At 42.0% G+C, this 72,089-nt stretch overlaps 1 protein-coding gene across 1 annotated transcript; it reads right to left on the reverse strand.

Moving 5' to 3' along the window:
• Window positions 1-6,540: 6,540 nt before the first annotated feature.
• Window positions 6,541-47,711, reverse strand: CBX7 (chromobox 7). The gene is made up of 6 exons (XM_073592542.1): window positions 46,733-47,711; window positions 45,116-45,159; window positions 29,536-29,601; window positions 24,223-24,289; window positions 21,126-21,492; window positions 6,541-17,609 (listed from the first exon to the last, which is right to left on the reverse strand). The coding sequence occupies exons 1-6, from the start codon at window positions 46,799-46,801 to the stop codon at window positions 17,452-17,454; spliced, it is 771 nt and encodes a 256-aa protein (XP_073448643.1). The 5' UTR covers window positions 46,802-47,711; the 3' UTR covers window positions 6,541-17,451.
• Window positions 47,712-72,089: the final 24,378 nt, after the last annotated feature.

The raw sequence follows: 72,089 nt of genomic DNA on the forward strand, positions 1-72,089 counted from the left end.
TCCTCTCCATTCCCTTTCTAATTAGCATAGATGAAACCTTCTCTCTCAATTTTGCCCCTGAAGAAGGACCGTACAGATATTTAGTACCCCGAAACGCGTCGGGCCTGAGAAGAGCTTTTTTCATCATACATTGTTTTTTGTTTGTTCATCATAGCTACTATGTAGTTTCATCGTGTTACTTTATACATTTATTGCTTGTTTTTTATCAAATGTATTTTTCTATACTAATAAAATTATACCTTTTATTAATATATAAACGCCCCTTACTTTTTATATACCCCACCTGTCTGCCTTTGCAAGTGCCGGAAAAGTCCACCCAGGGGAACCCTTTGTCTTGTATCTTTTTTTATTTCATCAAACATTTTGGCAATATAGTATGTTTTAGTGCATTAAAATTTAAAAAAGTGTGTTTTTTCCCAAAAAAAGGCGTTTGAAAAATCGCTGCACAAATACTGTGTGAAAAAAAAAATGAAACACCCACCATTTTAATCTGTAGGGCATTTGATTTAAAAAATATATAATGTTTGGGGGTTCAAAGTAATTTTCTTGCAAAAAAAAAATAATAATAGTAAACAAAAAGTGTCAGAAAGGGCTTTGTTTTCAAGTGGTTAGAAGAGTGGGTGATGTGTGACATAAGCTTCTAAATGTTCTAAATGCCAGGACAGTTCAACCCCCCCCCCAAATAACCCAATTTTGGAAAGTAGACACCCTAAGCTATTTGCTGAGAGGCATGTCGAGTCCATGGAATATTTTATATTGTGACACAAGTTGCGGGAAAAAGACAAATTTTTTTTTTTTTTTTTTTGCACAAAGTTGTCACTAAATGATATATTGCTCAAACATGCCATGGGAATATGTGAAATTACACCCCAAAATACATTCTGTTGCTTCTCCTGAGTATGGCAATACCACATGTGTGAGGCTTTTTGGGAGCCTAGCCGCGTACGGGACCCCGAAAACCAAGCACCGCCTTCAGGCTTTCTAAGGGCGTAAATTTTTGATTTAACTCTTCACTGCCTATCACAGTTTTGGAGGCCATGGAATGCCCAGGTGGCACAAAACCCGCCCAAATGACCCTATTTTGGAAAGTAGACACCCCAAGTTATTTGCTAAGAGGTATAGTGAGTATTTTGCAGACCTCACTTTTTGTCACAAAGTTTTGAAAATTGAAAAAAGAAAAAAAAATTTTTTTTCTTGTCTTTCTTCATTTTCAAAAGCAAATGAGAGCTGCAAAATACTCACCATGCCTCTCAGCAAATAGCTTGGGGTGTCCACTTTCCAAAATGGGGTCATTTGGGGGGGGGGTTGTGCTATTTTGGCATTTTATGGCCTTCGAAACTGTGATAGGTAGTGAGGAGTGAATCAAAAATTTACGCCCTTAGAAATTCTGAAGTGATTGGTTTTAGGGGCCCCGTATGCAGCTAGGCTCCCACAAAGTCCCACACATGTAGTATGCCCGTACTCAGGAGAAGCAGCAGAATGTATTTTGGGGTGTAATTCCACATATGCCCATGGCATGTTTGAGCAATATATCATTTAGTGACAACTTTGTGCAAAAAAAAAAAAAGTTTGTAATTTTCCCGCAACTTGTGTCAAAATATAAAATATTCCATGGACTCAACATGCCTCTCAGCAAATAGCTTGGGGTGTCTACTTTCCAAAATGGGGTCATTTGGGGGGGTTTGTGCCATCTGGGCATTTTATGGCCTTCAAAACTGTGATAGGTAGTGAGGAGTGAAATAAAAAATGTACGCCCTTAGGACTCCTGAAGGCGGTGCTTGGTTTTCGGGGCCCCATACGCAGCTAGGCTCCCAAAAAGTCCCACACATGTACTATCCCCATACTCAGGAGAAGCAGCTAAATGTATTTTGGGGTGCAATTCCACATATGCCCATGGCCTGTGTGAGCAATATATCATTTAGTGACAAATTTTTGTAAATTTTTTTTTTTTTGTCATTATTCAATCACTTGGGACAAAAAAATTAATATTCAATGGGCTCAACATGCCTCTCAGCAATTTCCTTGGGGTGTCTACTTTCCAGAATGGGGTCATTTGGGGGGTTTTGTACTGCCCTGCCATTTTAGCACCTCAAGAAATGACATAGGCAGTCATAAACTAAAAGCTGTGTAAATTCCAGAAAATGTACCCTAGTTTGTAGACGCTATAACTTTTGCGCAGACCAATAAATATACGCTTATTGACATTTTTTTACCAAAGACATGTGGCCGAATACATTTTGGCCTAAATGTATGACTAAAATTGAGTTTATTGGATTTTTTTTATAACAAAAAGTAGAAAATATCATTTTTTTTCAAAATTTTCGGTCTTTTTCCGTTTATAGCGCAAAAAATAAAAACCGCAGAGGTGATCAAATACCATCAAAAGAAAGCTCTATTTGTGGGAAGAAAAGGAAGCAAATTTTGTTTGGGTACAGCATTGCATGACCACGCAATTAGCAGTTAAAGCGATGCAGTGCCAAATTGTAAAAAGTGCTCTGGTCAGGAAGGGGGTAAATCCTTCCGGGGCTGAAGTGATTAAGATTGTGAAACTCTCATCCCCCACTTGTCATAGATGCTGTACTGAGATAGGATTCTTTTTGCACATGGTTTGGAAATGTCCTAAAATTATAGACCAGATGTAATAGGGCTCACCGCCACCTTATTAGATATACCCCTGTCTTTTGGGTTATTTAGATTATTCTGATATACTTCTTTGCAAAGAAAAATATTGTTTGGAGGTGGAAATTCCCTGACCCGTCTACCATTGCTAGTTGGTAGGCACTTGTTAAGCAAGCACTACTGACCTATGAAGCAAGGAGCTTCCCAAAAAAGTTTGACAAGCTGTGGTCACCTTGGGTAGGAACACATCAAGCAATGCTCTTGGATTGAAGTACTATTTGAAATGTACTAAACTTACATTATATCTTTGTTTAGTATTTCATATGTTAAATCAAAAAGTAAGGACAAACACTCAAATACTTTTGAATTACTTTTTTATCTTTCCACAGTCTAGGAGCCATGGTGTTAATTTACTAAATCTGGAGCGTGCAAAATCTAGTGCAGCTCTGCATAGAAACCAATCAGCGTCCAGGTTTTATTGTCAAAGCTTAAATTAACAAGCTGAAGTTAGAAGCTGATTGGCTACCATGCACAGCTGCACCAGATTCTGAGTGCTCCAATTTTAGTAAATCTCCCCCCATTTTGCTGATATAATGTATTGTGTTGATGTCATATTGTTTGAACTATAATGGGCATTGTGATGTTGGGTTAAATGTTCATTTTTTTTTGGTACTTGTATTTAAATGTACAAGCATTCTATATGATGGACTGGTGAAAACTGGATTCATACACATGTATAAATTCACCATTATTTTATTATTGTGTAAACTGTAATAAGAATTCACACAAAAACAGCATATAGCTGTGCAAGGGAATGTAAGAAATTCTCCTTCACATGATGTATAAAGTGACCGCAAATTCACTGGGCTAAGAGAAAAAAATACTCCACAAGAAAATAATCTCTCACTATTTACCTGTTAGATATTCCAATTTGCCCATTGCGCTAAATCAAGTTTGTGATGTGTGGGCAGCTTTACTGAATCTTTATTAGATGTGGATGCTTTTTTCTTATTTAAATCATTATCTTTTTCTTGCCAAGATACATGAAAAGCTAATCTTAGCATCTAAGAATCATCCTGATATCTACATGAAGGATCTGCTCTCAGGCTTGTATAATAAGGTAAATAGCTAAACACAGCAAGTAACTTAGTAATCAGATAGAATTCATCCATCATTGATTTAACTTATTAAACTGAAATCGGACTGCTTGCTATGGGTTATTGACCTTTGTATTCCTACTACGCCCTGCCTTTAAAGCTGAACTCCAGGCAGATAGAAAAGACACAAATTATTGCAGCTCTGTATTTATTAAAAAACATTCAATGTATTTTTAAAAGGCAAACAGTGCAAGTACCTGAACTTGACCTGGTAAAAGCATTTCCACTGTACAGCAGAGCTCAAACTGGAAAAGGGGAAAGCAGTACAGCAGTCAGGTGTTCTGCTGTGCTTGTGTGCTAAGAAGGGACATGCTGACAGGGGGAGAAAGCAGAGGAGCAGACAGATGAGCCCATCGAGCTGCTGCTTTTTCTTTCACTGTCCAGTCCAGTCATAGGCTAGGAGAGGGATGAGATCTCTAATTAATATTAAATGGCATCAGAGAAAAATCAGATCTCTTGCCTTGCCAGACAGAGCTGTGCTGTGTGCCAGTGCTAAACAAAAACCCTGGATAGACAGAAATACAAATCTTTTTGCAGGTAAGGCAGCCCTGTGTATTTCGAAATGTTTAACCATTTACCAGAAGTTCACCTTCCCGCCCAAGGCCATCATATGACGTCCTGGACTTTGAGTGGAGATATCTGAATGATGCCTACAGCTTTTTCTGGCTGCAATTCCCTGCACCGTAAGAACAATCATAGCAGCTGTTCAGTCGCTTGATTGTTTTTACAGGCAGCGGGAGGGGACTTCCCCTCCTGCTGCCCTCAGGTACTTCTACCAGCTCACCCGTGCGAACGGCGAGCCGGAGAAGGAATCCATTGGTGCTGGAAGTTTGCCATAGAGAATACCATGGGCCAGATGGTCCCCAGCAGGCCTTTCGGAGGCCCGGGCGCGACATTATGATGTCATGTCCGGATGTAAACACTGTACTCTTTTTGAAAGGCCAAGATCAGTTTTTTTTTGTTGTTGTTGATCTCAGTCTTTCCAGCCTAGAGTAGATATGTGGGGTCTTATAGACCCTACATCTCTCCATAAAGAGGACCCGTCATGCCCCATTCCTATTCCAAGGGATGTTTACATTCCTTAGAATAGGTATAAAAGTGATCAAAAAAACTTAAATTCAAAGGGAAAGTGAAAAAAAAATGTAAATAAAATAAGCAATACAAAAAAAATGTAATCGTCCCCATCCCCGCGTGCTCACACGCAGAAGCGAACGCATACGTAGGTCACGCCCACATTTGAAAAGGGCATTCAAGCCACACATGAGGTATTGCCGTGAACATTAGAGCGAGAGCAACAATTCTAGCCCAAGATATCCTCTGTAACTCTAAACTGGTATCCTGTAAAAGAAAAAAAAAAAATTTAAAGTGTCACCTATTGAGATTTTTAAGTACCGTAGTTTGTCACCATTCCACGAGTGTGCGCAATTTTAAAGCATGACATGTGAGGTATCCATTACTCGGCGTAACATCATTTTTCACATTATACAAATTGGGCTAACTTTAGTGTTTTTTTTCCAAAAAAAAATAAGTTTGAAAAATTGCTGTGCAAATACCGTGTGACATAAAAAGTTGCAACGACCGCCATTTTATTCCCCAGGGTCTCTGCTAAAAAAAAACATATATAATGTTTGGGGGTTCTGAGTAATTTTCTAGCAAAAAAAGTATGATTTTTACATGTAGGAGAGGAGTGCCAGAATAGGCCCAGTAAGGAAGTACCGGTAGTTAACTTCCCTGGTGGTATGATTATTTCAGATTTTTGATGCTGAAAGTGGTACAATTATTTTGCACAGAAATTTGGCGTTTTATATTGTAGGCCTGTAATTCTTAGGAATAATTCACTTAAATCTGTCCAAACAAGAGTCTAGTAGACATCCCGGGTATGATAAAGTTTGAAAAATGAAATAAAAAATTATAATTTAATAAATAACTATAAATAATTATAACTAATAATATAATAATAATAAAAATTATTTAATAATGTAATCAAATCAAAAACACTGAAATTTGCTCAGTTGCAGAATTGTCACTGTTGTTACTTTCAGTGTTTGATGATGGATTTCCCCACAAATCACTATCACTCAATTCTGCAAGTGATTTCAATTTATTATCACTGTTTTCTAGCTGGTCTAAAACCACTTTTGATGTAAAGGGACACTTTATGGTTGCTATGGACAATCTCCAGTTTCCAGGCAGAAAGAACAGTTTTTATAATATAAAACTGCATGCAGGACACTGGACAGACCACTAGGGACAAAGGGGATGTGTAATTATTTGATACAGTACTGTAATCTATAAGATTACTGTATCTGTACTGTGTGTTTTACTTTTTGAATTTGGCGCCGAACTCCGTCCCCGTGCGTCACAACGCTCGCAGGGAATGGAGCTCAGCACTGTGAATTGAGCGAGACACGGCGGCTCGCCGATCACAGCGCAGGATCCAGGGGACAAGGTAAGTAACCTCTACATGGATCCTGAGATGCGATCCCGAGTCTGGCTCGGGGATACCGCTTTTGGTATTGAAAATCCACCCAGAGCCAGACTCGGGAATACCGCCAGGGGGATTAAATGTATCTGTATATAAGTGAAGTTTCTTCAAAAACAAATCACAATAACATTCAGGAATAAGCACATTATTGTTCCAAAAAATATGATAAAACTCACCCAGCAAAAAAATAAATAACATCAAACTGTAGGCTGAAGGTTGTGTTTCTGCCCACCTTTTAAACTATCTCAGTCGCAATAAAGGAATCAGGAAAACTAGCCATTGATTATTTAATATATATAGAGCATTTTATTTTGCAACAATTCCTACATAAATAAATGTTCAACAAATATACAAAAATAAAAGCGGACATCTGTTCAAGACACTTTATACACTCTCTGGATCTTTCTGGTCATTGCTTAAACCTCAGTTCTCACCCTTATTTTCAGGCTGGATTGCACATGTATACACTTTAATAACTTGTAGTCCTAAAAAAAGGAATAAGTAATGTGCATTTTACTGAAACACACAATAACGCTCCTTGCAGTGTTGCTCAAATACACTTAAGCAATGTACCTGCAGTAACCATGGAAAATGCGCTTTCTTAGGTGTTGATGAGCTTTGGCTTTTTTTGTCAATGGCATCATTTTTAGACCCTTTTGAACCCAGACAGAATTCACTGGCAGGGGAATTTGACCTGCAGCTGAGCTCCTTCTGACCAGCATTTGTCCTGCTTCAGCTAATTTTGCATTTTGCAAAACCCATCTGACAAAACAAAAGCCTGTCACAGGCCCTTAGTGATAAGAAGATTTCAATATCTGTGCTGCTGATCAGCCTGGATCTCCTAGTTTACTTTTACATACAATATCAGTTACCAAGGATTATATAATATAGGTAAGGTATGGTTTAGGTAATCTTGAATTTTTCATGCTAGATTAGGCATGTTTATAATGACATGATTTAAGGACCCTTTTGTGATATATATTAGGACTATCAGAACAACGTCCTCATCATTACTTCATGAAAAAAATATAGCTTTTTTCTGGGCTATATCAGTTATTTTAATATTTCTTTGGCTATTCTAGTGTACATCTGATCAAATCTGAGGGGTTCTGATTATTCTGTGACTAAATTATAAAACACTCTTACACACATTCCCACTATTACATCAGTCAGCTGATCTCTCTTTACTGTCTATGAAAAAGTATAGCACATGGCCCAATTACTACTGCTATAATAGCAGAGAATACATTAGGTGACAGTCAAATTCTACAGTGCATATGTTTGTACAATTTGGCCAGCATTTTTGTAGAACTCTACTGTGAAACGTGACTCCACTTCATCTCTGGAACATAAACAAACATAAAACGAAGTCACTGTAAGATCTGCAATTTATAAACTGCTGTACAATGCAAGTGATGTCAACATATCCAGCAATACAACATAATCCAACCTGAAAATCTCTCAAAGGTACATTCAGTTTGTCTATGTGACTGCTATGCATATTTATCTGCAATTAAAGCAAGAGAACCTCTCTACTAGTTTCCTCCACAATGAACCTTAGGTAAACTCTTTAATGCCAGAGGAAAAATGATGTTTCATGCATTATTTTTAAACAGCCGAGTGTTTCAAAGCAAGCTGCCTCCTTTTCAATCAACCTTAGAATGTTCTATTTAACTATGCATATTCTAATTTAGATGGTAACAAACATCCAAAAATCTTCACCTTGCTACTAAGTCAGCAAATAACATGTAAAAAAAAAAAAAAAAGAAAGAAAACGTTGCTGGACAATTAACACAACAATCAATGCTTCTAAAATAGCGCTGAAGAGCTGAAAAAAGTTTTATCAGCATGTTTTAAATATGCAGCTACAAATGAAATTGTACAAAACATAAGAAAACATTATGGATTAGTCACAGGCTCCTAGGTATACCTCTGTGTGACTCCTCCTGATTAACCCAATTTATTCTGAAAATTATATATTCATTTTTAAGCAAATTTCTAATTCATGTAGGCACCAAGGAATATTTTAAAATCTTGCTTTTACAAAACCATCTTTAGTGGACAACAATCTATAGTAAAATTATATAAAGGGATACAAGACAAATACATACATTATTACTTTTAAGCAAAGATGTGCAGCCTTTTGTAACAAGTAGCAATTTATACAATATAAAATAAAACAATCACATTTCATCAAAGGTAAAATTTCAATTCTGAGTCTGAGTCTAAGTCTGGGCAAGAACACAGCATGCTGCTTTTAAACTACAAACTAAATATACATATAAGATTATATATATATATATATATATATATATATATATATATATATATATATATATATATCTTTTTCAATTACAGCTACCTGTTGAGACAGAAGATGGCATGAAGGAAATCAGGTACATTAATCTCAGCACTTTTTCACAAAAAAATCCCATATTGCAAAAAGGACATGAAGTACAAATAAACTGTAAAGAACTACCCAGTAAAAAAATAAATCTCTCTTCATCTTTGAGATACGGTAAAGGGCTTGCTTACTTTTTGCTAAAAGTGGAACCCCAACTGGTAACCATCTAAAGAACAAGAAGGAAGATGTCACCCCAGTGATAGCAGCAATGTGAACCCAAAATCTGGTAAAGTCTATGTTGGTATTACAGTGTTTTTGTAAGTGGAATCACCTGGACAGGCAGGCTTTGGGGTTTATTTACTAAGAAAATAGAGACTGTTCACTTTGAAATGTGTAAACTCATTTAAAAAAATGAATGTTGACTTAGCTTGCTAAAGAAGGCAAAATTGTGTTCACTGTGAATACACAACATGATTGGTTGATTGAAGTAAACAAAACCTTCACTTATTCACCAAGTGACTAACATACACTACACTAAGTAAACAGTCTCATTCCTTAAAAAGTAAGCCCATTTGTCCTCTACTCTGCCTTGCACAACATGGCTAATGTCATGCTGTTGTTTAGATAACAAGAAGGGTGGTCCCTATATACTGCTACATGGAAAAGTCAGAATCATTGAGCCACTCTAATGTTTCATGTGGAAAACTCCTTTAAAACAGAAACTTTTCCTGATTTTCTGTTTTATAAAGATTAAATAAACCAACGTGCTTGTAACCATAACAAGCAGTCATTTTGAAAACTCTCTTTATAAGCCACAGATGTTTGTTCATAACATACATAAGTGCTATAACATTGCATTTATGCAATGATTACATTATTGTTCAAATATTTAATTGATAGAGCATACATGATATATAAAATCTGAGCAATAGTGATAATCACTATACTTTATGATGTGTAGTTAAAGTGCAAGAGTCCTTTAGCAGGTAAATCTCACAGGAAAAACTGCCACTTATAGTGAGACCAGTGTTACTAGATATTTTTATCCTATTGTTGGTGCTGCTAAGAAAACACAAGGCATTTGGGATAATTGTGAAGCTACCCAAAGTTCTTTTGTAAACTATAGTAATATAGACTTTGCTGGTACTCTGTTCTCTAAGTTTTTAAACTAATGGAATCACCAGCATTTTACTCATAAAATATAAAAGCTAACACATGTCGGAAGACACAAGACTGAAAGAGTTTTTGGATTCAAAGTTAGACCATGAATATATATTTAAATAAAACAGAGCAAAAAAAATGATGACATGAGTAGAGCAAAAACTGAAAACAGAGAACAGAAACTGATAGAAGTTTCAATGTGCTTATGTGCTGAACGACATTGTAAAAACCTGTACAGCCATACCCCACTTTTAAGTACACAATGGGGTTTATTTACTAAAGCTGGAAAGTGCAAAATCCGACTCACTTCTACATAGAAACCAATGAGCTTCCAGGTTTAATTACCAAAGCTTAATTGAACAAGCTGGGGTTAGAAGTTAATTGGTTTCTATGCAGAAGTGAGCCTGATTTTGCACTTTCCAGCTTTAGTAAATAAATCCCATTGTGTACTTAAACGTGGGGTATGCCTGTAATCACCTTTAAATGGAATACAACTAAAAAAACAGTGTCTAGTTATAATAGGTTACCTTTACACTTATAATAATAAATAACCCATGAGGATAAAAAATATGTAAAAACAATGTAAAGAAGAATATTTTATGGGATGAGACAAGCTAGGATTGGAAAGAGAAGGTTGAAACTGAAGAAATATCCAATTTTCTAGAACATGCTTATTCTGCAATCTACCTCCAAATCTTCAAATATGAAAGAAACCACCAATGGGCGCATGGGGTTTAGTAAATTAATGAAAATCTTTCTGGTTGTAAATTAATGTTAACAAACAAACTGTATATTTACAATATACGAAACAGTTACCTGAACTGCTATCTGACCACTAATTCCAAACTATTACTAGCAATAAGTGTTTAAGCGCAATTAGTTCCCAGAACATATTCTGGCTCATGCGTTGACAATGCCAATCCCTATGTTCAGAATGTGAACTACTCTCCTACAGATATGTATAAGCCACTGACTGGACACAAGTCATTGAATGCTACATCTTCATACTTTGTCAACTGCTGTGTGTATACATTGGGGTTGATTCACTAGTGCAGTGATACCAGTAGGACAAGACTGTATATTTTGAAGCTGGATAATATAGGAGCAAATAATTACAGCCATATAAAGTGGGTGATTTATTTACTGTAGGTTTTTGTTTGGTTATTGTTTTAGCAAATGTGTATTCACTTTTAAGATTAGAACAGGTTAAAAGGAACTTTGACGTTAAAAAAGACCCATCTAATTCTGCCCTCAACTCCCAAAGAAACTTTGGATTATCTGGAATGGGTGCTGTTGTTTTAATTCATATTAGAGCTTAGAAACACAAAGGTGCGCAATCAGCAAAATTGGATGGCAGGGTTTAAGTATTTCACAGATAAGTGTTTTAGGATAGACCTTCATTGCTAAACTTTGTAAGACTACAAAAAAATTAGGTGTGATCACAAGTGATTTTTATACAATCATTCATGCAATCAATTCTTTTTCTTTACTGGCTCGATTAATGCTCAAAAACACAAAACTGGGAAAGAAGTGCCTGTATTTAAATAATCATTGTCACCCATTCAGAAAATCACTACACTATCTGCAATGTGACTGAGCCTTATTGTACAGTTTGCACGTACTGATTGCATGACTGCGCAATTCTGTGTAAAATGTATATCCTACACAAAATCTCTAAAAGTTCTGACACAGGGGGTGGAATATATGATGAAAGGAGTGGATCTACACTGACCAGTGCAATGGTGACCAGATACAACTTTGCATTATCCAAAGTCTTACTCACAAACTTCTTTTGAACAGATAAAAGGAAGAGAGAGCCTACAGCTCCTGGTGCAGTATCCTTTCAATATTTGAATAAAAACAAAGTACTTCTTTAGGACTTGCAAGGATCGTTTTCTACAGCATGACCATTCTATAGCATCCTGCCTGGTAACAAAATACATCAATGCGTAACTTGAGCCCTTGAGTTGGTGGAGAGGATGTCCAAAAACGAAATGTAAGAAAACAAGAAAGCACAAGGACATGAAAATAGCAACATGGGTATAATAGGTTGATCATGGCTTAAAATAAAAAGTTATTGATTTGTAGAAGTGCCCAAATCAATGGACATCATTCATAAAAAGGTTTAAGCAACTATGAGGAAATATCTTACACCATGCAGAATACAGCACAGATTGCTACAACTGGACACTCATAATTATTTAAACACTTTTTATACAGCCTGACCTTGAACTAAAGTGTGCAAAATATCATTTAAATAGATAGAATGCAAACACATAGATACTTAGTATAGGCAAGCTAAACAATGTATTCATTAATTGGTCCTAAGTGTTATCACATGAAGTTCACATAACATATGTATTTATACCAATATAATATGTATATAATGGTACAACTATGCTGCCTCTAAACTTCACTATAAAGCAGCGCACTACATAAAACTAAAGGGATCAGTGAAATATCTTGTCTAATCACGAACAGATTTTCGTTCATAAGTCTCGTGGAACAGGAAAACTAATTTTCACTGTACACAAACACACAGGAAAACTGTTAATTATATAAATTACATATCAATTCCCAGTATATACCTCAGCATACTAGAATAAAGATATGAGATATCCAAGTCATTAACAAAGTCAGTTTTATAGGACAGCTTTGTAATGTGTAACAGTGTTATAATCAATGTACTACTTTACAGGATTTCATTTAGGGGAAAGCAGAAATTTAGATAGGGGAGGAAGGTTAAAGTGCTATGAGTTAATGATCAAATGCCATAAAACTGTGGACACCCTCTAAAAAAGTAGAAAAGCAAGAAATTATTAACTTAGATTCCATGAATCAATTTAGGTTATATACTGGTTTAAATGTTTTACTTTTTTTATCCACATGTAGAGACTGATAGGAAACCAGGGTACAATGATGTATAATGATACATAACTGCAATAGATTAATGCACGGTGGCACTTTGTTATAAAAAAGCCTTATTTTCCAGGGACATTCTTCACTATTGGTCTCTCGAGAACTAAATCACTATATATATATATATATATATATATATATATATATATATAGTGATTTAGTTCTCGAGAGACCAATAGTGAAGAATGTCCCTGGATATATATATAGTGATTTAGTTCTCGAGAGACCAATAGTGAAGAATGTCCCTGGAAAATAAGGCTTTTATATATATATTAGTGATGTATGTAATAAGTGCTATAAATAGTTTGGCTGTCAAACAAAAATCAAAAATTATATTTTTAAATTACTCTGTCATTTTCACAAGAACGTGCATTCAGGCACTTTAGGGACTTTTTTTTAAATCAAACTATTCATAATAAAAGTAAACATTGCCCGTAGCAACATTTCCAATAAATGACTACATTCTGACTGTAGTCCACCTTTGCATATAGATAAACAGCAATGATATCTACTAGCACTGTCTTTTATGCAGATTCTAAGGTGTCATGATAGAAAGCAATGCCATCAAAGTATACTGGCACCAGTAGGTATTGACCAGCAGTGATGTCAGATTAATAGTGTCTGGAGTGGCAATGTGGGCACTGGAATTTTGGGTGCAAAAGACTTGGTACATTGGGGGTTATTTACTGAAGGCAAATCCACTTTGCACTACAAGTGCACTTGGAAGTGCAGTTGCTGTAGATCCGAGGGGAAAATGCAAGGAAAATAAAAAACAGCAATTTAGCTTGCACATGATTGGATGATAAAATCAGCAGAGCTTCCCCTCATTTCAGATCTATTCCTCAGATTTAAAGTGACTGCACTTCCAAGTGCACTTGCAGTGCACATGTAGTGCAAAGAGGATTTGCCTTTCGTAAATAACCTCCAATGCCTTTCAGCACTCTGATTTTTTTTTTCTTTAAGGTGGCATCTGCTAGTTTTTTGACCATGCTCTTTCTGACCTATCGATAACTAATCAGCATGGTTCCTCAGCATGTCATTATAGTGTTCACATGGCTTTGTTTACCAACAAGCCTGTGCTGAACAGTCTCATCTGTTGTGCCTTGCACATCAAGAAGCAATTTGGACACCGCAGATGTTGAGATGTTATACAGACTGTAAAAAAAAAAAAAAAAAAATTTTAAATTTAAATTTTTTTAAAATAAGAAAAAATTATTATAAGCTAAAAAGCTATAAGCAAACCGCATTTTGTGTCAGATTTGGAGTTAATTTACTAGAGAAATAAATCATGTTAAAGTGGATGTAAACCTTCACATATACCCAGTGAAGTGAACAGCCTCAACTGTGTATATCCTTTAGAAGTGCACATCATGTTAGAGATTTTTCTCTTCCTGTTCAGCACTGGGAGCGGATTATGGCATACAGCCAATACAGCTGATTGGAGGAAAGGCACACACCCCCCTCTCCACATTGCCAAAGGAAGAAAGGAATATGCAGAGCTGTGCTCTAACAAGTCAAGCTGTTTGCTAATCTATTTATAGCAACCTCCCATGACACAAATTTCAGGCTCCTTTTATCTCCTGTGTCGGACAACTTGTCAGAAGTTATCATGCTGATAACAGAGCTACGGAGCTGGAGAAAGCCATGGGACTCAGTGCTTTGGAGAGAGATAAGAAAACACTGCAGCTATATGTGCCTAGCTAAAATTTCATGAATCGGGTTTACATCCACTTTAACTTTTTAAAGTGAATTTTTACTTAGCGTAGTGAATGTGGTGAATATTCACTTTGAAAAGTGTACCCAACTATAGGCAAAGAGAGAAAAAAAAACAGTATTTTTGCTTCCACATAAATGGATAATAGAATGCAGTACAAATTCACCTCATTCACTAAGCTAAGTGGAAAATTCTATGACAAAGTGAAACATCACTTAACAAAGTGAACATGCTTTACTCCTCAGTAAATAAGCCACAGTATAGCAAATCTAATTTATGTTCAAATAAAAAAAGTGTAAAAATTATTTGACCAAGTCATTTTGCATCCAGGCTTAAATGGTCTCTTATACCTATTAATTTTAAGGGCTATGCTTAGGTTAAATTCGATTTTCAATATTATAACTTATTTTTAAAAGGCTTTCATTTATGGGAACTAGAGCTGCACGATTCTGGGAAAAATGAGAATTACGATTTTTTGCTTAGAATAAAGATCACGATTCCCCCACGATTCTCGCAATGTAACATCATCTTTCACATTATACAAAAAAATTGGGCTAACTTTACTGTTTAGTTTTTAATTCATTAAAGTGTATTTTTTTCCAAAATAATTGCATTTGAAAAACCGCTGAGCAAATACAGTGTGTCATAAAATATTGCAACAACCACCATTTTATTCTCTAGGGTCTCTGTCAAAAAAAATATATGTTTGGGGTTTCTAAGTAAATTTCTAGCAAAAAATAATGATTTTAACTTGAAACCAACAAGTGTCAGAAAAAGGTTTAGTCTTTAAGTGATTAAACTTCCCTCATTTACAGACCGAAGTTCATTACTTTAGTCTAAAGAACAAAACGTTACAATGTTTATAGTTAGCTCAGGGGCTGAGGAATGTTGTGAACCTTGGCAGACTGCCTATTTTTTTGTTTTTTACCACTGTCGGCTTGATCAGAGAACTCTGCATAAAATCAGGAAAATGCTTTGTTAAGATCGCGAAGGGGGAAAAAAATCGCAAACTTGATTCTTCAAGATTAATCGTGCAGCTCTAATGGGAACAGAAAAGTTTGTGAATCCAAAAATCCAGTGCCTAACTGTGCCCACAAATAGCAATCCATGGAGATTTGTAGCTGTGACTGTAGTCAGAAGTGAGCATTGCATGCTTAGAAGTATGTAGACAAGCTCACCAAAACTAGTGGGCAAGTTGAATCAAACATAATCAATCAATGCAAAAAAAAAAAAAAAAACTACAAAAGTTTTTGCTTTCTCAGTCTGCATTAAAATAATACACGTGGGCACAAAATCTGTGCACATTATGTAGCTTATTCTCAGAATATAGTTCACTGCTAGTTTAAATGAATGTTTGCTTTTAAAAACATGTGGAACAAATTAATTTGTGAATCTATAAATATGTCAAACACCTAGTACATATACAGTAATGGAAATGGGCATGACTGTACACTTTTGGCAAACATTTAGGCCTTATACACAAAAGCACTTAGTGAACCATATACTTTGCTTTCCTGCAATGTGTGTACAGGAACACTGCCTGCAGCATTTAGGCCATGCTTGACACTGCAGGCCCAATCCTTTACACTGTGACCACTGGCTGGCAAAGCTGAGTAGAATGCAGTCCAGAGCTATAAAGCTTCAGCGTTTATGTGTATGAGGTCTTAGAATAGCGCAGAAGCTTTAGACATATGCCACTATGACACTGTATTAAAAACCTTAAATACAAGTTCGTTTTTAATTCTTATCTTATCCCCAAACCCTAGTGCAAAATAAAGTGCTTGTTTTAACCAACCAAACATATGGCCTCATAAATACTTTACCCTGTGGCCATTGCATATTTTGGTTCTATATAGAGGATCAAGTCTTTGAATTCATCATGTTTTAGATAAATATCTTTCTTATATCAATGTAATTCCTCTCTGTATGTAATACTGGGATCAGTACCTAAGATATTAACCACTATGGGCAAAAGTAATTTTCTTGCTTTTCCTTCTAGGCCTGGAATCCAAAATATGATATATGGAACTGTAGGATATATGCATGAGGGATATCCCAATACATGAAGCACTAAAACATGTGTTGACGTATATACTGTATACCTCTGCATACTAAAATTGGTGGCAAACAATCCCACAATACTTTGGGATTTATTTCCAATAATTAGTTCGTTGGGATTTCCAGTAATCTAGAAATCCACAAATATATATGCACAGTAAAAATGTTCCACTTGCTGAGACAATGACATTTTTGCCAGCATAGAATTTCATGTATACAGCACTAATTACTACAAGAGAGTTAGCAAGTTTTAGAAATAAACCTGTAAAAGGTGAATTACACCATGTATACCATATGTGCAAATGGTTCTTCATTAAGAAACAAGTAAAGCTTATTAGCACAGAAGCAGATAGCACATACAGCAGCGCTAATACCTTTATAAATATTACATATTGCAGAATGAGAATAAATTGTAAAACTCAGGACCTTGTACACCAACTGACTGAACATTATTCAAGCATCTGAACATTACAGTGTGCTGTGAGTGCAAATACATAAGTCGGATTACTACGATCTGTGGTGTGAGTGCAGTTAAAATGGTTGTTACCTTGTCATACTGTACAGGTTGTTGTGTTAATATAATCTGCTGTTACAAGACGCTGTTTTACTGTAGCTAAAACATCTACCATTAAAACAAAATATGATGCAACTGTACATTGCCATATATTATGGCACCTTTTCTGTGCAGTATCTTTCACAATTTGCATCTCTTCCCATGCAAAACATTTTTGTATATTAGTTTTATGGAGAGTTAATAGCTTTTCAACTGGGAGAAAATTTTGAGAAAGTCAATTGTAGCTTGTGGAGCTGGCAATAAATATTGTAAGAAATGTTAAACCCTTGCTATCACAGAAACAGTATTCTGCGCTTTAATACAGGCCAGTTAAAGGGCGAACTCCCATTTGCGTGCAGTTGCTTTCTAGTCTTCAAACTTAAGTTCAGTAGAGGAAGAAAGAAGAATATGAGAAAGATACAACAGAGGGGGATGGTGCAGCTAGCAATCGCCACCGCGGTCCCGGAAAAAGCCTTCTGCCGACTGGGATTCACGGAATGTCACTGTGACCGAATTTGAGGTGATGTCAGTAACAATGATCTCAGTAGGTGTGGGTACAGCAGGAAGCCAGGGAGGTGAAGTGGCTGTCTTTGTATCATCTGAAAATAAAGGAGCAAGTAGTGGTAAGCAACTCATAGGACTGAGAAAACACAGAAATGTACAGGATGGTTGCAAGCAAATTATGTTATACTGAATTTCACACTTTAAGATGTAATGATCACAGCAAGAAGTGGCGGATAACTTTAAGTTAACCTCTGTCCAAACTATGCACACTGAAGTACTGATCTATTGTGAACAAACAGTAAAAGGGTGCCTTCTCACAGGCAATCAACCCTGTGCAGCGCAAAGAAGTTTTCTTTTCTATCCCAACACTGAGCTGTGTGCAGGCAGCCCACATTAGTGAATATGTATTGGATGTAAGGACTCACCCGCACAGCCGAGCTTCACAGGTACACAGGGACAGGTTCCATGTATTCACTCCTGCATACCTGCCATACGTGCACCTGTGTGAATGACCCTGTAAAACGGACTTTAGGCTTTCAATAAATTTTTCATTTAAATCAGTTAAATGAGCTTTGCAATGCACCTTGTATGTTGTTGCACATCATAACACATAGCAATTCTCATAGATGCCATTGCCAAATGTCACGATGCAGTGATGTGTGTTGTGATGTGCATCTTACAGTAGGTGACTGCGATATTGTGTCAATCTTGCCGCTGTTATCGGCGAGATTTGACACCTGCGAGCCCCGTCGCGGGAGCCAGCACCGAGCTGGCTCGCTCATCGGGAAAGTAAAACTTTTTTTTCCTTTCGAGATGAGCGACAGGCAGTGCTGACAGCTGTCTGGTATGACTCATGAGGGGGAACGCCGCGCCAAATTTTAAATAAAAAAACGGCCTTGGTGCCCCCCCCCCCAGGGGCATACCAGGCTCTTAGGTCTGGTATGGATTGTAAGGGGAACCCCCCCTATGCCGAAAAATCGGCGTGGGGGCCCCCCCCAAAATCCATACCAGACCCTTATCTGAGCACGCAGCCCGGCCGGTCAGGAAAGGGGGTGGGGACGAGCGAGCACCCCCCCTCCTGGACCGTACCAGGCCGCATGCCCTCAACATGGGGGGGTGGGTGCTTTGGGGAAGGGGGGGCGCCCTGCGGGCCCCCCCACCCCAAAGCACCTTGTCCCCATGTTGATGAGGACAAGGTCCTCTTCCCGACAACCCTGGCCTTTGGTTGTCGGGGTCTGCGGGTGGGGGGCTTATCGGAATCTGGGAGCCCCCTTTAAAAAAGGGGCCCCCAGATCCCGGCCCCCCACCCTATATGAATGAGTATGGGGTACATGGTACCCCTACCCATTCACCTAGGGAAAAAAGTGTCAATAAAAAAAACACACTACACAGGTTTTAAAAGTAATTTATTAGACAGCTCTGGGGGTCTTCTTCCGACTTCGGGGTCTTCTTCCGACTTCGGGGGTCTTCTTCCGACTTCTTCGCTCTCTCCGGCCTTTTCTCCCGGTGTTCCGCCTCTTCTCCCAGTGTCCGCTATCTTCTGCCGGGCCCTCCGCTATCTTCTGCTCTTTTGCCGCTCTTTTACTAGCGGTGGCCACGGTCCTCGCTGTCTTGTGTCTTGTTCTTTGTTCCTTCTTCTCTTCTTCTTCCAATGTTGACACAATGCTGTTTCCCGCTGGAATGCTGTGTGTGAGCTGCGCAACCATTTATATAGGTGGTGACCCCGCCCCCTTGTGACATCACAGTCCCAGTGGCGTCACAAGGGGGCGGGGTCACCGGGTGACATCACCCGGTGACCACGCCCCATGCCTATATAAGTGATCGTGCACCGCTCACACAGCATAACAGCGGGAGAACATCACAGTCAACATCGGAAGAAGAAGAGAAGAAGGAACAAGACACAAGACGGTGAAGACCAGGCCACCGCTAGCAAAAGAGCGGTAAAAGAGCAGAAGATAGCGGAGGGGCCCGGCAGAAGATAGCGGACACCGGGAGAAGAGGCCGGAGAGAGCGGAGAAGTCGGAAGAAGATCCCCAAAGTCATAAGAAGAACCCGAAGTCGGAAGAAGACCCCCGGAGCTGTCTAATAAATTACTTTTAAAACCAGTGTAGTGTGTTTTTTCTATTGACACTTTTTTCCCTAGGTGAATGGGTAGGGGTACCATGTACTGCTTACACTGATGTGTGTTTTAATGTATTCCCAATTATTTCAATGTAAAATTAATCAAACAAAAGCACAAAGGTGTAAAACCCAGTCTTACAGTCTTTGCTGTAATTGTTGAGGATCATTGTAAATAAACAGCTACAGAGGCTGCCGTGTTTAAAGGATCTTTTACACAATAATTAATTCAATGTCAACTGTTTGGGCACAGGTGCACTTTACTGTCATAATCAACTAAGTGTAGCATCCTCCTAGTTGCTAATTAAATTTCTTTTTTGGGCTCCTTTTGTAATCAAGGGAGCAGAGATTGTTTGGCTTGGTCTGTTCAGGGTTTCACAGGCTGGGAGTTTGATTGCTTCCCCCTGCCTCTAGAAGAAGTTTTCAGAGCTTAGGGAAGGAGAATTTATATAACCAGCCTGAATATTGATCAGGACCTAGCCAATCTCTGGGAAGGTGCACCCAGATGGGCAGCTAATAGTCTGAAGCTCTGGAGGGATTGTCTTTCCCCAGGAAGGAGACTTCCCAGCCTCATGGGAGTTGTTTCCCCCATAGGCAGCTAAGGCATTGAGTGCTGTTCTCCAAGGTTTCAGGAGCTGCACTGCTAGGACCTAAAAGCAGCCTGGATCTGACTGCAAGTTTTCTTCAAAGGATCTAGTCTGGAGAAGGATTGTCTCCCTCACTGAGTGGTGTCTGGAGGAAGCTGGAAGGAGGCAGCTGTTCCGGGGTGTAGAGACCCTAAAAGTGTTCCTTTTGACTGTGTAGTGTCCTGAAGCTAGCAATGGATATCAGCAAATATACATTGGAATAAGGTAACCGAGTGCCAGTGTGTTTTGCCCCCAACCCCCCCCCCCCACACCCAACACTCCCCCATGGTCTTCTGCTGTGAGGGAATAGATTGTTCAGTATTCGGATTTACTTCGGGAGGAGATTGTTCTCTATTTGCTATTTGTTTTTGCAGTATCCCATGCCCCAATCCCACTCCTGTTACAAGCAACACATTTTAAAAAGGCAGCCCATAGACTTTTTACTGGAGCCAGAGTGAATGGACTGTTGTTTGAGTGACTGTTGGCCTCTGTACTGCTTGGGAATGAACCAGTTACATTTAACGTCCCTTGCAAGGGTAGGGCTACATATGGTTTCAGTACTTTCTAAGCCATGGACTCAGAAGGAGTATATAGATTAGGATTTATGGCTACATTCTGACTTTCTTGACCTGCATGCTTGTTCTGGGTCAGTGGCTCTAAGTACTGAAGGTAGAGGTAGAGGCATTCAGGCAACTGGCAATTTCAAAAAATAATACAGCAATGACAGCCTCCAAGTTTCTCTCACTGAAGGTTTTCTTTAAACCAGTGCTTGGCAGCTGTTGTATTTCAATGTTTTTAAACTATTTAAGTTAAATCAGTTAGTCATCTTTCCACATAAAGTTAAAGTTTGGAGATAGACTATCTCACCTTTATTTTCATCTTCATGTTTTTCTTTGTCTTCTTCATGCTTATCTTCCTCAGTAGATTTCTCTTCTTGCCAGTCTGGGATGGTCTGTGTATCTTCCTTTTCATCTTCCTTGGCAAAGAACTCTGACCTTCGGCTTAGAGACTCAAAGGTAGACACCCGTAGAAACTTCTTACGGGACAGGCACAGAAACTTTCTCCCCTTGCGCTGTTTGCTGAGTGGGAATTGCAGTGATTTGGCTTTCTCTGGCACTGAGGATGTAGTGGCAGGTTTGGTCCCCAGCCCACTGCTGAATCTCCGAGACAGAGAAAAGCAGAGTTTTCTCTCCTTTGATTTGTGTGCACTACGCAGGTCCATACCATACAGCCTCTGTAACAAAAATGAGAAAAACAGCAGTCCTTGCATTATCTCATATCAATCCATGCTTTTTGGAACAATTTAAATATTTCATTAAAACTCTGCTCTGGCCACGATCAGTTTTTTTCATAAATTCCTGTCCTGGTGACACAATGGGTTTGATTTACCCCATTTTGTCAAAGCCTAATTGAACAAGTTGAAGTAAGAAGCTGATTGGCTATCATGCACAGCTGCACCAGATTTTGCACTCTCCGTTTTTAGTAAATCATCCCCCCTGTCATACCCTCATGCACAGGCTATCACTGAGACAGGAAAAGAGGATAAAACTCTACAATAAAAACACAAAAGAATGCAGGAGTTATCCTGCTGTAAAAATCATCATTAGCTAAGGAACATTTATTATGAAATACAATTTCTGACATGAAAAAGGTCCGTAAATCCCTGGATTGTTTAGTATACAATGTAAGATTGTATAAATAGGACAAGGATAGGCAATCAATGGCATGTGTGCCAGGGTGGGCACATGATGTAATTTTCAGAGGCACCTGGAACATCACTATGTGGCATGTGCGCAGACTCAGACTGGCCCCTTGGAGGATCCTCTGGCAGGTCCCTGCTCCCTACAAATACAGCGTTGTTGCTTGCCATAGGCTGTAAATGACAGCTCACTAGGCTGTCAATTACAAAGACTGGCCTGCCCCTCTGCACTCACAGCCCACCAACCTCCATGGCATTCAAGTGGCCCACTTGGCGTCACTGGTGTTCAGGTACCAGCCCTCCTCCCAGCATGGTCCTGCCTGAAGCTGCCAACCTTGTTACACAAAGGAGTCCATCTACTTATCCTTTTCTTTCTTCTAGTGGAACCGACAGCTGCAGCAAATATGAATGTAATCCCCCCCCCCCATTTCTGATGGTTCAGAAATTGAGGATGATCTTAGGTCTGAAGATACAGGAATTGAAGATGATTTGAGGTCTTAAAGATGATTTGCTCGAACTGGGCTGATTCTCTAAAGCTAGTAAAATCGCCATTTACTGTGGAGAAGGTTGTTGGCCCCTGGTTGGTTTGCACCTTTTCAATAACTATGCACCTTCTTTGTAAATAGTTTAGGTGAACAGATAGGTGTTCTTAGGTTGATTCAACACAGGTCCAGTCTTTCTCTATGTGGTGCCTATTACTCTGACAATGAAGTAAAGTTGAGGTAAAAGCTGCAGAATGGCTGTGCAAAATCTGTCAACATTGACAGGCACTTTCTATAAAGTTCTTTAAAAATTACCTTAATTACTGTTATTATTACTAATATTGTTACTAGAAACAATGTGCACATTTGGGCATGGAAGGATCAGTATTCATGAATGTAATCTGCAGGTGATTCTGAGGAACAGCAGACATAGGCATTAGCATGCAGTATATAACATATAACAAGGTGTATAATGCAGAGCTGTGCGGAGTATAGAATGTACACTGTACAATGGAAAGTTTTGCAGTAAGGAAGGAAGGTAGACAGTATAGTATAGAGCACTGTGTAAATTGATTAGGGTAAAGCATTTAAATGTATTGAGCAGAGTAGTGTAAAGTACATAATTTACAACACAGTGTAGTGTTGACTGGCAGGGTGCATAGTGTGCAGTATTGTGTAAAGAGTGGAGTGGAGCATATAATGTGCAGCTGCAAAAATTTTAGTTCCAAATCCAGTGTTCAAGTCCATTTTTACATAGTCCTATTCCATTATTTGTGAATCAGATAATGTTTGAAGATTTTTGGGCACCTATAGAAGACAGAGGAGTTGATTTACTAAAATTGGAGGGTTCAAAATCTAATCGGCTCTGCATGGAAACCAATCATCTTCCAGGTTTTTTTTGTCAAAGAATATTTGAACAAGCCTGATTGGCTACCATGCAGAGCTGCGCCAGATTTTGCATTCGCCAGTTTTAGTAAATCAACCCCAGAGTTTCTCCATAAAAATGGAAAGAACACTCAAACGTTTCTTGAATGAGTGTCACAGTCTTCGATGTCTAGTTGTTGCCTTTTATACCTGTGGTTTCTCCAGTGTGAGTTCCTTAAAAAACTGTTAATGCAAAAAAAAATGGTATTCTGATAATTGTAGGTCAAATGGTAGTTTTCTGTTTCAGTGTGTTTATAGGTTTTGAGAATAAACATGAAAATACAAAGACAAGCTTGTAAATCGCTCACGCAGGGGCTAGATAATGGGTAGACATTGAATGATAGTTTTAAGTATATGAATTCAATTTTTACATTCACGTTTCTTCTCATTTACAAACAAGTCAAGATATCCAGCAAAAGTGACAGTGACAGGGGTTGGATGAAAACCCCCTTTTTTTAAAGAAGATTGAAACCCTATGAATAAATAGTGACCATTATAAGCACCTCCTAAAGGGATATCCTAACCGCTGTCACTGTAATTTTTGCTGAACAGCTTCGTCTTCATATATTTGTGGGGGAAATAAAAATAAAGGTATTAAATTAAATAGAAAGGATCATTATTATTATAAATGACAGTATTTTAAATTAATAAAAGCCAATAAAACAACCACATACAGGGATATAGCACATAGTAAAAATTCCCATTACTTGATGCTAAGAATTAAAGAGCTTTGTTTTTATCATATCAGTTTTCAGTGGTACTAGCTTCTGCCTTTATTTTAATTTCAATATAAGTGGATTAGTCCTGTATGCAGTGTTATCTATAATTTGAGAAACATTGATCATGTAATAGTTCATACCTGCAGGAGGAGGCGTTTAGGTTTTGGGCCACGTTTCCTGCAGCCAGCAGCTCTTTCTTTTTCTTCTCTAAAATAACAAATATGAGCAAAAAACATATTAAGTTAACAGAACACCTACATTTAAGTGCTCATATATCAAGGTAATTTCTGTGGAGCAAGCAAATTTACATCAAGAGAGAAAAATAATGTTTTCATTATTTTTGTATTAAATTAAATATTGTACAGAGGTCAGAGACTACCAAAGGCAAGAGCAATCAGACTAGTTGGTTGCTTACTTACATTTCTCTAGTGATTTAAATATACACTACCAGTTAAAAGTTAAGGAACACCCAATTTTTTTCAGGTTTATTTAAATTGTATGCAATTACATTTTTCAATGAACCTTACAATTAGAGCATAGAACAAACAACTGAAGATAAGGGATAAAATCATGGAATTGTTTTTTTAAACAAAACTGAGTCTAAATTTTTGGCTGATATAACAGCCCAGTACACTTGTAGAATTATTTCACTGATGGAAGTCAAATATTGTTTTTAAGGTAGTTCTAACAGTCTATGAGGTAAGTTTTTTAAGTATTACCTTGCTGACTAACTTGGTTTCGGACTAAATGGTGTTGCGTGATACAGCAAAATGCTTGGTATACCATGATTCAAGGGGCCAGTGACTCTGTGCAAGTCTAATTCTGGATCCAGACCGTTACGTATTTTTCTCCATCTTTGTCAGTTAGACCCCTTTCACACCGAGGCAGTTTTCAGGCGTTTTAGCGCTAGAAATAGCACCTGTAAAGCGCCTGAAAACTGCCTCCCATTCTCTGTAATGGGTGCTTTCACACCTGGGGCGTTAGAAAAAGTCCTGCAAGCAGCATCTTTGGGGCGGTTTAGAAGCACTGTATACAGTGCTCCCAAAATGCCCCTGCCCATTGCAATGAATGGGCAGCGCTTCCGAAGCGCCTGAAAAGCGATTCGGAAGCACCGCAACACGGGAGTTTTTAACCCCTTTTTTGGGTTAAAAGCTCCCCGCTAAACCACGGTAGTAAAGTCCCGCTAAAACGAGCGGCACTTTACAGCGAACGCACGGGTGGCCCCAGTGTGAAAGGGGTCTTAGTGTCACACGCTACAGAATTATTCTTTACATAAAACAATAGCTAAATGAAATGTTCATGGAAGGTGAAAATGATCAGAGATCAGAATAAACATCATACTAGAAACCAGACCTTTCATAACCGCATACTTAAAATGAGTGAATGTTAGGAATGGTCATAATACACTGTATGATATTGCATAACAGTATTAGGGTTGCCACCTGTCCGGTAGTAACCCGGACAGTCAGAATTTTCGATCAACATTATTCAGACTGGACCAGGGGAAGCGCGAGGGAGGTGCTTCCTATCCCCAGTCCCATCAGCAGCCCATAAAAGGGCAAGTGATGCTGGAGCCTGTGGCATTATTGCAATGATACAGTTCCACCTTCTGCATGCAGCCACCATAGTGCTACAGCCTATCTTATAGAAAGGGAGAGGAGGGGGATCTGACACCAACAATGAGGATTACTTTAGTGATAGCAGTGATGTAGGTAGGGCATATTTTACTCTGACAACAGCCAAACTGCAAAAATTATTGTGCTGAGTCTGACTCTTACTTGCACACAGCAATCTAAGCATATTTTATGGGTACAAGAATGTTTTGTTTTTTTTTAACCATTCCCCTTTAAGCCCTCCCATGGTTAATGCAATTTGGCCACACCCACTGTTCGCCACTAAGCGTCCTGCATTACTACTCTCCTTGGAGCACCCAAGGGTGTCTCAGGTCTTTTTACAAACCTATAGTGTATACTAAAAAAAAATATTGCCATGCGCAAAAGTGTTTGGTTTTGGCTTGAAGAAAAGGTATGCTGTATGAGACGCATGGAACTATGTGTAACTAGCGAGTACATGACTTGGAGACAAAGTTCTAAAAAGTGACCACCAGAACACACCAATCAAGTGGCAGCTTTGTAGATAACTGTAATGCAACATTCTTTGTGCCATGATTTTAGTAAAACATGTGTAGGTATAATGAGTGAGGTGCTTAGTGCTGATTCCCAAAGAATGTATTAGTTTCTAAATTCCCTTTAAATGAGTGGCAGTTTTAAAATAACAAACTTATCACACTTACCTCCACTGTGTCAGAAATTTTTTCACCTTAATGCATAGGATGACCATGGGTTTGGACACTGGCAAAAGCCTTGCTAAGGACACCTCTAGTGTGCACTCATAACCCCGTCCACCCTGTTAGACTGTTTTGTTTTTTTTTTAGCAAACTGGATGGCCGAGAGAGTTGGAATGTAAGTTTCCACCTGGAAGAGTAAGAGATTTGTTTTTTTTTTTTAGGATAGCTTGACATCTGGTGGTTTATGTAGGCCATCGCTGTGGCACTGCCCAAATTTACCTCACTGGGTGACCTTGCAGAAGGGGTGTCCAGTGTTGTAGGGTTAATCTGATGGCTCTCAGTTCCAGAATGTTGATAGGAGTTTCAACTCTCCTGGGGACCATGTCCCCTGGACAGTTATGAATTTATAAGCCCTACCACAGCCTGTAGGGCTGACATCCTTTGTCGCCAACTTCCAGGGCATGAAGGAATTAATTTCCAGGTCAGAACTGCAGATCCTCTACATTGGCAGACAAGGTTATGGCTGAGAAATCCTTCAGCAAGAGGCCACCCAGGTAACCTATGACTTTAATCCCCTGGATATGCAGAAGACCAAGAAGCAGGACAGGCACTTTTGTGAACACTCAGGGTGCAAGGGAGAGCCTGAATGGTAGTTCTACAAACAAATTGGAAGTGTTGGTCTCCTAGAGCAAAAAGCAGAAAGAGTTGATGTGATGGGAATATGAGAATTTGTAGATATGCATCTTGTTGTATGATGGCAGAAATTCCCCTTGTCTGAGAGTACAATTGACAGATCTTGTTGATTGCATCAAGAATTTTGGAACACAAAGAAATCGGTTTGGAGACTTTCAGTCCAGTATTGGTCGGATACCCCCATTTAGATTTGGGATTATGAATAGGGTGGAACAGAAACCTTGAAACTGTTTTTCTGAAGAAACTGGTACAACCACTTCTTTTACCTTAAGTTGGTACAAGGCATTCATCAAACCTGCATTCCTTTGTTCTGAAGCTGGCAAACTGAAAGCTAAATAGTGATGAGCTGGCAGAGATAGAAACTCAATTTTGTAATTACAGATTAGACCCAAAGACCTGGGACCACTCTGATCCATCCTGATGCAATGCCAACAGATGCACCCTCACTGTGAGGAGTAGGGCACCTCAACATTGCGAGGAAGGCTTCTGGGCCAGCTTGGTGGACTTGGGAGTCCAGGGCTTGCGCAAAAAGGAGTCTTGGTTTTTCTGAGCAAAAAGATTTTATTCGCTAAGCAGAAGTAGTAGCTGTAGGACTAGGAGACTTAGGCTTTTTCTTTAGAAGTATAGAAGCACTTTTCCCCTAGTGACTTTCTTGATTCATTTATCAAGGAATTCCCAATAACTGGCATTCACTGTGAAAAAGCATGAGTAGAACACAAGACAAAGCTTTTGGTCACAAAATCCTGTTCATAAGAAATTGTTCTAAGAGAGCAGGGTTAAAAGAGGTTCATAGTCTCTGTTATTTTGTCTTGTCCAGTTAGCAATTGTCTGGCAAATGCAGAAATGGCTGGCTGCTGGGCTAGACCTGCATGGGCAAATGAAGCCTTTAAGAGAATCCTTAAAAGAGGGAAAATCCGCAATAGGAAACGTCAGGTGTTTACAGAGAACTGAAATGGCAGGATCCACTACCATTTCTTCTTAAAATTCTTTCCCACAGGATAAGCAAAAAGCTTAGAAGGAATGAATATCCTATCAGGGTTGGTCCAGTCCTCAAAGTGCACAATCAATCTGTGCATGTATGGGGAAAGCCTTTCTTGATGCCCATAGGGCTTGTTTTGGCTGTGGAGAGTCTTGTGCTATTAGACAAAGTGTTTCAATTAAGGTTCATAAAATTAGGAGAAGAAAAATCCTATGCAGCCTCTGCTACAAAATTAGGGTCCTCAATACTTTTCTTCATAATACCCTCAAGTAAAGGAGCTTCAGCTTCTGATTCCTGAACAGAATAAGTGGGAATAGAGGACATGTAGCGTTTCTGACACCTGGAAACAAAAGGTTCTTGATGCGTAGAATGTTTTCCAAAGAATTCAGACAGTATGGCAGAGAAATCTGCTTTTGTCAAACAGGCTGCATGGTGCATGTTATTGAACCCTTTTGTCCCAGCTCCTTGCGCCTGTGATTTGCCATCACTAAGTTAGGGGATCCCCAGTGTGGTACTCACGGAATTAAGTTTGACTGAATAGGGTTTTGCGTGTCTGGATGCAAGAGCTGCTATAACCTAACACTGACAATGTTCCAGTGGCCTGAGTCTCCATAGTGGAAGAAAGCAGCAGTGCAGCAATGTGCTGTGTGCAACTTTGGCAGAAATGCATCAGCCGATTGGCATGATGCAGCTACAGTACCTCAATCCTTCTGAGATTAAGTCTGGATAGGAGGAGAAAAAACATTAATTTTTAATTGCTTTCACTGAGAAACATTAGAGACAAATATAATAGGTGGACCACATTAAAGGGAATACTTCCCCATCCCTCTGCCTTTTAAACCACATAGACAACACTGCAGGTTATCTTATTAAAAGCCAGGAACCTGTGTCAACATACATAGAAACCCTGCCTTACTTCATCCACCTGAGCCTACTAGAGGTCCAGGCTTTGCCTGTCACAGTAGGCATACCCCAAAGGGGTCTTCAGGGCCTTCAGCTGTATAGCACCCTGAGGCTAACTACACTGTGCCAAGGTGAGCATTTAATGCAAATTTCAGTGCACAAAGCAAATATTATAGGCGGACCCCACATAGTGAGGTCCTGGTACCAATCCAGAAACTGCTAGTTAACACAGGGCAATAAGCAGTTAGATCTTGACAGAAGTGTCAGATAACTACAAAAGGAATAGTTTAAAAAGAAAAATACTTATCCAAAGGTCTGTCACCTAAGCACACTAGGGGTGACCTAGCAAGTGCGCACTAGGGGTGACCTAGCAAGTGCGCACTAGGGGGTGACCTAGCAAGTGCGCACTAGGGGTGACCTAGCAAGTTTTTGTTAGTGTCCAATCACCTGAAGGTAGGCCTGCATATAACCAATGGTCTTTGAATACAGATCATGTGTCCTGCACTGTAACAATTAAGAGAACCTAATTTTTATTGCCCCTAGAGACATGAGACATAGAAACTGTATACCAAAGCGTGAGAAACTTCTTACTTTTCTTCATAAGCCAGTACAAGTCGTGGATCCAAGATATGTTCTTCTGGTTCCCAAGTACTGTATCTAGAATAAAATATACATAATCAATTATCTGTATTTTTATAGCAGATCTTTCATTTCATCCTGCAGTAACAAAATGCCAAAACTGATGTGATGCACAGGCAGTGAGCTGTTCTATGTAGAGAACTGCTCAATTTTGTGAGAGAAAGTCCTTGTTTGTTTATAAACAGTAGTGGCATAGCATGGGGTGCTAGAACCCGGGGCCATCCCCAACTGCACTGAGCAGCTCCCTTCCATACACTCAGCGGGAGCATGCTGCTCACTCTCCTCAATTTCACCCACTCTGACCTAGAACCACTCAGCTGGACATTCCCACACAGTGAGAGATGAGAGACAGGAGAGAGAGAGAGAGAGAGAGAGAGAGAGAGAGAGAGAGAGAGAGAGAGAGAGAGAGAGAGAGAGAGAGAGAGAGAGAGAGAGAGAGAGAGAGAGAGAGAGAGAGAGAGAGAGAGAGAGAGAGAGAGAGAGAAGAGAGAGAGAGAGAGAGAGAGGAGCAAGTACCCCTGTAGCTCCACTCATGCTACGCCACTGATGAACAGTGAAGCATGGCACACCCCTGTGCAGCTCTGCAAGTGCAATACAATATGGGCAGACATGGGGTATCTGTGTCTTTTCCTGCTGCTCTGCAGCTCTACAGAGTTCTATGGTTCGACAAGTTGCAGATTATACATAAGTGCCCTGATTCTCCAACTCGTTCAATCAGAGATTGCTTTGCATTGATTGAGAAAATGCTGAGTGTTTCCTGAATGGTGCCTATGCCGAGCAAGCAATTTTCTGTGTTCACAATGCAGCATGAGACTCATAAGCTAGTGGAGTACACTGTAGTAGTGGTGCCTACTATAGTGATTTCTAGCTTCCACAGGGATCCACAGATATGGCACATACATACTTACATTGGATCAACCTGGACTATGGAAAAATTGTCATACCTAAACTTAAGCTTTAAAGTGGTTGTAAAACCTTACATATACTCAATGAAGTAACTGGACTCAGAGGAAACAAATCCTCCTACATAAATTGTACCTGTTTGTCAGCTGCCATCTCTTATCTCCATCTATTGACAGTGCAGAATTTATACAGCTTGTCTGAGCATACAAGAATCACTGGGATGGGGAGCTGAAGTTACACTCAGTGAGGAGAGATAACAGCTGATTGGAGAGAAGGGACACCCCCTCCCCCACAGGAACAGAACTGAGGCTGCCAATCACAGACTGTGTGCTTGAGCTCCCTCCCTGTCCCCTGTCGGGTCCAGGTACTGGATAGGTCATCATAGAGTGGCAAGAGGACCTAAATAAACATGCAGCATCTCTGGGACTCAGTGTTACATTGATTTTCAGCTATTTGTAAAGAACAGTTGATGTTGAAGATATTATGGGTACTGCAGCAAAGCCAACCCTACCATATTTTTCTGACCTATAAGTTACCAACCAGTACATCTGCTGCATCTATGATGAATGACCAATCAGAAGGGATGGCATTAAAATGTATTATTTCTTATTTTTTATTAAACTTCAAGCATGCAGCTCAGTGATAGCACAACTTTGACATATTTAGTTGTATTATTTCAAGAATTATCCATTATTCACATTTCTTACAAAAATGTAATAGATTTTAGATGTCACAAAACATTGCCCATTTGCAGCTATTGCATATGGTCTGCATTGGTAGAAATGTCCATATAAACACAGTATTTCCTAGTAATGTTCCCTATAATGTACTAAGATAGTACAAGAATAAACTTCTTGATTTAAGCCTTACTTAATTTGCCACATAATGTATTACAACTAATAGTGTCATCTTGCTGTACTATGTGACATACTTTAAATTCTTTTGTAATTTTATTGTATTTCAACTTAAATCATTCCCGAATGGGTTATACAATACAAAAACATAGGAAAGACAACAATAAGGGACAACAAGACCTTCGCTACAAATTTTCCATTAAGGCCGGGGTTCCCAATCCCTGGGCTGTGGAGCGGTGCCAGTTCGTGGCACCTCTGCAGCCGGATCGTGAAGGCTGCTCTGTCAGCGGTGCGGCAGGCAGTGAGATGAGGTCTCACTGCCCGCGCCCGCATCACCGGTGTTCCACTCTTACAGCATGGCCAGGAAGGGCGATCTTGACAGAGCTGTAACCGCGGGCAAGCAGAGAGATGATTACATCATCTCTCACCACCACCCGCCCTCACTCTGGGATAGGGCCAGCAAATGCACATGTGCTAGTTTACCTGTTTGGATGCTGCTGGGGAGAGGCTGCCAGAAGCAGTGTAACCTAAGTCTTTCACTTCTGAAAAAAAACCTTACCAATTTCCTTTACATTTTAATCAAATGAAAGTGACAAGCTACTACTGGTATTTTTTGGTGGTAGGCTACAGTGACATTCTACATCTGGTGGCAGGATAGTGACAAGGTGCATCTGGTGACAGGTTTTGGTAGCAAGTGACATGCTGCATCTGGTGGCAGGTGACAGTGGCAAATGACACGTTGCATCTGGTGGCAGGCGACAATGGCAAGTGACATGCTGCATCTGGTAGCAGGCGACGGTGGCAAGTAGGGGTGCGCATCTGCACTGGTCTCATGATTTGATTATGATTATCTGGTCAACAATTCGATTCCGCAATGCATCACGATGCATCACGATTACCAACGAGCTCCCACTTCCGCTTGGGCAGCCTAGGCGGCCCTTCCACCCTGCAATCTTCTGGGACACATCACAGTTTCCAAAAGATTGCCTGGCTATGCAGGACAGCGCAGTGAGACATGCGCACCCGGCTGTGAAGCTGCAAGCTTTCACAGCCGGATGCCCACAGTAGTATTGCCAGCGCAGTGGACAGGGGAGAGAATGGAGGGTTTGGGTGGCTACGTCGCTGGATTGTGGGACAGGTTTATTAAAAGTCAAAAGAAACACTTTTTTTGTAGCTGCTGACTTTTAACAAACAAAAAATTGACTGGAACTCCGCTTTGAATTAAAAATAACCTCACTCCCTTAAAAAGTGCACTAATCCAGTGCACTACAGGGTACAGGCATTCACACACACTGCTGCTGGGAGATCAGGAAGGATTACAATCCACAGCTGACAAACAGCCCTGTGAAGTTCCATGTACTGTCTCTGTGCTGACCAGTGGCAGCTGGTGCTTACAATTTTTTGGGGGGCGCAAACAAACTGAAAAATACTGAACCTCCCCCATCAAATGCAGCCTCACTGTGCCCATCAAACGCAGCCACTGTGCCCGTCAAATGCAGCCACTGTGCCCGTCAAATGCAGCCACTGTGCCCGTCAAATGCAGCCACTTGTGCCCGTCAAACACAGCCACTTGTGCTCGTCAAATGCAGCCACCTGTGCTTGTCAAATGCAGTCACCTGTGCCCATCAAACGCAGCCACTTGTGCCCGACTGCCCATCAAACGCAGCAACTTGTGCCTGTCAAACGCACTTACTTGTGACCATCGTACTGCCTTATCAGTGGCCCTGACTGTGCTGCCTTACCCAAAGCCTCCTATAAAGGAGTTGTACTCATGTTGGCCCCTCATAGTCCTGCAGAGTACAGTCCTCCTCATAGGCATAGGTATGTGGAAATGTAGAGAAAACAGCAAAGCAATTATACTCTAATGTGTTGATACCTTTTTGCTATAAATAGAGGAAATGCAGAGATCCAGGAAACATATTATAATACAAATAATACTATAAGACTTGTCAAATGCTTAAATATTTTGTTCTTTCTCCTCTGTTACTACCACTAGACTCAAGAGATCATTATCAGTGCCAGATGTGACTCAGTTCTGTTTTAGTAGGCACCAATTACAATTCTACATGTTATTACTGACAGTTTATATCTTTAAAAAACACTGTATTTGGCACCAGATGTACTTCAGCATCAAGCATAGCTATTGAGTTCTCTAGTTAGCACAGACATAGTTCAGCGCATTACTTTTTCAAATAGCTATCTTGAATCTGAAGTTTAGCTCACATCAGAATTCTTTAATTTTTTATTTGTTTATTAGAATTGGCTCTGGTTCTCATTGTTTTAACTTGCTGGAGGAGAATGTCTTTCTGGTGTCAAAGGCAACATATTCCCAAGGGAGTATACAAGGGATCAAACTGCTCCAAATCACTCATAACTAAAAATGTTAGGTGATATTTCGCTTTAAAATACAAACGGAAAGTGGTTCCAAAGCCTTAAGGTTTTTCTACCTTAATGCATCTCTTCTGTTGCAGAGGATCTCCCGCTAACCCCCCTTATACTTACCTGAGCCTGATCTCGATCCAGCGTTGTGCATGAGAGCTGTGGCTCTCTCAGCTCTGTCCCTCCTTACTGTCCTGTCAATCAAATCCTATGACGAGAGAACATGCTCTGGTTTCTCCAAGGTTTGAAAGACTTTGAATTACTTGTAAAAGTAGCAGCCTTCGCCATCAAAAAACAATCACAGCTGTGGCATAATTGCCCTTGAACATCCCAGTTTCTTAGACATACATGTTTCCTGGCCAAACTGGTCTTACCAGGGCTCCTCTTATACCACGTTGAAAAAAAAAAAAAACAAGAAAAAATAAAAAAGTCCATCAACCTCCCACAAGCATTTCCATTATAACTGTGAATACCACTAAAAAAATGACCGTAGCCTGTAGCGTAGAAACTATTTTATCAAATAGGCCTAGTAGTTCTTACTTTTGCTGCGAGACACAATTTAGCTGCCCACCTCTGATCCCTCCTTATATGGTGCTGGGAATATTATGAACATAGTTTTTGACAGACTTTGAGGAAGCGGAGTGACATCCATGCTGACATGTCAGTGAGTAAGTTAGTGATATGCGAAAAGACAAAATGGGTGAGCTGAGAAATAGAGTAGATTTGCATGTCATCAGTATAGAGATTGTACTGGACATTGTGAGAGGTTATCAACTGACTGAGGGAGGAGGTATAGATGGAGAATAGAGGAGGCCCAAGGACAGAACCTTGGGGGAACCCCTATTAAAAAAGACAGAGTTGTAGGTGATACTGAAGGTGTGCTGATATAGGTAGGAGGAGAACCATGAAAGAGCAGAGTCTTGAAGGCCAAGGAAGTGGAGTTTTTTTGAGGAGGAGCGGGTGGTTAACCATGTCAAAGGCAGCAGAAAGATCTAAGAGAATGAGTACAGAGTAGTGGCCATTGGTTTTAGCAGTTAGTAAATTAAGATATTATTCCCTAGATAATGTTCAAGAAAATGTATTTGATGGCCAAAGTCCAAAACCCCTATACAAATAGGTGGGCTTGGTAATACAAACACAAAAGCTATCCTCTCTATAGTTTCAACTCAAACTGAATTTTTTCTTTTTGTTCTTTAATCTACAAAGCCTGGAGACTTCTTCTTGTTTGTGCGCTGTGGATATACACCATTAAATAGCACTTGAGCCAAGTGAAATTATACCGTATTTATCGGCGTATAACACGCACTTTTTTCCCCTTAAAACCAGGGGAAAATCGCAGGTGCGTGTTATACGCCGATCCCCTGCGATCCCGACCTGTCACATTTTCAAAATCGCCGACCGCGATTTGAAAATGGCGCCGCCGGCGCCGAAATACACAGAGCCGGTCCTCGGCTCTTTCCGGCGGCTGTCGTTCATTTTCGGCTCCACTCGTAGTCCCGAGCGGAGCTATCCGAACCTACTCGGCTAGGTTCGGATAGCTCCGCTCGGGACTACGAGTGGAGCCGAAAGTGAACGACAGCCGCCGGAAAGAGCCGAGGACCGGCTCTGTGTATTTCGGCGCCGGCGGCACCATTTTCAAATCGCGATCGGCGATTTTGAAGCCCAGAATGGATGGGATCACTGGGGAAGGCTGCACTGGGGAAGGCTGCACTGGGGAAAGCTGCACTGGGGAAAGCTGCACTGGGGAAAGCTGCACTGGGGAAGTCTGCACTGACAAGGCTGCACTGGGGAAGTCTGCACTGGGGAAGTCTGCACTGACAAGGCTGCACTGGGGAAGTCTGCACTGACAAGGCTGCACTGGGGAAGGCTGCACTGGGGAAGGCTGCACTGACATGGCTGCACTGACAAGGCTGCACTGACAAGGCTGCACTGGGGAAGTCTGCACTGACAAGGCTGCACTGGGGAAGTCTGCACTGACAAGGCTGCACTGGGGAAGTCTGCACTGACAAGGCTGCACTGGGGAAGGCTGCACTGGGGAAGGCTGCACTGACAAGGCTGCACTGACAAGGCTGCACTGACAAGGCTGCACTGACATGGCTGCACTGAGAAGGCTGCAATGATGGGCGTTTAAATGTAAGTTTTTTTTCCCTTCAACTTCCCTCCTAAAAGTTTTTTTTTCCTTAAAATTCCCTCCTAAATTGGGGTGCGCGTTATACGTCGGTGCGTGTTATACGCCGATAAATACGGTAATTATCACTGGTGAATCCTTTCCCGTGGGTATGTCTCTGCTGTCAGATGTAACTACACTTAGATTTAATATACTTTTATCCACTAGCGAATGAAGATAACCATGAATGCATTTTTAAATCGATATAAGGAGCATAATTAGAACCCAAGCCTATTTGATGTGATAAACATTTTGTTTTCTTGATCACCTGCAATGGTTAGCACTCCTAGAAGTGCCCCATTTCTCTTGTTTTTTTTCATCTGATGGTCTAAGAAACTTTTCCCAAGACTACTGTATTATTGCTATGAACTCCTTCTTGGTCTCTTTAAAGTGCATCAGAAGCACCTCTGTGACTTTCTCTATAGTGTGCTATGTCCTTTTTCTCTAGTATGTCATTTCCAAGCTGTCTACAGAGTATGGAATAACTTGGAAGTCTTGTTTCTTCTTTTCCATAGATACAGTATGAGCAACGAAGGAACCACAGGGACAAGCACTGGAGACAGTTTAGCAGTGGTGTCATAATAATAACGGCTACTGCACCAGCCCTACGGACCTTCCACCTTTAGCGTCGGCAGCTCTGCCTATAACTGTTGCCAATTTAGGGATCATAAAATATTTGTTCTTTTATTGTGCTGTAAGGGACATCTAACCTATCTATCTGTACAATTTAAATTATTTGTATGAGGTTAATAGTTGTAATTATAGCATCCAGTTTAATGAGTTCTTTTTTATTTCAAAGGACTTTATATTTTTTCCAACTGTTGCCGGACTACATGTAAAGTGACAGTTATAAAGACTGGGACAATCCTAAAATACTGTTATGGGTGCTTAAAACAGCCTCCTGTTTTTTTATGTTGGTTTAGACCATTATTCCTAAAAAATAACAAACAGTGCTGTCATGTAGTCACATTGGGGTTAATTTACTAAAACTACAAAATCTGGTGCAGCTGTGCATAATAGCCAATCAGCTTCTAACTTCAGCTTGTTCAATTAAGCTTTGATGAAAAACCTAGAAGCTGATCGGTTTATATGCAGAGCTGCACCAGAGTTTGCACTTTCCAGTTTTAGTAAATCAACCCCATAGTAACATAGTTAGGTTAAAAAAAAGTCCATCTAGTTCAACCAATTAGGAAAAACACACACACATAGAAACAAATAGAAACCTTCCCATACACAATCCTATACCCACATTTGATCCAGAGGAAGGCAAAAAAATCCCAGTAAAGCATGATCCAAATTCCTTCCTGATACCCCAGATGACAATCGGACATTCCCTGGATAAACTTTCCCTGTCGTTATTAATTTATTAATATTTATCTAAATGTTTAATATCCAGTGTGCATTTAGGAATGCATCCAGCCCTTTTTTTAAAACAATCTACTGAGCTGGCCAGAACCAGCTCTTGAGGCAGTCTGTTCCACATTTTCACAGCTCTTACTGTGAAGAAGCCTTTCCGTATGTGAAGGTTAAATCTCTTTTGCTCTAGATGTAAAGAGTGCCCCCTGGTCCTCTATAATGACCTGAAAATGAATTACTACACCAAGTTCATTATATGGACCACTTATGTATTTATACACGTTGATCAAATCCCCACTTAATCTCCTCTTCTCGAGAGAGAATACATTCAGTTAAGCTAATCTTTCCTCAAGGCTGAGCTCCTCCATGCCTCTTATCAGTTTGGTTGCCCTTCTCTGCACTTTCTCCAGTTCGAAAGTTCGTTGATATCCTTTTTGTGAACTGGTGCCCAAAACTGAACTGCATATTCCAGATGAGGTCTTACTGTAACTACTTAAAAAGTGTGGGCTGGATTTAAGATTTCACAGCAGAACAAACATTGCTGCCCCCCTGTTACAGGAAGTGTAAAACTCAATGGAACAACTGCTAGGATCAACGGGTAATAAAACTTAATAGGTTTAAATAGTTACTACTGAACTAGTAAAAAAGAATCGTTTTTTCACCAGTAAAATTAATTTCATGGAGTACAGGAGAGGACACAGGATCTTAAAGCGGGGTATACACTGAGTTATTTTTTTGTTTACCGCTGGGTTGAATGAAAAAAAAAAAAAACCCTATTCCCATCATCAACACAAACAAACAATGTTGATGCAGGATCTCCCCCACTGTTCTCTTGTATTCTGACAGGGGAGACTCCACCCATCAGCATACACAGATCAGTGCTGCAGCCATTGTCTGCAAGCACTGATTAAATGTTGTTTTTCCAGCATGACCAGAAGCTAGTTGTTAGGCCGGCTTCTGTTCAACAGAGAGGATTACACAGGTACCGAAAGTCAGACAGTTCCTGCTGACAATTTTTGGTACGTGTATACACAGTTTTAGTCTTTAACTGTGGTAATTAAGGTAAATTAAGGTAATTAAGATGCTGGCATAAAATTAAAGCTATGAGAAGATTCCCTATATTAGCCCCCCCAACCTTGCCTAAATTTTGTAGCAAGCAATAGGGAGACCATTAAGAACAAAGGGGAGGGGCCCATGTCCTGTATTGTACTTCAAGAAACAGATTTTACAGATAAGACAAAAATCCGATTTTTCTTTTTTCCTTTTAGTTGTACAGTACATGACACAGGTTCCTTAGTGTTTAACCATAAGACATCCAAAATCAGTCCTACTGAGGGGTAGGCAACACAGCAAACAAAAACTAACAGGCCCACATAACAAACATGTCAAGAAGGGCTTGAAAGAACATAGAGTAGCTTGTAGCACCTTTTGCCCCAAACAGGTATCAGATGAGGCTTGAATAATCCACCTGATAAAACTTTCATGTCTGAACAGAAGACCAGGAGGCAGCTTTGCAAATCTGATAAGCAGATGCCTAATGATGAAAAGCCCATGAAGCACTAATGGATCTGGAAGAGTGTACCTTAACAGGGAAGCCTACCTTTCAGACCATAGGCTCAGATGATGACTTGTCTAGTCAACCTAGCAATGGTGGAGCAAGAAGCAGGGTGTCCCTTGGAGGAATGCTTGTGCAGCACAAAGTGGTAGTCTGAAAAGAACTCTGAAAAAAAGGCTGTAGCTGAGAGGTTGACTCCCACAGCGCATACCAAATCAAGACAGTGGAGAGAAATTTCCTTGGGATGTGTTCGAGCAGAAAATAAGAAGGGAAGGAAAATGTCCTGGTTGAATGGAAGCAGGAAACCACCTTGGGGAGAAAAGAGGCTTTTGGCTTAAGGACAACCTTATGCTTGTGTGGTACAAGGAAAGGCTCTTTATAGCTAGGGCTAGAGAGTCACTCCACAGTGAGGTCAGAGGAATGAGAAAGGCCACTTTGTGAGTGAGGTCAGATAAAGGGCTATCCCTAATGTTTAAAGTGGTTGGAAAGGTATTTTTTTTTAAATAACAAACATCTTTATACTTACCTGTTCTGTGCAATGGAATTGCACAGAGCGGCCCCGAACCTCTTCTCCTTGGGTCCCCCACCGCCACTCCTGGCTCCTCCTCTATGTCTAGTGCACCCACGGGAAGCCACTTCCCATGGGGGCACTTGTTGGTGCTCGCTCCTGAGCCCTGCTGCTGTATCCATTGACTCGGCCTTGCCCCCCGCTCCCTCTTCACTGACTTTGATGGACAGCAGCGCCCATGGCTCCCGGTGCCTCAGCAAAGCCAGTGAGACCCAGAAGTGAGGGGAGAGAAAAGCTTCAGACCTGCAGAACGCTGGATCGAATGAAATGTTTAGGCTTTAGAAACACTTTAAAGTCTGCCCTCTGAAGGGCCGAAAGAACCAGGTTAAGAGTCCACAGAGTCACATATAGGGGGAGAAGCAAAGGCCTTGATTAAGCAATGAGAGGTTAACAGTACCTGGAACAGAATGGTTAAGGGCAAGATTTACTCTTTGATAGTATTTAGGGCCAGATGCTGATCTAATCCACACTGGAGGAAGGACAGGATGCATCCCTAGTTTGCACCAATCAAAATAGGCCTTCCTGGTGCAATGAGAGACTTTGTAAAAAGTCAACTTTCTAGCTTTTAAGAGGGTGGGGATGACTGAATCTGATAGGCCACTGTCCCTTAAGACCTGGGTTTCCACAATCATGCCATTGAAGCCAGCGACCAAGAAGCAGGATGAGCGGCTGGCTTTTGGGAAAGAAGGTCTGGACTATCCGAAAGGGCCCATAAAGAGTCTGCCAGGAGTCTGAGTACATTTGAGTACCATGTCCTCTTGGGCCAGTTTGGTGCAATGAAAATCACCAGAATTACCTTCATTTCAAACAAGCAAAGTAGACAAGGGAGAAGCTGGAGACGTGGAAAGTACATAGATCAGGTTGAACTGGTCCCATGGTGTCACCAGTGCTTCCACTGCAAAGGTTTGAGGGTCCTTAAACTTGGCGACAAACCTGTCCAGTTTGGATTTTAGCGTAGATGCCAGAAGATCTATGTCTGCCGTCCCACACCTGTGGCAAAGGGCTTGCAACACCTCCGGATGGAGAGTTAGTTCCCCAGGATCCAGATGCCAGCGACTGAGAAAGTTCTCCTGTCGATATACATGACTGGCATGTGGTTGGCAGACAACGCTGGAACGCGCAGTTCTGCCCAAGAGAAGATAAAGTCTACTTCCCTTTAAACAGTGCAATTTCCTGCGCCAGCCGCACACAAATATGCAGCCTCTCTACACCTAGTCTTTGACACCGAGGGGCCACATATTTGCGTAAATTGCTGTCCACATAGTTGTGCCGAGAGCGCGCTCCCGACACAGTTACTGGCACCTAACTGAAAGCTCCTGATCACTGCTTGCGATCAGGAGTTTTTAAGAATGGCGTGACAGCCAATCACGGGGGTCACGTGCTCTTAAGCCCCACCACATCTCCCGGCATCATAAACCTCTTAAAGGGCTGGGAAGCTCCAGCGTGAAGGGGTTAAATAATTTTAACCTTTCCTCACTCTGTAGCTAGGACATGCTCTATGCAGTTAGTCCCACCCTCTTTCTTCTTCATGCTTTGGTCTCCATTCATTACATGTGCTGTATTCTGCTGGAGCTAGACACACTATGATTTTTTTGACCTGATGTTGTTCTGATGTCCATCTGTGAAGAGCTACACAAGTTTTCAATTAAAGCTTTCTACAATCTGCAAGATGTCATTTGGATCAAGTCACTGTCTGCCAAGGTGCTAGACTGTAAGTTAAGCTATCTCACCACAACTAGATCAGTTATAGAGATCACACTTTCAGTGCTTAGATTGCTGAAGCAGAGCAAGTGTCACTAAAGGTAGCAATAGTATCCTTAAGCTTGGATGAAATCTCTGCTACTTGAACCCTGTAAAGAGAGACTACCTCCCCTGCACCACTCCTGGAGCTGTGAGTGGAGTCTGAGCTAGCAAGGAGGTCACCTGAGCTCCTGCCCCTGTGGTCGTGATCTGCCCTGTGTGGTGCGGTGTTCCCCAAAGGATGATAATGACCTTCACTGCTGTGGAGAGGAAAGGGTGAAGCCTCCTGGGCTATACACTATAGGCCAATAAACCCTGGAAAGCATCCAGAGATCATTGTGGTGTACTGTGGGAGCCAAATATTCAGGTGGAAGAAAATTGTGCACGCGTGCACCATAAAGCTACTGATAAGGAGGCTGAAAAGTAACAACAAAAGCTTGGCAAAAAGGCACCAGTTTTCAATCACCAGCACTCTTGCTCCATGGCTGCAACACACCATTATACAGTGTCGCAGCCTGGGCTGCTCCATAGCCAAGGGCATAGGAGCACCCTTGGACAAATTTTAAGAGTGCATTCACCATAGCAGAGATCTTCACTCTTCCTGCAGGGTTTAGGGAACCAGACCCCACTCTCTGCAGGATTTAAGGGACCAGACCACATTCTGGTTTCACCCTCCACTTTGGCTACATGCCTAATGCTAGCCATACACTATACAAATATCGGCCCAAATTCAGTCATTTTGCCAGTTCGTTAGTTTTTCGGCCAGTTAATGGGCACAAAATCAGTATTCGTTGGGGACGTTTTGAAGCCGAAAAAACGAAGGACAAGTTTGGAAATTTTCTGCAGAAAGGAACGATAAATTGAAAGGTTAATGTGTTTCCTGTCTGAACTATTTGCACTAGGTATATGTAAAAAAACAAACAAAAAATGGATTAATTTATGTCCACTGAACGATTTATCGGTCATTACATGATGGCACTATCATTTGCTCTCACGGCTGAATGTCCGTTTTTCGAAAATGGGTTCTGTTGATTGTTCGTATAGTGTATGGCCAGCATAAGGGATTTTTCAGGAACAGGCAAACCACAGGCCTGGACCTGTAGAGCACCTTGTAGCTAACTCAACATAATTCACCACATGTCAAGGTGAGCACCCAAACAGGATCCAGTGCCCAAATGGGCATTACAGGTTAGCCCCTCATCTTCTCCAGGCAGGGTCTGGGTAGTTTATATAGGCTCAGATAAGGAGTCAACTGATCTGGAAGCTGCAGAAGGAAGTAGAAGGGGCTACAGTGCAGATGGGAATTGGAAAATATTCTACAGAAAAGAGGTAAGCTTCATTTAGTACAGAGATGTCCATCGTCTAAGGAAGCCTAAGTAAAAAAACGGAGGCTAGCTGGGAGTGAAAGGTGTTATTATAGGGATGTCGCTGCAGCTTTCTTTTTTGCCAGTGTCCAGTCATCTGAAGGCAGCTGCATATAACCCATGTTTAAAGACTAAAGATCTTGTGCCCTGTACTTTATGGCTAGGAGAAATATATTTTAATCATTAAATAATATGCTGCTGCTTTTTCTATTGACTGGTCCAGCTGAATTGACTTTGGGAGATTTCCAAAAAATAACCTAGGTTAAAATTACTATAATTTTTTTTTATTACAAAACCTAGGGTTCTGCAACTTAAAGTCAAGTAAGGGCCTGTGTCAATGGGTTTTGGGCTTGTGTCGATGGCATCAGTTTAAGACACTCGTGGGATCATTAAGAATTAATTGACAGGTGCATTAGACCTGCAGTTGACCTCCTTCTGGCCTGTATTTGACCTGCTTAAGAAAGTCTTGCATTTCCACTGATATCTGTTCATCCTCACATGCATTGCAAATCACCAGAATCTGCTGAAGTCTTCTCTCCGCTCAGTCAATGCAGTGCTCACATGGTAACATACTATTTTCATTTTCTCCATGGAAATGGAGAAAATCAAGACCTGCAAGAGCTGAAGAATAACGGTGTACAATAATAAGCAGTTTCAATGGTCAAAAGCACCCATTACCCTTGCTCAATTTCATAAACGCTTGAACAGCCTGCATTGCCTAAGGAGAATAGACTTGTATGGTCATCCTTAACAGAAATAGACAGTAATGTGCAGGCATATTTTCTATGATAAAAGATATGAAAAGATAGAGATAAAAGATGTTAACACCTTTCATCCAGAACATCTTAATATGCATCAGTCCTTACACCACAACAGTGTCAACGTGAACAGATGAAAACACAAACTGAATGTCATTTTACTAAAGGTTTATCTATACCAGCTATTAAGGATTTAATCTCTGTATTACGCAATGTCTGTGTTAGAAGTTTATCATACGGTCTGCAATAATTAGCATCTTTGTGTAAAATAAACTGTAGCCTGCAGTCACACATGGCACGCTGGACCCAAGACAAACAAAGGGTTACGCTGTGCACACCTTTCCTTTGCTGTTCTTGCGCACACTGCAGCACAGGCTGAAGTAAACAAGTGAACATATGACTCATGCGTCACTCTCTCTCGGCTCCCCCTCCTCTGAGTTCTCACTCCCCCAGTCAGATTAGAGGTGATAAACAAGACGTATTCAATAGGCAGTCCTTATCTAGGAGCAGGCAGTGCCATGCCAAGAGAACACACAGCTTTCTGCTGGCTCTCTGCATATAAAGCATACATCCCTGAAAAGCACCTTAATCAAGCACCCATTCATTCTGGTTCCTAGATTCCAACATCCTTTCTCTTTCACACTGAAAAAAACATATTTTAGGTTTTAATCCAAGTACCAATTTATGTTTAAGCTACATTTTTGGGAGGTACTATTTTTGGGGAAAATAGTAGGGGTGTTGCCTACAGCAACCAATCAGTTGCCACCTGCTTGCTTTTTGTAGTACAGGCATAAAGATAAGATAATCTGATTGGTTTTTATGGGCAACACCTCCAATTTACTTTCTTCCTTCTTTATAAAACGCTCATCTGCAACATCAAGGTTTGCTTTTCTGAATGAGCAGCCAATGTATATCTTCCCATGAATGGAGACAGATCAGCCAAAAATACTTCTTTTAGAGAATACAGTATCCATTTTTCTTTGCCATGAAGTAATTGTTAAAGTTAACAAAGTAATGTTAATACTACAATTTTCCCCATTCACCAATAAATCATATTTTTGAAAAGCTCCTAAATAACATAGAGGCATGTTTTCCCAGGTACTATGCTCTGTATTACCTATGGACCGAAGGACCAGGTTACTAAAACCAGTGGGGGAAGTCAGAGGATCATAAGAAAAAAAAGTAACTTAATATTTGAAATTTCAGGTATTCTTGATAACAGAATCCATGCATACATTACAATGCTATATGTCCTATATACTCTTGTATGTATATTTTCTTTCTCCGTGTACTATCTATATAGGTTCTATATAGATTTGTGGTATATGCATATTCGTTAATTGAGATGCTATTTGAATGAAAAGGTTAGTCTTTGTGGTTATACAATAAAAATATGCATTTTTGCACAAATAAAACACACTGGAAATAGAATTGATAATACTAGTTGAAAAATGATTAGCTGGATGCACAAAGCAATCTAATTTGAGATATGAGGACCATAGAGGAGAAAAAAAACAACACATTTTTATGGTCTGCCAAGCCACTTCCCTTTAACGGCACACATGATCCAAAGGCGGGAGAATTCAAAAGATGCTTCTGGTTGGAACCAAGCATGTGCTCTTCAGTAATCACGTGCTATATTGCTTTACAAAACATTTGTTTATCTCACACTGAATTACAGCTTGTAAGAATAAGTTAAAGATTAAACTTTAGAGTTAGAACTGTTGTGTTGTGTTAAATAAGCAGGGACTGAGAACGTCTGCCAATGACCAATGATGCAACTTTAAATCACACAGGTAAGGAATATAAAACATACAATACACACAGACAAACACACACATATCTATATAGATACATATATTTATATGTATAGGTAATTTAAGCTTACTTGGGGGGCCAGCCCTTCCACTTCACAAGATACTCCACTTTTCCCTGGAAAGAAAGTGAGAGATGGTACTCATCACAAAGGGTAGATTACAATGTCTTTACTAGGCTACATTGTATCAAAAAGCAAGGACATTATTTAATACAGGCCAACAGTAATATATCAGCCCTCGCTTTTATATTAAAACACCCATATCATAGGTGATAGATGATATAAAGTATTTTCTAGATCTGTTACAAACCAGTTAAGCTGAACAGGATTGAGATCTATATAACGCTGTCATTTTGTTAATGCAGAGCTGTAGCTTTACGACTTTAACTGACACATAACAATTCAATTACAAAAGGTTACACTTCCGCTCTCATCCTATTCAATATTGGGCACTTTGGATAATAAATCATTACTAGACCAAATGTCTATACTACAGCATAATACACATTTGTATGGTGAGTCATCTGTGTGAGTCACAACTTGGTTTAGTCACCTATAGAAAGATGAGCTCAACAAGTGAGTCACCTGTAGCGTAAAAGTGGCATCTCTATTGGAGTCAATCAGTTCCCATTCTTTATGCATTAGAAAAAGAATATTTGAAAAAATGATGGTGTTTATATGACTGTATTCAGAACAAATCCATTTCTGTAATGGTCCCTGATAAACCACTGGAAAGGGCAATGATTCAGACACTGCTTGCAATAACTGCATTAAAATGATTTTCAAGGTTAATGGATTTTAGACTGACATTCAAGAATTTTTTAAACATAGATCACATCGTAACAAATGGATTTCACACTTATATATATTTTTATTGTTTTTTTTTTTTTTTTTTGTGGGAGCAAAATAGTGACAGCTGCAGAAAAATTTGAATCACAATATATTTGTCACTATTTTATATAATTAACAAAAAACTTTGCGTATTAGCGCGCCGCTACTTTACTTGCAACAAATGGATTACACATAAGGTGGCAAGCTATGCCGTTCATCGAAGGTGTAATATTAATTAGTAAATATGCTAATGTACAAGTAAAACTTAGGGGCATGCTTAGATATCAGTGAATCTGACATTTTCTGTAGGTATGTGTTTTAAATGACAGTGATTGATTCACCACCAGCGAATATTTGGTGAAAGTCATATTCGCTGTTTTATAAATATGCCCCATAAAGTGGACACCATTGTCTCCCCCAAAAAAGCAGGTGCCAACTGAATCAGGTCAACCCACCATGGTGATCATATCGTCCGCAGCAGTCTAGTAAATGGCTTGTACACATGACCCCTTGTGGAACTATTCCTAGTTATAATAGTCAGCCTTTTACTCTGTAATATTATTCTACAAAACGACAACACAACAACCCGTCTACAAAGGCAGAACAGCAGAGAAAAGAAATTCAGTTTACAGATCTCTGGTTCAGTATTTAATATTTTGCAAGGCTGATTGTAAATACCATATGGCCAGTCAGATTTCTGCCACCAATATTGTGCATACAAAGTGACACTATTTTCTCACCGCCAGGTGTAAATACTGATGAGTAAATCTAACATGCCATGACATTCTGAAAGTTATGGCAGTTGGAGAGGAGGCACTGAATGACAACACTGGAGGAAAATGATGATTTAGCTCTTACCTTTCGTATTCTCTTCTTTCGAATGCTCTCTACTGCAAACACTTGCTCCCCAATTGCGGAGAGCTCCATGCCAGGCTATGGGTTGTCTCCCTGTGCCCAGGGCTGTCCAGTCCTTTTGTAGATGCTTGTAGACTGAGCCCCTACTCAGTTCAGATGAGGCTTTCTTCTATATTAGAGCCCCTTACTCAGTGCAGATGGGGCTTTTCCTTATGTTAGAGCCCCTACTAAATGCAGATGGGGCTTTTTCTCTATGTTGGAGCCCCTACTCAATGCAGATGGGGCTTTTCCCTGGGTTAGAGTCCCCTAGTCAATGCAGATGGTTCTCTAGGTTAGAGCCTGTACCCAATGCAGATGGGTCTATCTCCTATGTTAGAGAAGCACAGTGACACACCCCCTCTGCAATGCCTGGCTGCTCTACTACTACTATTATTACTACTACTCTGCACAGACACCACTTCTCCTTGGCATCTAATGTCTTGTGTGCCCTGTCCCTGGGTATGGGTATCTGTCACCCAGCTGCCCTGGTAGTAGTGTGTGCATGGGATCTCCACACCCCTCACCCCCTGGCACCTCTGCCCAGGTTGTGGAGACTTCCTGCACCGATCCTGAGTGTTTACAACCCTGTGCAGGTGACACTTCTTCCTATGGCACTGCTCCCCTCCTCCCCAAACTGGATGGCTGCCTCTTCTTGCAGCTCTGCCACCGTGCCAAAGGCTGCTGCAAATTCCTTCATCTATGTGTGCCCCCCTCCTCTTCCTCCTCTTCCTCCTCCTGCAGGTGTTGTGTCCTGAAGTCCAGTTGCTGCACTCAGCTCCAATGGAGAAGATGGCTGGACGGCAGATGACTGAACGCGCTTCCCTGTCGCCTTTCCATTACAACCTGCGCAACATTTTCAGGGAGCGCGCAGCATCATCTCGGGAACGGCACTTACTAGTAGATTCTAATGGGAGAAGTAGCCTTGGTGACGTCACCTGGTCATGTGGCCCGAGCCAGGGGGCGGGGCTGAATAAATAAGAGATGCAGACTACGGGAGAGGAGAGATCGCAGCGCGTGTTGTACGATCATCCTGATTGGTGTTCTGTCCGATCCACAACCCTTGTAGAACTACAAGTACAAGCGTGCACATGGGTCATCCTTTCCTAGTCTACTACAGTCCACTGTTCTCCCTACATTATAGATTGTTCATAGTCATAGGGTTGCCACCTTACCCCTTTAAAACTGAACGCATATTAATTACACAGGTTCTGTGGCGAAAAAGGTAGGAATTCAATTCACTTAGTGCCTTACCTGCATTAAATTAGCCCCAGAACCTGAGTAATTAATATGTGCTCGGTTTAAAGGGATGAGGTGACAATGGCATTCATAGAAGGGCTTCAAATACTACACTGAACCCTGGGGGGGGGAGGGGCATAACTTTTAAGGTCACCCAGTCTTTTTGACAGTCATAAAGGGGAGGGGCTTAGTCATTATCACATAAAGTGCAGGCCAGGGTCCCCAATATAGATCCCCCTTTAGAGCAGGCCAGGGCAGGACCCCCAGAGAATAGATCCCCCTTTACTTAGTCTTCTTACTCCTACCTTTTTACACCTCACTGTGCCCATCACATGCAGCCTACCAATGCCCATCAAATGCAGCCTCACTGTGCCCATCAATGCAGCCTCACTGTGCCCATCAATGCAGTCTCAGTATATGCCCATCAATGCAGTCTCGGTCTGTGCCCATCAATGCAGCCTCACTGTGCCCATCAATGCAGACTCACCAGTGCCCATCAATACTGCCACACTGTGCCTATCAATGCAGCCTCACTCTGCACATCAATGCAGCCTCAGTCTGTGCCCATCAATGCAGTCTTGGTCTGTGCCCATCAATGCAGTCTCAGTCTGTGCCCATTAATACAGTCTCGGTCTGTGCCCATCAACGCAGTCTCAGTCTGTGCCCATCAATGCAGTCTCTGTCTGTGCCCATCAATGCAGTCTCGGTCTGTGCCCATCAATGCAGTCACAGTCTGTGCCCATAAATGCAGCCTCAGTCTGTGCCCATCAATGCAGAGTCACCAGTGCCCATCAATACAGTCTCAGTCTGTGCCTATCAGTGCATATTCACCAGTGCCCATCAATGCAGTCTCGGTCTGTGCCCATCAATGCAGACTTGGTCTCTGTCCATCAATGCAGTCTCGGTCTGTGCCCATCAATGCAGCCTCAGTCTGTGCCCATCAATGCAGACTCAGTCTGTGCCAACCAATACAGCCTTGGTCTGTGCCCATCAATGCAGACTCGGTCTGTGCCCACCAATGCAGCCTCAGTCTGTGCCCATCAATGCAGACTCGGTCTGTGCCCACAAATGCAGCCTCGGTGTGTGCCCACCAATGCAGCCTTGGTCTGTGCGCACCAATGCATCCTCGTTCTGTGCCCATCAAAGCAAACTCGGTCTGTGCCCACCAATGCAGCCTTGGTCTGTGCCCATGAATGCAGACTCACCAGTGCCCATCAATGCAGTCTCGGTTTGTGCCCATCAATGCAGCCTTGGCCTGTGCCCATCAATGCAGCCTTGATCTGTGCCCATCAATGCAGACTCAGTCTGTGCCCATCAATGCAGCCTTGGTCTGTGCCCACCAATTCATCCTTGGTCTGTTCCACTTTAAAGCAGAGTCGGTCTGTGTCCACCAATGCAGCCTCAGTCTGTGCCCATCAATGCAGTCTCGGTCTGTGCCCATCAATGCAGACTCGGTCTGTGCCCATCAATGCAGTCTCGGTCTGTGTCCATCAATGCAGGCTTGGTCCATGCCCATCAATGCATCCTTGATCTGTGCCCAACAATGCAGACTCAGTCTGTGCCCATCAATGCAGTCTCGGTCTGTGCCCATCAGTGCAGTCTCGGTCTGTGCCCATCAATGCAGACTCGGTCTGTGCCCATCAATGCAGAATAACCAGTGCCTGGATCACACAGCGGGTATCTCCCACTGTGTCACGGAGCTTGCGTCCGTGACATAGTTCCGCCTCCTAGACCCCTGTTCCGTCTATCACAGGAGGAGCCACTGGTCTAGGAGGCGGGACTTTGTTACAGCGCCGCTGTGGAGACAAGAGGAGGAGAAGGCGGAAGGGGAAAACTATGCACTTGGATCGGCCCAGGGCGCCACTGCAGCCACAGCTCAAAACGGCTCCTGGGCAGACGGCCTGCCGATCCCTGATTCCAGGGGGGGGCACTTGACTCCTCTTGCGAACGCCCATGCACTGAACCCCTCATTGTCTATATTGCAACCTGTAAAATATGTAAAGTAATTACACACTATAGATAAAAAGCATAAATTGTTAAAAAAAAATGTAAAAAAGCAGATGTGTGCAAGCACAAAGAGAAACTCCATTCAGATAGTATGAGTTATTAAGGACCCATTCACACATCTCAATGGGGTACAACGCATTAAATGTGTCGGTGTAATGCAGGTCTCTTCATTCTGAACACCTTGTAATGGATGTGTGTTGCAGAGCATGTCTGTGGCAATTTGTGTTTAAATGAATGTCATCACACCAATACATGTAAAGCTCACATTCCCACATGCAAGATGGTGTGAATGGGCCCTATTAATTTACACTATCTGTATGGAGTTTGCATGTTCCTTGGGGTACTCTGGTTTCCTCCCAGACTTTAAAGACATGATGGTAGGTTAACAGGCACCTGTCAGGGTTGCCAATCGTCAGTAAATTTACAGACAATTTGTAAAAATGTGTGATTTTTTTTTACAACTGTCTGTAAATATTAGGGGCTGATAAGTTGTCATTATTATAAAAGTCAAGTGTTTTTTTAGGGGTAAACCAGGCAAATTACTTGTTATGGGTATTGTCAGTGCTTCCATATTGTGTTTATACTGTTTAAAGGGATTGTAAAGGCAGATTTTTTTTTATCTTAATAAAGATTAAAAAAAACCCCTCCTCATTGGCTGAGACAGCAGCATGCCGCAATTGACTCCTGCTACTGCCAATCAAAATCAGCCAATCAGGAGAGAGAGGGGGCCGGGCCGGGTTGTGGCTCTGTGTCTGAAAGGACACAGAGAGCTGTGACTCGGCTCGGGTGCCCTCATAGCAAGCTGCTTCTGGTGGGGGCACTCAACAGGAGGGAGGGGCAAAGAAGCACAGAAGAGGGACCCAAGAAGAGGAGAATCTGGGCTGCTCTGTGCAAAACCAACTGCATAGAGCAGGTAAGTATAACATGTTTGCTATTTTTTTTCAAAATTGAGACTTTACAATCACTTTAAATGTGGGTTGTCTTAATTTTTAATAGTTCTGTAATTTTTCAGGTAGTCAGTAAAAAAAAGTGCTCTATCAGTAAATTATCCATGTTTTGTCAGTAAAAAATATGCTGTGTCAGCAAATTTGCCACATTTTGCCAGTAAAAAATGTACTCTGCCAGTAGTTTCCATGTTTTTTCAGTAAAAAATGTGCCCTGTTAGTAAAAACACTGTGGGAGGTTGGCAACAAGTATGTGTGTGCGTGTGAGTTAGTTACCTTAGATTGTAAGCAATTTGAGGGCAGGAACTGATGTTATTGTGCAATATGTAAAAGAGCTGTGTAAATTGTGGGCGCTACATAAATAGCTCTAATAAAGAAAATAAATATATTATACTCTGTAGAGGATAGAAAAAACTTAATACAAAAAGGTGACGAAACATAACGGCTAGTGCTGATTTTATACTCACCATGTGTATGTGGTCACATCTTTTCAGCTACCAATTTTTAAGGTAAGTTAGGCCCCTTTCCCTCAAAGGGTCCATTCAGGTCTGTCTGTCTTTCAGTTTTTCAGGCAAACCTTTTTCGGACGGTACATTCACCCCTATGGACCAGTGGGTGTAAAGGGTCTTGTGTAGGTTTACACCCACCTACCTCCAATCCGGTCTGCTAAAAAAAAATGGAAGGGGATTCATCCTTCTCCGTCTAGCTGAATAGGATTGGAGTGGAAGGCAGTCAGGTGTAGAGGGACAAAGAATACCGTTTACACCTATAGACCAAAGCATTTGTTACCCCAACACTTCATATTCCTGATATGTGCCTGTTGTACCATGTACTTGTATGAAAAATCCTGTTCTCTTTATGTTGCTTCCTTTATGTGAAATCCCTGGTGATCCTGCCAGTCCCTCTGCTTTCCTATTAAAAACTGACCACACTCAGCAGGAGAGCACAACGTGGTCATTTCTGTAGCTATGCTCCTCCAATGATCAGACTTGTCTTGCCACACCCCCGCTGCACAGCCATTCACTGGGAAGCTCAGTGTGCTGCTGCTTTTCCTCCCCCCAGCTCTTATGCAGCTGAGAACAGAGGGAGTGTGATCACTTATAATAAAGGGGAAAAAAGGTATTTATAATGTTTTTATTTATAATCTATACAAAAATGTTTTGCCTTTCATTTCTATTTTAACCTCCCTGGCAGTATTCCCGAGTGTGGCTCGGAGTGAATTTTCAGTGCTAAAAGTGGTAACCCCGAGCCACACTCGGAATCGCATCACAGGACAAAATGACTTACCTTGTCCCCAGGATCCTGCGTTGTCCCCCCCGCTGTGTGTGCGAGCCGTGTCCTCTGCTCGATCTATCACAGTGCCGGGCTCCGTTCCCTGCAAGTCTCGTGATGCACAGGGATGGAGCATGGCGCCAAATTCAAAAAGTGAAAAACACAAAATACATACATTATACTGTAATCTTACAGATTACATTACTGCGTGAAATTATTTCACATCCCTTTTGTCCCTAATGCTTTGTCCAGGGCCCTGCATGCAGTTTTATATTATAAATACAGTTCTTTCTGCCTGGAAACTTGAGATTGTCCATAGCAACCAAAAAGTGTCCCTTTACATCAAAAGCGGTCTTAGACCAGCTAGAAAACAGCGATAATAAATTAGAATCACTTGCAGAATTGAGCGATAGTGATTTGTGGGGAGATCCCTCATCAAACACTGAAAGTAATGACAGCAACAATTCTGCAACTGAGCAAATTTCAGTGTTTTTGATTTGATTATCATACCCGGGATGTCTACTAGACTCTTGTTTGGACAGATTTAAGTGAGTTATCCCTAAGAATTACATGCCTACAATATAAAATGCCAAATTTCCATGCAAAACATTGTACCGCTTTGAGCATCAAAAATCCGACATAATCATACCACCAGGGAGGTTAAACTGAATGGATTGTTTTACAAGGTGATCGTTTACAATAACTTTAAGTTCACCATGTGAAAAAGACCCCCAACATTCTCATCATCCCTAAACACATACATTTCCTAAAAACAGGTGTCTGGGAGAAGCTAAAAATCTTGCTGCTTTTTATTACTGTCTCTATTAGTATACTACAATTTTTGCACAAATGTGGAGTTTTGCCAAAAAGGGTAAAATGCACGTTTACACAGCACATAGTGTATTGTAAGGGTCAACCGTTGTGCCTGATTTCTGGGAGTGATCAACCCATTAACACCCATCATATCATAAAAACACATTGATGGGAATTCAATAGAGCCGTGGCACCACTTTTTTGGCATTACTTGCTCTTTGCCTAATTCAAAAACCATCTGCGTCAGTTTTGGTTCAGCGACTCGTGCTTCAAATTCAGGTAGCTTTAGTTTGCACCACCTTTATATTGTGGTGCAACACCCGTGCAAAATCCAAAATAAAATACAGACAGTTCTTATCTTACACAAGTGTAACTAATTAAGATTGACTCTATTTTGGTGTACAGAGACAGATTTTGTGAGTGTTTCACATGTGTTCTAAAAGTGGTGCAGCATGAGCCAAATTTAGGTAGAAGTTCTAGAGGTGTACATAAATTTGGAGCACACTGCACCATTTCTGGAACATACGAGAGACACTTTCACAAAATCTATCTGCGCCAATCTTTATGAATTCCAGGGATTGTGTTTTGGGAGTGGACTCAAGGTGCCCAGAAACTGCACAGCATGAAATAAAATTGTACAAAATTTACTAATACAGAATATAAAAACATTGACAAATATTTAAAAAAAAAAACAGCTTAAAACCAGAATCTTGCCTAGAATTATCATGGCAGGAGTGTAAGATTCCTTCCTATTATAAAAACCCCCCATGGTATCCTACACTTGCAGCGTGAATATTCCACATACAAATACCAAATAGGCACATTTAGACAGCATCATTGTCAGATTGGACAGAAGTGTGTGTTATGGGGCGTACACATGGTCGGACTTTTCGGCTACAAAAGTCCGACAGACGCCGACGGACCAAATCCGGCGGACAATCCGATCGTGTGTGGGCTTCCCCGGACTTTCAGCGGACTTTTCCAGTCACAAATCTGACGGATTTTAGATTTGGAACATGCTTCAAATCTTTACGTCGTAACTCCGCCGGACCCAGAAATCCACTCGTCTGTATGCTAGTCCGACGGACAAAAACCCACGCTAGGGCAGCTATTGGCTACTGGCTATCAACTTCCTTATTTTAGTCTGGTGTACGTCATCACGTACGAATCCGTCTGACTTTTGTGTGATTGTATGTAGGCAAGTCCGTTCGTTAGAAAGTCCGCCGCAAGTCCGCCAAAAGTCCATCGAAAGTTTGTCAGACAGGCTGTCGGACTTTTGTAGTCGAAAAGTCCGACCGTGTGTATGCGGCATTAGACATATGTTGCAGATTTAGATACATTTAAAATTGAAGCCAAACTTCAGCTATCACTTTATAAGCAGTTACAGCAACCATTTTTTACTTTTGGAATAAAGTTTTTAATTATATATAAAATAGCTGATCATCATTAACACTCTGTCAGTGGTGAATAGTTTGCCTCATATCTGTTATGCCCCGTACACACGATCGGACATTGATCGGACATTCCGACAACAAAATCCATGGATTTTTTCCAACGGATGTTGGCTCAAACTTGTTTTGCGTACACACGGTCGCACAAAGTTGTCGGAATTTCCGATCGCCACGTACGACGAGACTAGAAAAGGCCAGTTCAGAACCAAGCACGGCACCCTTTGGGCTCCTTTTGCTAATCTCATGTTAGTAAAAGTTTGGTGAGAGACGATTCGAGCTTTTTCAGACTCGTGGTTTTCAGATCATTTTCTGCTGTTCAGTTTGTGCTTGTGGGTTTGTATCTGCTCTTCAGTGTGTGCAGCAAGTGACGCATGATTCTGGTCATTATGTTCTTGTTAGTTCGTTACTGTTTTTCAGGTCGCTCTTCACAGGCCTTGCTATTCTTCAGTGCGTTCTGTTACTTTGTTCTGAGCAGCCGACCGTTTTCTAGCCATGTTGCGTATACGTACTCCTCGTAGAGTTCGTGCTGTGCGGGGGCTTGCTGTTGGGGTCCTTACCTTGACACAAGTCCAGTCCATGAACAGGGTGGGGAGGAGTTCATGGACCAAGAATTGGTTGCTTCAGCGTGACCAGTTCTGTCACATGCCTTTGCTCCGTGAGATCCGTGAGAATAATCCTGATGATTTCAGGAACTTTCTCCGCATGATGGACCCCGTATTTCACCATTTGTTGGCTTTGCTGACCCCTTATATTAGCAGGCAGGACACCTGCATGCGGCAAGCCATCACTCCGGAGCAGAGGCTAGTCGCCACCCTGCGGTACTTGGCGATGGGGAGAAGCTTGCAGGACCTTATGTTCTCGACAGGCATCTCCTCCCAGGCTCTGGGGATCATTATCCCAGAGACCTGTTCTGCCATCATCCAGGTCCTGCAGAAGGACTATATTAAGGTAAGATTTATCCTTTAATATCACATTTTATTGTATTTAATGTTTGCTAATATATTGTATTTCTTTCCTCATTCCCTAATTACCATGATTGTAATATGCTGTGAATGTCCCCTTTGTCCTCATGCATGCTGGATTTTTCTTTAATTTTTTTTTTTGTCCTTCATACATATTTGCCTTTACTTACCTCCCCAGCATGGTCTCCTGGCCCTATATTCACCTCATGTAGTCACTTAACAATGTATTTTATCAGCTCCATAGTATTTACCCCAAACACCCCCTAAAATGTTTTTCAATGTGATTTGTGCTTTAAATTCAGGCAGAGTGGCAGAGGCTTTTTTTGGGGGGTCCCCAAATCATTTGGAACCCTCCCACCCCCCAACTGCTAACTCGGCTGATAACAATTCTCTATCTATCCTCAATCATCTATCTGCTGACTTTGCCAAACCCATACACACTATACTTACCTCTTTGGTGGTCAGATTTATGGATGAATTCCCCAAAGCATGTAGTGCAAGGGCCTGCCTGTATACTTTCAAATGGTACTGTTAAAAGTTTTTGTATACTATTATTATCTTGAAAGGTAATAGCAGATGTGCTCAAATGTGTATAATGTGTATTTATATCTTTGTATTATGACACTTCTCACCTGTCCAGTGGGCTGCCAATAGTGTAACTAAGGAGGGGCTGGCCAAAGTAATACCCATTATTTAGGCATTCATCTCTCAATGAAGTGGAGAGGGTTACCTGTCCAAGAGTCCCCCCCCCCCCCCATAATGTTAGAAATGGCCCATGAGAGGGGGTGGGGGAATCTGATAGGTGTACCATATACTTTGGTCTTTAAAAACTCCCTCAAATAAATGTTATCTTGATGTTGGCCAAGAATGTTGGTGTCTAATCTGCTTTCCCTGTTTATGTGCAAAATGACTAATTTTTTTTTCTTGTTTGACTCCACAGTTTCCTTCCACGCCACAGGAATGGCAGACTGTGGCCTCCCACTTTGCCCAGCGGTGGTACTTTCCTAACTGCGGAGGGGCAATTGATGGGAAACACGTCCACATTGTCCCACCACCCAACTCGGGGTCATACTATTTCAACTATAAGGGGTTCAATAGTATTGTGATGTTGGTGGTGGTGTCGGCTACTTATGAGTTCCTGTATGTGGATATGGGGAAGAATGGCTGGATGTCCAATGGTGGAGTAATCGCCCAGACGGAGTTCTACAGGCGTCTCCAGAATGGCAGCTTGGACTTGCCACCTCCAGAAGACAATGGGGAAGGACTCCCATTCGTCTTCGTTGCAGATGAAGCGTTTGTGCTGGGGGACCATCTTATACGGCCATTCCTGATGAGGACCCTCACCCCGGACCAGAGAGTTTTTAATTACCGGCTGGCCAGAGCCAGAAGAGTGGTGGAGAACATGTTTGGAATCATGGCCAGCCGGTTCCGCCTATTTCTTACACCCATACACATGGCGGAGTACAAACTGAATCATATCATCCTGGCGTGCTGTGTTCTACACAACTTTTTACGGCAACATTCTGCCAACTATAATGGCTCAGTTGGGCCTGAGGCTGGAATTCAAAATGAACCAACCCTTGAAAGTGGCCATCCTGGTTTGCCCCCCCTGAGTGCCTGTGATGTCCGTTTAAGATACCTTGAATACTTTGCGGGTAGGTGGGCTGTCAATATGCCAGACAATGTCTGAAACCTTTTTCAAATAAAAAAAAAAATTTACCTACTAAAATCTTTGGTGACATTTACTGCTTGTGTTTCTTTTAGCTGACAGAAATGTGGTGAGTCCTGAAAATGGTGTGAGTGTGTAACATTACAAAGCATTTTTGGGTGTTATTTACTAAAGGCAAAGACACTTTGCACTACAAGTGCACTTGAAACTGCACTTGTAGTGCAAAGTGGATTTTCCCTTAGGAAATAACCCCCATTGTCAGTGAAAACACCAATTAGAGCACAGCAAAAGTGTTGGAGCGTTGAGACAATAATCCACACATTCTTGATTAGCAATCTTTTTAATACCAGCACAATCACATGTGCATTTAGAAAAGGTTTTTAAAACAAACCAACATGTTTGTTGTATAACAATTTTTGGGGTCACATTAGAAAAAGTAGAACTGTCCATTTAAGATTAAACAGGCATGTTTAAAACCAACAAGAAAGACACAAATCTTGAACTTACAAAGTTCACATTTGGTAGAACTTAAAGGCAATATCAGAAATGAGTATTTACAAACTGTGTTTGATATTGCGTTCAGATGGGGTGAAGTCACCCCTAGAAAAGCCAAATTTTGAAGATGCACACCAATTGCCGAATGCGAACATGTGCTAGCTGCCATCATGGGGGATCAAGGGATGTGTTTTTGGGGTGCAACCCCTTCCTCACAGCTACTTTATTATTTAGGAAGGGGTTGCACCCCCAAAACGTGTCCATTGATCTCCCGTGAATTATAAATATGCCAGCAACCATCTCTTACCTGAGCCTGTGGTCGCAGACACTCACCTGTTGTGGTGCCAATTTCCACCATGTCTTTCTCCTCCTGCTCTGCTTGGTTTGGGTGGATTTCCCCTTCTTCCAGAGGTGGGGGGTCTGTGGTCTCCTCGGATGAGGGGTGTCCTCCGAGTCTTTCATCCCCTATGTAAAAAAAAAAAATAGGTATACTTAGCACACAGATATTTGATGGCAGAAATAGGAATATGAAACATTGCTTGGAAGTGGGGTACAATTGTCTGTTTTGGCAGAGTTCCAAGATGTAGAATTTTTAGTGTCCTTTGTCAAGCTTGATAGCTTACCTGTTTTGTACAAGCTTCACAGATGGAGGCACCCCTATAGTATACACTGGAGCACCTGTGTGGGCCCCCTAATAAAAAGGGTGTTCATGTGTCCCACACTAGTGCTCCAGCGTTCAGATGTGAAAACTGCTGCTGAGTGTCCTCTCCTTACACAGAATCTAGTTTGCATTTCATTCTAGTTACAAACCCATCTACACAACCAAATTATTTGCAGACAAGTAGGCCATAAAAAATGTGGGCAAATGCATATGGCCAAAACAATGGTGTTTTCTAGGCCGAACGAACAATGTTTTATACAAACGAATAATGTGCCCATGAACATGAAAGTTGCCATTTTAGACTGGATAACAGTTAAGAAAAGCACATGGAGCAGCACGAACGTAATAAACATAAAGAATAGGAACACAGCAACTACTTACTTTTTTGCAGCACTCTCTGGATCTTTCTGTACTGCTCATGCTCTCTTAATTTGAGGTCCAACCACCGCTTCCTGAGCTGATCTTTCGATTGTCGTACCCCGAAATTCCGGTGCAGACTCTTGACTGCTTTCGCCATTATCTTGGCCTTTCTGACATTGGGGATGGGGTAAGGTCCATACTTCCTGTCATAGTTGGCCTTCTTCAGGATATCCACCATCTCCAACATCTCTCCAAAGGACATATTTGAGGCCTTAAATCGTCTCCTTCTGGATCGGGACGTTTCTGGCTCCGGGCTTTCCTCCTCCTCCTCCTCGTTGCTGTAATTAGCACGCACCTGCTGTGTCTCTGCCATGTGCTCTTCCCCCACTGCGCCGAACGAGAAGGGGTGGGGAATAGAATAGAAAGAACGTCAGGGGCGGGCGGAGTTTCACGCATGCGCAGTGTGTATAAAGCGTAACACGCTTGCGTAGTACGTACAACCTGTGAGCGGAGGAAGGAGTATCGGAGGCGCCGATTGTGATAACGAAGGTAAGATCTAAACTTGGGCCTATACTGCTTCTACATTGAGGCCTATATTGTAACACGATTAGGAGAGTTTTGCCTGACATTAGGGTTTGTCTTGTGTTGTGTCTTGCAGAGAAAATGGATGGCTTCAATGACCACAACTTCCTCCCCCTGTTCATAGATAAGTACAGGGAGCTGCCCTGTCTGTGGCAGGTGAAACATCCACATTATATTCATAAACAAAAGAGGCAGGCAGCGCTGGAGAAACTGCTGGAGTTGGTGAAGCCGGTGGTCCCCACAGCAACCATCCCCTATTTAAAAGCCAAAATTGGTGGCCTGGGGAGCACTTATATTAGGGAGCGCAAGAAGGTCACGGATTCCCAGAGATCAGGAGCAGGAGCAGATGACATTTATGTCCCCAGGCTGTGGTACTATGAGAGACTGCGATTTCTGTCAGACCAGACTGAAGTCAGGGAATGCCTTTCCACTCTTCCTTCCACTTTTCCTTCCACCCCAGCTGAGGCTTCCGATGTACAGCCTGCGACTTCCAGCCAGGAAGAAGTGGAGGAGCCCAGCTTGAGCCAGGTATAGAATTCTTCTACAGATTTCTGGTCAATAAATAAATTATGTTTACTAGATGTTATTATTGATCACTAATTGCTGATTTAATAAAGTGTTTTACATATCAATAGACAGTAGTGGGCAAAAATAATTGGGACAAGAATGAAAAATGCTGGGCTCAGAAGGATAGTCTTTTATATTTGTTAACATTCAATTTGCAACAGTAATGAGATGAAAATTGTGTGTGATTGATGAAGTAAAAACTAAAACTATGTCCCTTTTTCATACACAGGAAGACCTCAGCCAGGACGAGGCTCTGGAATGTGGCAGCCAGGAGGAGGCTGTGGAATGTGGCAGCCAGGAGGAGGCGGGGCTAAGTGGCAGCCAGGAGAAGCCTGGGACCAGTAGGAGCCTGACCGAATCGCAGGTCCCTCCCCTCCGCCTTCCAACCAAAAGACCCAGGAAGGGGAGTCAAGTGCAGGATTCAGCACTCAGGCTCATTCAGGAGGCTTCTGCATCCCTCAGAGCCACCCCCACTCCTGAAGAGGCCTTTGCCTGCATGGCTACCACCAAACTGCAGGGCATGCAGGAGGGCCAACGCCAGCTGTGTGAGGACCTTCTTTATAAAGTCTTAACTAAGGGGATGAGGGGCGAAATCACACCCAATACCCATGTGATTGAGTTGGAACATCCTCCTCCTCCTGCCACAACTACACCACCACAGCCACAGCGTGGAAGGAAGTATGGAAGGAAGACCAGAAAGTGATGACCTGGGTTCAGTCTGGTCTGGCAAAAGTTGCAGGCTCTTGTATGACAACAGCCTGGGGACACAGATGTCATCTGCTGCTTTCAGGATCTCTGGAACTTCTGGACCAGACTGTACTCCCTTAGATATGGACTCCTCAGGCCACCAATTTGGCAGTAAAATAATTGATGTCTGCCCTGGGGGCCAAAGGCTTCACCAATTTCTGCTGTTTCTCCAGCGTTGCCTCCCTCTTTGTTTGGTTCTGATCCCTTAATAAAGGAATTTTTGGTTCAATTATACTCGCCTATGTGTGTTTACTTCAAAAAGGAGAGTTTGTTTGTGAGGATTCAGGTACATTTCAAAAATACAATGTGAAATTAACAAGAGACACCAACACCAAGCAATCTCCTTGAGATTAAATAATACAAGAGAATAATGGTGTTGTGGTAACTTGACACACAAAACATACACAAAAATATTCTGGATGTTAAATAACTAAAAAAAAAAAAAAAAAAAAAAAACAAGATCAGCCTTGAAAAAAATACAAACCAAAAAAAAATCAAAAAAATCACATCAGGGTTTAAAAAAAAAAAAAAACCCAAAAAATGATATAGATTTTTGGTCAGATGTGACAAATCATAATATATTTAGGGAATCACGATAAATAATAAAGAAAGAAGTTTGTGAGAACTTGTGTGAATATCAACAGCAAAACTACTTAGTTCTTCCTGCATTATAAAGAAGAAGGGAGTGCGCTGGCACTTTATGCGTCGGAATTGTCCACACACGGTCAGAATTGATGCAATCGGATTTTGTTGTCGGAAAATTTTATAGCCTGCTCTCAAACTTTGTGTGTCGGAAAATCCGATGGAAAAAGTCCGATGGAGCCCACACACGGTCGGAATTTCCGACAACACGCTCCAATCACACATTTTCCGTCGGAAAATCCGACCGTGTGTACGGGGCATTACTGATATAATCTGCAAGAGAGTGTGTTCTTTAGAAAAACAACAGACTAAAAGCAGAGCTCCAGGCTCCCCCCCCCCCCCCCCCCCAAAAAAAAAGAAAAGTAGCTACAAGAACTGTAGTTGCTGACTTTTAGCATAAGGACACTTACCTACCCCTGGATCCAGCGATGTCCTCACCCGAGACAATTCGTCAATCGGCTTCGGGTGCAGGCATCTGAAGTAAGTGAAACAGGAAGTGAAGCCTTGCGGCTTTACAGCTGATTTCCTACTGCGCATGCGTGAGTCTTGCCTTGTGCATGATCCTGTAGTCTTTTGGGACCTGTGATGTGTCCCAGAAAACTGCAGGGAAAGTAGGAGGGCCAAATTTCAGGCTCAGTTTGCCGCAGTGATCTGAGGCAGAATTGGGAGTGGGAACTTGTCAAAACCAGGTACCGGCTCTTCTCCTGCCCCCCAAAAAAGTGGCAAATGTGGCAGTGAAGGGAGAGTGCAAACAAGCGGAGCTTCTCTTTTGGGTGGAGCTCTGCTTTAACCCTTTCGCCACCAGGTCGGTACGTTGTATGGACCTAACGGCGGGGGTATCACACAAAATCCTGCCGCCCGATCGCTCGCACACACCCCCAGTACCGGCGCCCCGCCCTCGCCTCCACACCCCTGGGCTCCGTTTGCCCATCAGTGGGCCCGGGATCTCCATGGTGGGTCTTTTAGACTCTGCATGTCTCCCCTGTGCTCCACTGAATGTATTGCAATGCAGATCGCATTGCAAAACATCCTTTCCCGGCAAAGCGAGCCGAAAATGTCAGAGACCCTTTCTGGGTTACAAGAAGAAGGGGAGGAGAGCGGATGTGCCCAATGGGCAAGCGGAGCCTGGTAAGCATGGCAGGGAGCGGCCACGGGGTTGGGGCGTCGGTACCGGGGTTGTGTGCAAGTAAACTGGCGGCAGCGGAGCTGCACAAATTCTCTCACCTTATGATTTCAATAAAGAGAACCTGTCGCCTAAAAACCATCACATAGGGGACTGTTTGTCCATTATGTGATGAAAAAAAAAGTTAAGTAAAAAAAAAATTTTTTTTTTGCAAAAAAATAAAGTTACCCCCAAGCACATAAAATCCCCCTCAAAAATTTTGAGCCCCCCCACCCCCATATATACACACGCACAAATGTAAACGCATGTGTCAGGGTGCCTACACGTGAAAACTTTGATTGCGATATACATGTTACATATCACCGCACACGGCGGAGTGAGAGCAATAATTGTAACACAAGACCTCCTCTGTAACACTAAACTTATACCTATAGGGGGCTTTTGAAGCGTCACATATAGAAAATATAGGGTACTGAAGTTTGACGCCATTTCACTGGCGCACAAAAATTTAAGGTTTGGCATGTTGGGTATCTATTTACTTTGCACAACTTCGTCTTTTATATTTTACCAAATATTTGGGTAATTTATTGCGTTTGTTTGCCCTAAAACGCACATTAACTTTGCAGTAATAATGTGTGACATAAAAAATTGCAGCTACCACTATTTTATACTCTGGGGTGTCTGCTTTCAGAAAATATATAATATTTGTGGGTTTTGTGTAATATTCAGGCCTAAAATTATTTTTTAAACATGTTTGCAAAAAACGCAAAAACAGCTCTGGCAGCAAAAGAGTGAGGTGGGGTACACACTATAAGAAAATTGGAAGAAAAGTTGAGTACGAGGCACGATCGTTTGCTTTTCGTTTAGTGTGTACACAACTTTGGGCATCCAATTTGGACTTTGCAAACTAAAGTTTCCGAAGGGACAAACGCCAAAATTTTTCTCTGAACAGAACGAATGATTTTCGTTTATTGTGCACTATTTTCGTACGGTTTGCATATGAGAAAAAATGGATATGAAAGACTGCGCATGATCAGAAACAATAAAAAAAAGCTGTTGTCGTACAAGAATTTTTGTACAATTACTACCATCCTTGGTTTTGATCTGCCGTGAAACATCGAGCAAAATCGTATAATTGTTCGTCTGATTTTCTTATAGTGTGTACTGGGCTTTACTGCCTGGTTCACCAGATGAAAATAGAAAGAAAGTCTAAAAAAGGAAAATGAATGCAGCCATCACATCTAAGAATTGGTAAGCTGCAAAATAATTAATGTTTGCTTTTGGATTTATTACTCTTTTAGGATAGATCTAAATAAAGTAGGTAGGATAGCAGTCCTATCCTAAAGTGGTATTAAAGCCAAAACCAAAAATGTATTTTTTCTTTCATTCATTGACGGACACAGCTTCTTATTCTTCTCATTCTTAACCACAGGGTTTATAGCGCCACCTAGAGGAGCAGGACTCTAGGCAAAAAGAAACTCAGCACTGCCTATGGGCACCCCTGGCTGGTTTAAATCCCTCTTTGTTATAGGCAAGCCAGTTATTTCTGCCTAGATGGTGTTTCTCTCAGTTGGGCTTGTGTTTACTTGTTGAGCTTCTGTTTGCCTATTTTAGTTCTTGTTTCTCCACCTCTCTTTATGGCACTGCTTTGGGATGTCCCTGTGGTCAAGAATGAGAACAATAAAAAGCAGTGTCTGTCAATGAATGGAAGAGAAAATTGGATTTTTTGTTTGTTACTCACTGTAAAATCCCTTTCTCTGAGTTCATTGCCGGACACAGCATCCAACCCTTTATTGATTGTCTTGTTTGTATTGCTTTGTACAAACTACTTTGCCTATAGCAGAGGGGGTTTATACCAGCCAGGACTGCCCATAGGTGGTGCCGATTTTCTTTTCTGCCTAGTGTCCTACTCCTGTAGATGGCGCTATAAACCCTGTGGTCAAGAATAAAAAGAATAAGAAGCTGTGGCTGCCAATGAACAAAAGAGAAAGTGATTTTACAGTGAGTAGCATTTTGCAGCTTACCAGTCATTAGATGTGGTGGCTGCATCAGTTTTCTTTTCTTTGGATTTTTGCCACCTCTTGTATTAGTGAGACACAACTCTGGATGAATGAGAAAAGGAGGCAATGCAGACAGCATTTATATAATCACACACATAGGTTGGACTTGATGGCCGTGTGTCTTTTTTCAACCTCACCTACTATGTAACTATGTAGCTTTGCCAGTCTGGGGGGAGGGTAGTGTTAAATGTATTAGCTGATTTAAATACATTAACAAATCGAAGCCAATCTCCAGCTCACACTATAAAATCAGTTACAGCAAACATTTGTTTCTCCTTTTGGGATAAAGGTTTTACATGAATAAATAAAAGCTCATCATTTTAAGCACCCCTGCCAGTGCTAAATGGTTTGTTCATGAAAAATGGATACATTCTGCTGGAGAGCTTGCGCTTTTTTAAAAACAGCAGACTTGCCAGATCAAAATAAAAGAAGGAAAGCCTAAACAAAGAAAATGAATGCAGCCATCACATCTAAGAATTGGTAAACATAATTATTGTTTGCTTTTGGGTTTAATACTGTTTTAAGATTAGAAAAAGCTCCATACCATATTGTTTATCTCATGCCTCCCCTTTTTCCATCCTTCTTCTAGATGTCCCAATGCTCGCAGGGAAACAAAGGTCCAGCATCCTTATTTGTGGGATTTTGTGAACACATAAGATGTAAGTGCTATCTATTTATGAAATTATCCAAAGCTATCCACAGTAGTATTTTTAATTCACTCTTTATATGATTGTAATGATTAATTTACAATATGTTATAATCAGGGCCGTCTTTACCGCAGAGCAAACGGGGCAGCTGCCCAGGGCCCTGTCATTATTTTGGAGCCCAAAGCAGAGCTGCCCCTTAAGCTTGGGCTGTCCACAAATTGGGACCCCCATTGGCGCTGCAGACAGTGACACAGGTAGCCGGCATCAGCTCGCAGTGCTGCATATTCCTGTGGGCAGGCGGGGCCTTGAGCTCCACTGATGCTCTGACTCCACAACTTACTATGCATCCCGTGCTGCCTGTACACCGGAGGACCGCGGAGTGGAGCCGATGTCAGAGTGCTGGATGGTAAAGTGTGGCAGCCAACAGCACTGGTGTGAGCTCGCCCGTGGATGGTGATCGGAGCTGAGCTGGCAAGGAGGACCAGGTAGGTATTTCATGGGCCACCAGACCAATCATTGCTGTATTTTACTGCTTGATGGGCTTATTTTAGGCCTGGTTTACATGTATGCGAGTTTGCACAGGCACAGCTGGGATGCCATGCCTGCGTTTCTTGCAGAAAAAAGATGCATGCAGCATTTTAAAAATACAGTGCTTTGAAATCCATTCTGCTTTTGCACCATGCGACTAACCTGCAGTTCCTGCACAGGCAAACTTGCTGCTTTTAACAAAAAGGTGTGAACTACGTGTATCATCACAGGGTGATGCTGTGGGTACACAAGTAACAGTGTGCCAACGTCCCGATATAGTTTGGAAAGAATTAGAGTAGAAACATGGACTTTATAGGCACACATGTATATTTGGTAAAAAATTGTAAGTTTTTAATAGGATAAAGTTAAAGCCCATTGAATGCAAACACATAAAAAAACATATACTGTAATTGAGTGACCTCAAGGACTCTCATACCACCTTTTATACATATATATATATATATATATATATACCACACGTAACAAGCACAAAGGTTTGAAGTACGTAGAGTGATATAGATCCAATGGTTGTTTGGATACGTGCTGTGTTTTTAGATGCGTGGGCCATGCTTTTAAAAACACAGTGCATTTGTGTGTGCAGGAACTGCTGGTAAGTCACATGGTGCAAAAGCAGAATGGATTTCAAGGCCACTGCATTTTTAACCATTTCCTGCCCACCATATAGCAGAATGACGACCGGAAAGTGGTTGCATTATCCTGACTGAGCGTCCTATGACGTCCAGCAGGATAGGTCACTCGTGCATGACCCCGGGGGCGTGCAGCATGGCAATAGGCGGTGTGGTGTGTCGATCCGACACACCGAATCTCTGATCTAGGTAAAGAGCCTTAACCACGTGATCAGCTGTGTCCAATCACAGCTGATCACAGTGGTAACTAGGAAGTGCCGTTTATTGGCTTTCCTCTATTTGGGCTGACAAGGCGCGGGTAGAGGAGAGTTTATCAGTGCAGATCCATCAGCAATGCCCACCAGTGCCTGTTAGTGATGCCCATCAGTGCACCACCAGTGATGTCCACCTGTATGCCAATCAGTGTCCAGCTGTACCCACATCCTATGCCAATCAGTGCCCATAAAGGATGAAACTCACTGCTCATTAGTAATGCCAGTCAGTACCCATCAGTAATGCATGTCATTGACTCCTTATCAGTGCCATCTATCAGTGCCCATCATTGCCCATCAGTGCCACCCATCAGTGCCCATCATTGCCGCCCATCAGTGCCAAACAGTGCCGCCCCATCAGTGCCCATTAGTTCTGCCTATCAGTGCCACCTATTTGTGCCCATCAGTGCTACATATCAGTGCCCATTAGTGCTGCATATCAGTGCCACCTCATCAGTGCCCATCAGTGCTGCCTCATCAGTGCTCGTCAATGAAGGAGAAAACGTACCTATCTACTAAATTTTATAACAGAAACAGAGAAAAACTTTTTTTTTCCCAAATTTTCGGTCTTTTTTTATTTGTAGCGCAAAAAACAAACAAGCCAGAGGTGATTAAATACCACCAAAAGAAAGCTCTATTTGTGTGAAAAAAATGTCATATGGATACAGTGTTACATGACCACACAATTGTCATTCAAAGTGTGAAGGAAGGGGGTAAAGATGCCAGGTATTGAAGGGGTTAAAATGCTGCATGCACCTTTTTTCTGCGAGTAACGCAGGCATGGCAGCCCATTCAAATGAATAGGCTACTGCGCCTGCGCAAACTCGCATACATGTAAACCAGGCCTAAAATAAGCCCATCAAGCACTAAAATACAGCACTGATTGGTCTGGTGGCCCATGAAATACCTACCTGGTCCTCCTTGCCTGTGCAAATTTGGGCCGCCAACTCACATACATGTGAACCAGGCCAAAAGCGGTAGTAAAGTCATTTGCAAATTAAAACACTGCAGGTTAAGGTCATAATGCACTAGTATACACTGTGATTTGAAAATGGCTGCAATGTAATTGGGGTGCTGTGATGTGTAAAAGGGCACTATGACATGAAGGGGACTCTAATGTAATGGGGCACTGTGATTTGTAAAGGGGCACTGTGACGTGGAAATGGCTGTAATGTAATAAGGGGCTGTGATGTGATAAGGGGTACTGGGATGTGTAAAGGAGCACTATGATGTAAAGGGGGCTGCAATGTATTGGGGTATTGTGATGTGATAAGGGGTACTGAGATGTTGGGGTCAGTGTTGCCAGCGTACTAGACTGAAATTTACTGACATAAAACTCAAAATTTACTGGTGCAGCCAAGTTTTTACTGGCGTTGCCAAAAGTTACAAAACTACAGTTTTAATTGCAAATTTCAGTATTTACAGTAGACTACAAACAAGTACAATATGCAATTTAGAAATGTTATGTAAGGCAAAAAAACAATTTCTTATTTTATTTTCGATATAGTAAGTAAGTAGCTCAGGGACATGACTCAGGAGTACAAGAAATTAGAATGATGGGGCACACATACATGAAACAGACTCTCACAGTGACACTGACAGCAGTGTGCAGCAGCACAGATGATGATGACACCTCACCGACACAACACGTTCCCTCCTGAGTCACAGTGACAGTCTCTCCCCAATGACAGGTGGTCCCTTCAGTCCAAACAGCACTGACAGTCCCGCTCCCGACTTGCCTTGCTCCCGTCCCGCACACTCGGCTCCGGACACTCCACTCGGCTCCCTTGCACCATGACATCACACAACATGCTCAGGCAGCACCTCCACCAGGTCTGTCCCCTGCTGGCACCGCCCAAACACATTGTAGTAGGCACTCAGATGGTCTCGGCCAGCTCTGGAACCAAACTGCACATGCGCAGTTCCAAGCCAAGCGTCACAGCCATATTTTTTACTGGCAACCTTTTCCTATTACTGACAGCGCAGGGTTGGGACTGTGGCTTGCAGTCCAACCAAAGTGACGGTTCTGCCGGCCGGAGAACCTGTCATGGTCGGAGGTAGAGGGGAAGCTGTCGCCACTAAGTGACCATCCAACTTGTTACCAGGGACCACCCTGAGTAGCTGAAGCAAGTACCAGAGCAGTATTCTCACCAACCGGGGACAGTGAAGAATTGGGAAACTTCAACAGGTGTCAAGCAAGGGACCCAGCCAGCGGAGGTGACAATTGCAGAGCAGTTTTGTGTGCCAAGCCAGGGACCGAGCATGCCAGTGGGGTGACACCTGAGAATTATCTGTGAGTGCCAAGCTAGGGACCCAGCAGGGACGTGGGGCTGACGCTTGAGGAAGATACTCAGTGAGAAGATTGGAGGAGCTCAGGAGATCCAGTGGCAGTGGATCAGCGGTGATAGACTGGGAGCTCAGTTGAGTGAAGATCTAAAAAGGAGATTGTGGAAGAAGTGAAAGAGTTAAGTTCATTACAACCTTGTTAGAAAATTTCAAGATTGTTGCCATAGGATACAGTGTGTCTACACATGCAGACGTGGTGTCCAGCTGGGTGGACATTGCATTCAAGAAGTGTCTGGCGCCCATTAATCTACCTTGCATTGCACCCACCATGCCTGGTAACCCACTCTACACAGAAGGATGTCAGCTGTCCCTAACTCTGAAGGTAAACATTAGGCCTAGAGAGGCTCGGTACTTGGTTACATATAGTTTACCAACCACTGCCCACCCTCAAAGTGAGTGAAATTACCCCATAAAGATTGGCTGCAATGAGGGAAAATAGAGCAAAGGAGAAGGTGAACAAGGAAGCAGGTAAGTAGATCCTAAGGGAAGGCTAAAGATAATCCCGAGGTGAGGCCAGCGGACAGAGCTGCGGTAACTGTTGATACCACCCAGTGACAGAGGTGAATATTTAGGTGAAAAGGTACACTCATCGGCCAGTTGTTATCCTGTCAACAATCCAGTGCTTAGCTGACCAGCAAATGAGGTAAATCATTCTAGTAACAGCAGGCAGCTTGTAACCTGAAAAACAAAACAGAAAGAACCAGCAAAGCAGTCCCAGAGAGACATGACCTTAAGGCCCCTTTCACACTGAGGCGGTTTGCAGGCAGTATTGCGCTAAAAATACCGCCTGCAAACCGCCCCTAAACAGCCTGCGCTGTTTGTTCAGTGTGAAAGCCCGAGGGCTTTCACACTGAAGCGGTGCGCTGGCAGGACGGTGAAAAAAGTCCTGCAAACCGCTTCTTTGGAGCGGTGAAGGAGCGGTGTATTCACCGCTCCTTCACTGCTCCTGCCCATTGAAATCAATGGGACAGCGCGGCTATACCGCGGCAATATCGCGGCTATAGCCGCGCTGTACGAAGGATTTTAACCCTTTTTCGGCCGCCAGCAGGGGTTAAAACCGCACCACTAGTGGCCGAATACAGCTGCAAGAACGACGGTACAGCAGCGCTAAAAATAGCGCTTTTGTACCACCGACGCCCCCACCGCCCCAGTGTGAAAGGGCCTAACAGTCACAAGAGTTTACTTATCCACACCAACCGCACTATAGCCAAAAGACAGCTACAGCGCAGTTGTCCAGTTCTGGGAGGGCATCTATTAATGACCTTCCAGAACCCCACCCCCGTGTGCCCTCGGGATGCACATCGGGCATGTTTTGTGACCTTCGGGCACATAATATGCACAGAAAATGCAAGAAGAACCCCTCTGGGACTTTAAAGTCAGAACCATACATTAAGTTTATCTAAAAGGAGCATGCCAATTTTTATTGGAAAGAATAAAAAGGACTCAGGGTCCTAATAAAATAGTGTCACATTTGACAGACATAATTGCATCTATATAAAACAATCTCGTACAGTGATATAGATACCCTAATACATCGAGATGCACCCAAGAACCTGCCAACAACATTGACCTGGTAAGCCTGGATAAGATCCTTTGATGAATTCCAACTTGCCTCAGAAGATGACTTCCTTATTTAGGGGAAATGGTGGTTATAAACACTTCTAGAATGTAAGGTGTAACAATTAATGCTAATTCACAACAAAGAGGATATCGTTATAGGTGTATGAACATACAAATAAAAGCTGTAGGTAGAATAGGCTGTTTCACATGTCAACTTACAATTAATAAATCTACATGCCCTTTCAGCCCCCCTTCTTCCCTCAGATTTCGACTAGATGCCTTTAGTTTTCTATATCCTTCAGAACCAGTGGCAGAACTACCAGGGTCGCAGTAGTCACGCTTGTGACCAGGCCCTGGCGTTATGCCACTGTGGGGGGCCCCCAAGACACAGCATCTCCCCCTGCATCTCTGGCTCTCAGTTCACTATGCAGATGAGGAGTGGGAGGGGGCAATGGGCAGCTCTGTGGTTCCCGCGAGCCGCAGGATCTCCCTTCGGCTAGCAGTTCACTTCACTCTATACAGTGGAATGGGGAGGAGCCTCTGACCTGGGCAGGTATCGGCTTCAGTAAACAAGTGAGTCGCTCTGCTTGTACACTGAAGCCGATACCTGCCCCTCCCCAGAGACCCCTCCCCTCTCCACTGTATAGACTCAGAAAGTGAACCGCTAGCCAGAGGGAGATCCCGTGGGCAACACAGAGCTGCTGATCGCCTCCTCCCACCCCCCTCCACTGCATAGTCAACTGCAGCTGAAGTGATCTGAGGTGCAGGAGGAGATGCTGTGGGCACCACAGACTTCCATCAGTGTGAGTGGCCATGGGGTGAAAGTGGGGGTGGGGTACAGAGATGTGCTGGCGGTTGGAGGTCCACATCAAGTGGGTACAGAGCAGAGATGGGTTAGTCCCCTTTCACACTGACGGACTGATCTGGTCTACCTGTCCGTTTTCCAGGCGGACCCAATTGGTCCATCCATAGCTTTCTATGGAGCAGTGGATGTCAGGGGACATGTGTCCGCTGACACCCGCCACCATCTGATCTAATCCCTTCTGCTAAAAACAGACAGATGGGGATCCATTCCCCATCTGCCTGGCGGATCGGATGACAGTCAGATGTAAATGGACAGGTCTTTGCACCCCCCACACAGAGGTGTGGGGGGTGCAAAGATGTGCAACAGAGTACATAGATGTGCTGGGTGGGTGTTGAGGTGTGCTGGGAACACAGAGGTTGCTGGAAGGTGCAGAGGTGTGTGTGTGTGTGTGTGTGTGTGTGTGGGGGGGGGTTCAGAAGTGTGTTGGGGGTTACAAAGGCTTGCTGGGCATATGGAGGTGTAGGGGGGGTACAGAGGATGCTGGGAGCTGCAGAGGTGTGTGTAGGAGGTGCAGCCTTGTGCAAAGGGGTACAGAAGTGTGCTGAGGGGTACGGAGGTGTGCTAGGGGCACAAGGGTTATTTGGGAGGTACAGGGATGTGCAGGGGGTATAGAGGCATTCTGAGGGGTATGGAGGCATTCTGAGGAGTGTAGACATGTGCAAAGGGGTATGACATTAGATGGTTATTTTAGAACCACACCCATTTTAAATGACCCACCCCTAATTAAGAAACATTCTCTGTCTACAATGGCTGGCTGAACACATAGAAAAAAAAGGTGTCCCTGCATTTTTTTTGGAAAGGTTGGCAACTATGCAGGAAGGGGTCCTGCTGCAGAACACGTAAAAGGTCCTGCTGTGGGACCACAGTAAAGGGCCACGGATCCGTG

This window comes from Aquarana catesbeiana, linkage group LG07 (assembly GCF_042186555.1).
Source record: "Aquarana catesbeiana isolate 2022-GZ linkage group LG07, ASM4218655v1, whole genome shotgun sequence".
In the NCBI taxonomy this organism is placed as follows: Eukaryota; Metazoa; Chordata; class Amphibia; order Anura; family Ranidae; genus Aquarana; species Aquarana catesbeiana.

What these genes read in the sequence shown, in the direction of transcription:
- CBX7 (XM_073592542.1), bottom strand. Translation starts at nt 46,801, where the DNA reads ATGGAGCTCTCCGCAATTGGGGAGCAAGTGTTTGCAGTAGAGAGCATT. An exon ending in GTACTGGCTTATGAAGAAAA is followed by an intron (nt 24,290 to 29,535) that starts GTAAGAAGTTTC and finishes TTGTTATTTTAG; the next exon opens with AGAAGAAAAAGAAAGAGCTG. An exon ending in ACATGAAGATGAAAATAAAG is followed by an intron (nt 17,610 to 21,125) that starts GTGAGATAGTCT and finishes CTTTATTTTCAG; the next exon opens with ATGATACAAAGACAGCCACT.